Source organism: Charadrius vociferus, unplaced genomic scaffold (genome assembly GCF_000708025.1).
Source record: "Charadrius vociferus isolate BGI_N301 unplaced genomic scaffold, ASM70802v2 scaffold59, whole genome shotgun sequence".
NCBI lineage: Eukaryota > Metazoa > Chordata > Aves > Charadriiformes > Charadriidae > Charadrius > Charadrius vociferus.
Window position 1 is genome coordinate 2,636,888 of NW_009661371.1, and position 69,676 is coordinate 2,706,563.

The window sequence follows — 69,676 nt, forward strand, 5'->3', positions numbered from 1 at the left end:
CCCTTGCTGTGCTGCGGGGAAAGGCGGAGGCGGCGTGAGGGACGAGGGCGTGTCGAGGAGGGACCGCGGCTGCTGCCCTCAACGCGCAAGTCGGCGAGAGTAGCGCAGGGTATTTCCGAGGCTGTTGTTTTTTCTCTCTTTTTCTCTCCCTGTCCTACATGCCAGTCGTGCCGCCTCAGGTGGTGTTTTCGCCCCGGTCCCTTTCCTTCCTCCACTGGCCTCTTGTCCTAACTCCTCAGTGCCTCTTCACTTCTCTGGGAGTGCTGTGGGCGCCCTCATTGACTCCCACGATTTTAATCTGGTGGCCCCTTGCTGCTCTTACAGATAACGTTCTTGGCTGGATGTTTGAACGCATTGAGACAATCGGAAAATTAGTTTATCCCTCCCTTGCCCCGACTTTTTTGTTGTCTGTACCCATACCTTGTTAGGCCTGAAATTGCTCAGAGATTTGCCGATTATGGCATCTCCATGCAGCTTGTAGGCTGTGAAACAGTAAATGTAGTTCGCTTGCTGGAGGGACGTGGGACAGCATTTGTAGCAGACAGGAGTCTTGACGTTACTGCGGTTCTCTGTCAGGGATTTTTTTGTGTTCTAACCAGCTTTCTATCTGGGATCTCATTTTGATGAAGCCAGGAGTTGTTTGGGTATCGGCTTTTTTAATGACCAGTAATGGGTATCGTATAAACTTAACTTCTGCAGAGTGGTTGGTTGCATGGGTTCCTGCCCCAAAACGAATACCAGCTTGATAGAAAAGACAAGATATATTTATCTCCACCAAAAGTCGTGTTTTTCTAGGATGGAAAAAATTGTGGTTGTATTTATTCTATCACCACTCTATCACCACTCTAAGGGATGTGTAAAGTCTCTTATGTCATAAGAAGGTTGTTGTGAGAAGAATGCACTGAAAAATAGTTTCATTATTACTTTGATTCAAAGCACATTTGAAATGACTAAGCTGTTGCTGGGGGGATGACATCCACTTCTGGACAGTAATACCATTGCGTAACATGCGTAAATGAGGCAGTGGAAGGGGCTTAATCACTCCATGAATACAGTGTATAATCTTTTGAAAAACTTCAATTTATGCAAGATCATTTTAATTTGAGATACTGTTTTGGTTTCAGTGAAATGCGTAAGTGAGGAATGAAACAAGGAATAATAGCAACCATGGGGATGATTAATGTTTTGCCTATGGAGGCAAAAGCTTGCTGAGTGTGACCAGCAATCATCTGAAAACTTTTATATATAAAGATAAGTGGGATAACATTGGCTACATTAACCACTATGTATGGCTTTATTTTTGCTAATTCTTGTTTCTGCTAGTGGTAGGGAGTTACATAGCCATCTGTCAAGCAACATAGATAATCTGTAGATAATGGTGCTCATTTGGATAATCGAGCTAAAAATAATAGTTTAGTTAGTACAAAAGCACCAGAAGTGATAAGCTGAAGAGGAGAAGGCATCATCTTCAGACTGTGGAAAAAGGGTGTAATTCTAACTGTTTTTGAACTCTTCCCTCGCTTTTGGCGGTGTTCAGTTCAGCGTGAAAAGTTTGAGTTTACTGCAGTGTTTGAGATAATTTGCTTCTTGGGACCTTGAGTAGTGGAAGTCTAAGGAAGAGACGGACACGTGAATGCTTATGCACTCCTTATTTTCCTTGGTTTAGTTTACTTTATTCTCCACTTTCAAGATATTTTATTGATGGAGGCCTTAACTAGGAAGCCTCATTGTTCAGCAAATAATAGTGTGTTGACAAGAAATATCTGTGTGAAATTGAAGGTGGTTTTAACTTTTTCTTGAAAACAATAAACTGCTGAGATGTCACGATGTTATTTATTGGACCCTGATCATGAAGACAAAGCAAGCTGAAAATATAAGGGACATTAAAGAACAAACAGGAGTTGTAGCTTATTTTTTTTGGAGATGATTTTCTTGGCATCATTTCTTTTGGAGAACGCGTGGCATAGCACTTGGACATACCATTTGGGCAAAGGATTGAAGTGTTGAAGAAGGCTGGTTGTCTAGCTATTGTAGACCTTAAGGCAGAAAATCTTGGGAAAAGAAAATATAAATTAGGGAAGGAAAAAGAGGCAGTGGAAAAAAAAATCTGACTTGAAAGTTAATTTTGTTTAGGGGCTTGACTAGTAAAGTTGGTAATTACCAAATGGGTTCCTTGGTGGGAACCTTGTTTCCTATCTCCTAGATGACAGAAACCTAAAGCTGTTCTATGAGATCTTGGCATGCCATGGAAATAGTGGGTAGAGCAGCAAGAACTGTGTTGATCAAATTCTTTAGTTTTGGAAATTGTGAAAATTGATAAAGGCGTGAAAATTGATAAAGGCATGAAAATAAGGGCCCCAGAAATGGAATTATTTCAACCCCTTAGTTTTGCCAGACAGTTCTGCCTAGTTTTATTACATATTGGTTTTAATTAGATTACTTTTGTTCCTAAATTCTTTGAATTCTTTGGATTAATTAGGCATGGACTTGATGTATTTCTTAAGCATGTTTGTACTAAAATACAGTTTTAAAATCATTGGTATTTCTATAAAATGTAGTAATAAGAAAGTGAAACTTGTCACTTTGAGTGGCATATAGGTCTCTACACAACTGATAACATGATTTATGAAAGAATTCATTATTCTTCCTGAAGGGCAGCATACTTAGAAGTTGTGACACCACTTAGGAAAGTTTGCATATAGAATATGTAGTTGCTGGTTAAAGTTCAAGATTATCACTGCTACAGAACAATGTTTTGAAAGCAAATATATAGATGACAGTAGTTGGAGGTAGGATTGAAACCTTATGCTAAACAAAGTCACAGTAGCTAGGTTGGTATAGCATAAGTTATTTTTCTCTGCTTTGGTAGCTTCTGTATGCATATAACAACTTAGAACTATCTGAATTGAAATATCTGCAATGTTCTGTTGAAGGTATTGGAGATATGCATGAGGAAAATAAAGCAGCACAAAATGGATGTGGCAAAATCCGAAGTGGCACTCAGAATGAGGCTGCTTTACTAGCCCTGATGGAGAAGACTGGATACAGCATGGTTCAAGAAAATGGGCAAAGAAAATTTGGTGGTCCTCCACCAGGTAAGCATTTCTTTTGAGATTAAGAAGTTGGAGTTTATTTTCTGTAAGGAGAGCTATACTGAATCAGACTGAAAATTTGTGTAGCCTCATGTCCTGTATCTTGACAGTGACCAGCAGTAGATGCTTAGGGAAGGGCTGTAGGAAACACAACACATACAGGGTCTTGGTATGCTTTACAGTTTCCAGCAGTTTAAGATCTTTTGTGCTAGACTTTGTTGAACATTTGCTCTCGGTGGATTTAAGAAGTCACGGCTTCAAAAGCAACTAAAGTGGACAGGTAGCAAAACAAATGTAGAGTTGAAAATACTACATGTGTTCCATATGACTGAGAACATGCTTGAAAACGTTTAGTAGCACAGAAGGGACAAACAAGTTGGTGACAGCAGGCATAACCTACTTCATTTCTTGTCTTGTCACTTGCATTGGCCAAAGCATTTTTTTTACAAACTTCTGTTCTATGAGGTAGTACCAGTGAAGATAATCTAACTCATTTTGTTTTCAGAGTTGACTAATCTGTTCTCCATATCTAACATAACCTACCCCCCTGCCTTCATTCTGAGAAGAAAAATTAATAAATGCTGAGTTTCTGGAGCTTTTATTATTCATTGGATGTGTTTTTAACAGTGAAGTACAAAAGTTAGAGTTTATGAGTTTATTATTCATGTGTTACTGTTCTTTTACTTAATACACTAGAAAACAGAAATTGTTGAGTATGTGTAAACAGAAAATAACAGTTGATAAAAATCCCACAGAATATATTGATGCTGTAAAAACTACAGTCATTTTATTGTTTAATTTATGGCAGTTTGGGATCTATTGTTACGGGCAAACAGGATACCTACAAACTTGAACTGGACAGTTACTGCTGCAGTGAAAACAAAGTTTGTCACTAAATTATTTTTTTTTATATGCCCAATTATATTTCCACTAAAGTAAGTGACAAAAAAACCCCATATAAGTCCTGCAGTATATGGACTATGTAGATTGCAATTTAGAAAGAGGGGCTACTGGATTTAGTAAACAATTTTCAGGATGTTACTGCATTGGAAGACTTTTTTTTTCTGGTGTATTAAATGCTGTTTCAAAAACGTGTCCAATACTGCGATCAAGTAACTTAGCAATTATAAATATCTTGAAATAGCCCTGTCCCCTGCTAAAGTAGTTTTGCTGAAACTGCTACTGCAGACTTGGTTTACAGCAAACAAGTAATGCTCACAGATAGTGCAAGGAAAAGCTTTTGTTCAGCACTTTAAATTTGCTTTCCAAAATAAGTTTAAATGGCTCTTAGTTTTAAGTAGGACTGATAAAGGGCGTTTTTGTTTGAAGATGTTGTAAGATCATTCAACTTTAGTGCATGCTTACACGAATGCTGGAAACTAATGGGTTTATTTTGTGCTGCAAAAGCGGAAAGTTTGTGAAATAAATGGATGAAACCCAAATGATTGAATTTGTTACTGTTGTGAGTGAAGACATTTGAACAGAGGAGGAATAGTTCAGTAGGTATACATTTTTTCCTAATTAACTTTTTTATTACCCTATTCAAGAGTTAAAACTTATGTAGGGCTTTTTTACCCTACCAAAATGTCATTTTGTTCTTCTTAAGAATACGTCAAGAAAATGAGTAGCTTCTAGATCATTTAGTTTGAACTCCTGTGTATCTTACACATTTACTACCTGCTTAGTTATTATTGTGTAAAGCCCGATGACTTTTTTTTGCTAAAGAACATTTTCAGAAAAGTTTGATTTTGAGAACTCTGAAAGGTGGGATTATCCACTCCTATGCTTAGCTTGTTAAAATGGTTAGCATCTTTCCTGCTGGATTTGGGCTTTATTTCTAGTCTGAAATAGTTTTTTTTCAAATCTTGATGAAATACCTAGTCCCTGTAATTCTCTGTAATAATGCTGTATCAGTTACCTTTATCTTAACATTTCGTGGTGTTCTGATGAAATGAATCAAATGCTTTAAATATTTATGAAGCAGTTCTTTTACTTTGAATAATTTCTCCAGTGTTGTTGTTGACATCAGCAACGTACGAGAATTTTGCCATTAGTCCTGGTTGTACCACATGAAATACAGTAACACTTTTTGAGTCAGATTATGCACTTACACAAGCAGAAAGAAGGAAGACTCTTTGTGCTGCTGTTTCAGTTCATTCTTACTTGTGGTCCATGATCCCACATCTTTATAAGTCATGCTTGTAAGTTTGAACCATGTAGCTCATTGCTTTATGTAGTTTAAGATACAGCTGCATCAAAATTATTTCTCTTTGGAAGTTTTTCCTGTCTAAAATTACGTACATATTTTTACTAGCCTATATAAAATAGGCAAATGGAAATCTGTAAAATTATTTTGAAAATGACACTGGAAGAAGAACTGCAGGGCATCACTGACTACTTTCTTAGAGCTCAGCCTGTTCTTAAAATATTTAATACAATTTTTGCATCATAATTATGATTTTTAATTAGAACATTAGGTGGTATTAAGTGTATTTGTTTAGCAAAGTTACTTTTATTAATGAAATTTGTTAATCTTTTCTGAAACTAGATGTGTTTGACAAGGTGCATCTTCCGTAAAACTGTGCATTGACAGTACTTATATACCTCTCCTTTAAATCTTCATCTATTTTCATACTTGCTTAGGCTGGAAATTACCCTAAGTTACTAAAATGGTTTTCTAGGCCAGATAAGACTTGAATGTTTGAGATGGCTTGTAAGAAAGTACAATAACTGTTTATGAATGAGGAGTTTCACTGTGAATTTTGCTTGTTTAAGATGTGGTTTCCATAAGCTTGTGTTGCTGCCAAAGGGGATAGTCTCCCTGTCATTTCTGTTTTCCTGCTACCGTCTTGTTTATCCGACTGGCACGTTATCCAGAGCAAGCAGCTCATCTGGCTCTAAATTATCCTAAAAATTATATATTTTTTTCCACCTCGATTACCAGCAGCACAGTTCTTGTTCAGCTTATGCCACATGTGGAACGTGTATCTGTGGAGTGTGTGTGTGGAAAAAAAAAAAAGGTTAAAGCCAATTGTCATTACTTTATTTGGGTCCTCTGCTTTGGTTGCTGCAGATGTAATGATGTCATTATGTATGCTAGTCATTAGAATGACATGAAAGAAAATTTGAGATTATTAGGATTGCATGGAAGAAAACTTGAGATAGCATGGAACTCATTAACAGTGGGAGGATTATAATTATAATGTTGATTGAAGTTTGATGACTTGAACTGCTGCAAAAAAGAGAATCCCATAATCTGTCGTCCAGTGATAAATCAAGAACCTAGTCAAGGAAACTCTCTGGTCAGTTGGTAACTACTTGAAGAATGGTCCTTCTGATTAACAGTTTCCATGTTTGCTCTGATAAATACATGTCGCTCATTGGCAAGTGTGTCACAGACCAGGTTTCCTTTAAGTCAGGAGTCACAGCTTACTCCCAGTTGGCTGTAATGTGCTGTAATACTAAGTTAGTATGCAGCTTTAAAATTAGAAGGTCGCCTTTTTGAATGGTAGATGGCTTTTACTTACTGAGAATCACTGTTTAATCAGCTACCAGGCCAAGGATGATGGAAAAGTTTGTCTAGTTAATAAATTAATATTGTTATTTAATTTCAGTACTTTCCTACACAGTCAAGCATAGCCTCCTACCTTTTTTCCTGATCAAGGTGTGCAGTTGCTTTTGTCTTTGGAGCTCCTAAGTGGGTACTGTCTATTTATACGTTTTTATGTGGGTAACTGACTGCCATGATGTGAGTGATGGCAGTACGAGCTTGCAAACTGTGTTGCTTGCCATGTCCTGTCAGACCTCAGTTGAAGTGGTCATAAATGTGTATAAAGTTGAAAACGATAAAGATGTTAAATGTCGTGTGGAACAGAATCAAGCTTTTTCCTAGATAAGCCATGGCAGTATGGCTCCAAATACATGTCAGTTCTGATGCCTTGGTAGCTTCCATGTGTACCATGTAGTTCTTAGAGTACAGCTTATAGATGAAAATGTCTTCTCTGAGAAGACAAAGATTTCCCAATTCTGTTAAATTTTTTTTTTCATGAGTCAATTGCATGCTCTTTGATGATACATGAAGGAAAAAGTTTTAAGTTAATTACAAAATCACCTAAATATAATTTATTCTGAACTTTAAGCCAAAGTAAAATAATTAATTATATTCTTGTTTTAACTTGTCAACAGTAATTAAAAGAAATGAAAAGAATTAAAAGAAATACAAGTTGTAGTCTTATGCCATTTTTTATTTAAACATAGAAATAAGAAATAATAGATGGGAATATGCTACTTTTAAATCGAGACTAAAAATAAATGCATAACTCCCACCTGCAAATCAGGGGGACAGGGGAAAGTGTTCCTGTCTGGCATTTGTACTAAGATTGTTGTTGGACAATTTATTTTAAGGTTGGGAAGGTCCTCCACCACCTCGTGGATGTGAAGTTTTTGTGGGTAAGATTCCTCGTGATATGTATGAAGATGAATTAGTTCCTGTTTTCGAGAGAGCTGGGAAGATCTACGAGTTCAGGCTGATGATGGAATTCAGTGGTGAGAATCGAGGCTATGCTTTTGTGATGTACACTACTAAAGAGGAAGCCCAGCTAGCCATCAAGATTCTAAATAATTACGAAATTCGTCCAGGGAAATTTATTGGTGTCTGTGTAAGCTTGGACAACTGCAGACTATTTATTGGAGCAATTCCAAAAGAAAAGAAGAAAGAAGAAATACTGAATGAAATGAAAAAAGTTACAGAAGGAGTGGTGGATGTCATTGTTTATCCAAATGCCACTGACAAAACTAAAAATCGTGGCTTTGCTTTTGTAGAATATGAATCTCACAGAGCAGCTGCGATGGCTAGAAGGCGGCTAATCCCAGGTAAACCTGTTTGTAATTAAATTGAGGTTTTTGGGGAGTATCTGTCTTCATTTTTCAGGAGGTGGGGTGATGGATCATCCCTGTTTTCCTTTAAGGTATTTTGAGAGTTACAAAACTGCAGTAGTGCCTTTCAGCTCAAGAGGATTTTTTTTCCTTTGGTTCATGAATCAGGGTTTTTTTCTTTAGGTTGTTTTTTTGTTGTTTTGTTTTGTTTTTAAAGAAGCTGAAATTTAAGCAGTTCTGAGAATGAAAGAACAGACATCTGTTTCATAAACACAAGTTGCTGTAATTTACACCAAGATACGTATTTGCTTGGGCACACATCCAGTTTTCATTTGCATGCACTAGTCCCTGCACATGAGTTCTCATAAAGCTGAGCTTAAAAAATATAATGCTTGGAATGTGTCCCTTATTTTCTTTGAGTGTCATAACATTATTGATGTTTCATATTTTAAAAATGTTCGAAAGTAGGTCTTTGATTTTCTACTAGAAAATATTTTTAAGAGTTTAACAAGTAGAAGACGTTTTTTTTCTTTGCACCTTTTTATACCTTTTGAGGGAGGGAAAGTTGAAGGGATTACGTATATTGAAAGAGGTAAAGTAAAGGTACAGTTAAAAAAGAAAATTCTGAAAGAGAAAGGAAGAGAGATTAATTAGGGAGAAAATGAAACAATACAGTCGGAGAAGCAAGTAATTAAAACAGATAATACAGCATTGGCCTTGCTGAAATGAATGACAAAACTCCCTGTATTTATTAAGGCTAAGATTTAGGCAAGTCTTGTGTTAGTCACTGACCGTGTTAAGGAAGAGTGTTACCTAAAACTTATATAGGCCTTGCAAAGTAATGGGAGAAGTACAGCTGGATCACTGAATGCAGAATAAACTGGTTATGTGATACTCAGAATGGTGGCTTGAAATGAGTAACAAAGTGGGGTGTGTTTGTTTGTTTGTTTGCTTTTAGTTTAAGGTTTTGGTGTCTGCTGCAACGGGCTTGTGCTTTTTCCAGGTGTTAACCTTACTTTTTAAGGTGGTAATGTTATTGAAGAGGCTGTGTTTACTAGCAAGTAAAATAATATGTTGCTTATGGTGTATATGCATGTCACAAAATCAAAAAGTCTGTGTTTTGACAGCTTGTGGTGCTTAATTAACCCAAAGGGTACAGATAGAACATTTTGAATTTTTGCAGTCTTTCTTTAATAATTTCAAGTAGTAATATTGTACGTATTTTGCTTAAGTGGATGCAGGCAACGAAAAACACTGTTTGATGTGGCATACCTCATGTTTTCTTTTTTCTGGAGGTAGTTGATAAGAATGATTTTGTTTTCATTTGCATATTGCTTATTTATGTAGTGCTTCTTTTGCTGTAGGAACGTTCCAACTCTGGGGTCATACTATTCAAGTAGACTGGGCAGACCCAGAGAAAGAAGTTGATGAAGAAACAATGCAGAGAGTGAAAGTATTATATGTAAGAAATTTAATGATATCTACTACAGAGGACACAATTAAAGCTGAATTCAACAAGTTCAAGCCAGGTGTAGTTGAACGCGTAAAGAAGCTGAGAGACTATGCATTTGTTCATTTTTTCCACCGAGACGATGCAATTGCTGCTATGTCTGTAATGAATGGAAAGTGCATTGATGGAGCTAGTATTGAGGTAACACTGGCAAAGCCAGTTAACAAAGAAGGTACTTGGAAGCAACATTTCAATGGTCAGATAAGTCCCAGTTCTGAAAATCTTTTAGGGTTTCCTAACAAAGAAGATGGTCATCAAAAATCCTTAGGGAGGACAGCAAGTCTTTCAGTTCGTCTTAATGGTCAGCAGAGCCCAGGCCCTCCTGAAGTTGAAAGATGTACATATCCTTTTTTTCCAGGAATAAAGCTTACTCCAATTAGCATGTATTCTTTAAAATCCAGTCACTTCAGTTCTGCAGCAATGCATCTGGATTATTTTTGCAATAAAAATAACTGGGCACCACCAGAATACTACTTGTATTCGACCACAAGTCAGGATGGGAAAATACTGTTGGTGTACAAGGTGCTTATTCCTAGCATTGCGGATGGCTCCCAGAGTTATTTCATGCCAGACAAACTCTGTACAACAGTAGAAGGTGCAAAGGAGTTGGCAGCACAGTTCACACTTCTACATCTAGGTAAGCATAAACGCTTTCAATTAGTTCTTCAGAACTGAAGCTAGAAAAGTTACTTTAAAATTGTACTTTGTGTGCATATCTTTGCTTGAGTATGTATCTTTATTTAAAGTAAAAGTTAGTCTACAGAAGAATTCTTTGTTGTATAGTCAGCTGAATCTGGACCATCAGGTGAGAGCACTGAAGAAACACTGTGTAAACATCTATACAGTGCAGTGCTAGGGTCATTCTTGCTTAAGTTTGTCTACTGTAATGATTTATAAGGAAGAACTAGATGACATGTTAAGTGACTTGGGTATAAGGTCATCTATGTGATGATGATTGTGGTGCCGAAAATTTATTTGAAAGGCTGTCTGTGTTCTCAATTTATTATGAATAAGGAAAACAGAAGTCGTAAATCAATATTCAGGTAAACAAGTAGTTTTGGGAAGCTTTTTTGATTCCTCTTTATGGACATTCTTAAGGCTATAGCAGAATATCATTACATGGCTTTACATGTATTACCTTTGGGTAAAGAGTGTTGTCATTTAGTGGTGTGTTTTGTTTTTTTTTTTTAACCAGAAAATGGGAGAAAATAAGGATACGGTTATTCTTAATTACTTTCTAAGTCTAGCATCTTCATTTATATATATTCCATTTCTTAAAGTCAGAATGCAACTACTAGAAAAGGAAAGTTTTTATATTACAAAAAGCTATCATAAAATCTGTTCTTTTCATAACTGAGAAGACAGATCACTGCAGTTCTGACAGTGTTATCCCTGTTGCTCTGTAAAGTGAAATACATAAATAATATAAAACGTAACACTTTTGCTATTGAGTTCCTGCCCTGCATTTTTCAGAACATTCAGCAGACAGCATTCAGAACACAGAACTGCTTTCTAGTGCCAGGTTGTTTCATTAGTAATTGTAGTCGTCATCTGATCAAACTTCATCCTCAAAGAAATGAGAATTATGGCTCTTCGGTACTCAGATTTGAAGGCTATTACAGAGCCATACGGCAATGGTTTGAAAACTCCTCATAATTCCAGGCAAAGCTTTGTTTAATTTATTCCACTTGATTTTTTGTACAGTTTCTCTTCTGCTTAGTCAGCTCTTTTTCTCTTTCTGGCCTTTACCTCCTGGTATATTTGAAGATGAGATAGGACTGATCTTTATAATTTTGCAATTATTATGAACCATCATGTAATTTTTCTGATCTGCAGAGTAGCGTTCTTGTGTATTTGTTGCCTTATTTCTTTCAGCATGACTAGATCAGTAGGTTCTGTATCATGAAATGAACTCTTGCTAGTCTTTTTGTAGAACATAAATATTTTTATGTCATTACAAAAAAACTGTTTCTAATGAATCCTAGAGCCAGAGGTTTGGGGGCTTTTTTTTTTTTTTTTTTTTTTTTCTCCTGTGTAGACTTATTTCTGTGAAGAATTACGTTGGAGATAATAGGCTTGTTCAAATAATACAAACTAGTTTCTTGTCTAATTGTGTGTAGAAAGTTGAGGGTGTTTTGAGTTGTGGGTTTTTTTTTTGTTGGTTGTTTTGTTTAGTTTTGGTTTTTATTCAGAATTGGAGCAATGCTAGAGGAGTTTGGGAGGCAGTGTTTTGGTTTTTGGAGTAGTAGGCGAGTTCTTTCCAAGCTTCTTATAATATTTAGGAAGTTTGAAGAGGAGGTGCTTCAATTACTATTGTTTCAGTTTATTAATAAACGGCTGTGGTTTTTTACATTCTAGTTTAGAATATCGGCCTTCTTAAGCCATGGACTTCCAGGCTTGAAATCAGGAGTGGCACCCTCTGTGGATAGTGCCTACTGTAAGTGGGCCAGGCAGTTGTCTGAGGCATCAGACATGGTGATCCTGTATAGCGCAGCTCTGAATAGAAACACATTGAGATTGTAGAATACAGTAAATAATCCTTTTCTGATTAGTTGTGCATGCATACAGGGCCCAGGACTGCATTTAAAACAGATTTAAAACTTGATTTTGCTTTAGGAATGGAAGGAGGAGAAAAGAGAATAGATAAAGAAGTATTTATTAAAATGTTTTTATTTAATAATTTTGGCCCAGTGAGACTAAATTTTCAGGGAAATGGAAACAAATAGTAACTTAAAGGGTAAGTGGACTTCTGTGTTAGTCATGACTGCTTCTGTTCCTGAGGAATGCTTTAAGAAAGACTCTTCTGTTCTCCTCTATTCCCCTCTTCTTTATTTCCCCCCCTTCCCCCCCCCTTTTGAAAGATACACCTCTTTCGTGTTGATAAAAACCCTCTTTTTGATGTTGGCATTGTTGTGATACTGAAACATAGCCTTAAGGACTCTAGGAATAGAATTTATTTTGCCTATCTAATCTACAGAAGTTGTTTTTCTTCCAACTTACTACATATGCTATGTTGAAAGAAACATCTGAAGCTAAAAGAGAGTTGCTAGATGCAACAAAGAATCCCTCCTTCTCACTGAAGTGTCGTATGGTTTGGTATGTTGAATGATGCTGCATGGATGTATGTGTTGTGGGTTTATTGGGGGGGGATTTTTTTTTTTTTTTACAAGTTGCAGTGATTTTGAGAAAAGTCTTGAGTGAGTTTCTTCCTGGAAGCAACATACTATAAGCAGGAGTGTACAAAGATGGCACAGGGAATAATTCCTGCTTGTAAGTAACTTCTCTTACAGGAACCTCAGTTTTTTGCCCACTTAACTTTTGATGATGTGTATAGTTTTTTTTTCTTTTTAAAGCATGCAAGCAGACTAAGAAGTAGGTGAATGAGAAACAGCTGCTTTGATAGAATTTTAAAATTGGACTGTTATGATTAATAATCTTAAAGCACTCTTGGCTTTTTTTGATGATACATATTTATATATTTACTTTCATATAACAGAGTACTTGGTTGTTACTGGATACAGTAGTCCTGAACAGACAGCAGTACAACAATTTACCACTTGGTGTCACTTGAATATTTTGAAAACAATGCTTGGAGAAAATATAGAAAGCTATGATTTCACTGAAAGATGAATAAGCTATATTTTAATGTTACTAGATAAATCATTAACAGATCAAGGAAGTAAAAAAACCTCAGGCTTCTTTAAATATATGGAAATATATTTATATGGATGTCCATTTGTGAGAAGGAGAGCAGAGCTACACGTTAAAGTTCTAGAAGAAGGTGAATGTTTGGGCGGGGGGGCAAACAAAATATGAAAAAACCTGAATGCCCCATAGAAGCAATTATTAAATTTTCCATTAATTTGAATAGAATTTCAGCACAAATAAGTCTGTATCTTTAGGAGTTACGCAACACCTAAGTGTTTGTAAAATGGTACTTGGTTGTTAAATGTGCTATCCAGTTAGAAAGCCATGTAAGACTTCCTACTCTTGTTCTGGAGGCTGACTAGATAGAGGCAGCTCCAATTTGGAGACTGTATAGTTGTGCTAAGTAACACAGACTCCGTATTCCACCTGTGGTCCAGAAGCAGTGTTAGTGCAGAGTCAGTCCCAAAGTAGAAAGCCTATCGTGAGGTGTTATTTATCGTTCAGGCACTTTGCATCAGTAATGTAGCTTCGTAGCTTCTTGAATCAAGCTGGCTCATCCAGGTGATTTCGAGGTGTAGGCAGAAGAGGACCTGAAGTTGCATAGATGTGCTGTGAATTGTAGGGTATTTTCCACTTCCCTTTCTTTAGTGAAAGTAAATGTCTGAAGCCTGGAAAAGCAAAACATTCTTCTGAGAACAATTGTTTTGTTTGGGTTTTTTTGTGTTTGTTTGTTTGTTTCATTTTGTTGGGTTTTTTTTTATTTTGTTTTCTGTGTGGTTTTTGGGGGGGTTGGGTTTTTTTGTTTTCACTTACTGCTGGTGAAATTCCACTGGTTTAAGGAAATAGCAGAAGATGTCAGAACATCTTTCTAGTCCGTGAGATAACACCCTCTGTAGCAAAGGATGAGTTCTAGGGAGTTCTCTCCCTACTGAGTCTGGCTTGAGGGTGGTGGAGAAGACAGGAAGAAGTATCGGCAAAGTTTCCTCTGTTTCAGGGAACTGCCAGGCTTGAGGCTTGTGTTCCGCAACAGGGTGTACTTTGTTCACTCACACATGCCTATTCCATGTGCTATCTCACTGAGACACAATTTAAGAAATTAATTTTTAGGTAGAAGAGAGTATTTAAAAGTATTTAACAAAAAGTATTTAAAATAAAAATATACTGATAAATTTCTGAATCAAGGAAAAGCATTTAGTAACTAACTGTAGCACATAAATAACAGTTCAATTTCAGTTCGCCACATAGAATGTATGTAGGAAACTACTGAAACAGGTGGAACAAGCATTATAACTTACTACTCTGAATTCACTTGTTTAAGCTTCTTAAATACTGCATGCAGTAGCAATTTACAAGTCAAGGATAACAGTTGTATAAACTAGTTGAAGAGTCTGTACTCAGCATCTGGGTCTCAGAACAAATGTAGCAGTAGACTGCTGTCCTAGATTTTGGACATTAAACTTAAAGGTATCACAGTTCAAGTGAAATGTTTTTATTTTACTGTTTAGTTGTAGGGATTTTCTTTACTTCAACATTGCCTTGGTTTGCTTTATCTAAATTAACTGTATTGCTGTTGGAACAAGCAGCAGCCTGGTACAAAATGTGAGGTTTTTAAAAAACTACAGAAATTGCTGGCTTGCTTTAGCAAATACAGATGAGAAGTGGTGGTGGTTGGTTGGTGGGGTTTTTTTCAGTGATTTTTAGCAAAGCTCAGAATATAGTATAAGATATTCCTTAACAGTATGAATTTAAAAGTCTTAAATATTTATCAGATGACTTATACATAATGGTTTTTGTCACAGCCCCTGAGCAAGCATATATAACTTTGCTGTCCCTGAATGCAGCCTAGTGCGATAGTAGAGGTGAGTGAAGCTCCCAGGATTGTGTTTGGTGCAGGTTTTTTCCCCCCTAAAAGACATTGTCTTAGTTGCACTGGTTGGACTGTTCGCTAGAGAAGTTGGTCTCAAGGTTATTTGTCCACATACACACCTCTGAGAAGGCTTGTAGAAATGCTCTGTCCATTTTTTCTTCAAATGAGACTATAGCTCTACTGCTGTAGACCTGCTGATGGATCACCCAGTCTGATGTTTGCATGGATTGTGCAGCCCAAAGGAAGGTTATGATTTTTACTCCTAGAATGACTCTGAGTCATTTTTCAGTCACTTCTGAATTATTTGCATTTCCAGCTTAGGTTTAAATTTTTTTTCAGGAGCAGAGTTGTTACTACACTGGTGACTTGGACTATTTCTTTGGGTAGTCAGTTTCACGTAAAAGAGGAACACTAATGTCTCCTCCTCTTAATTACAAAAAATGTAATTTTTAACTTTCTGCATTTTATCCCACAAGGGTAAATGTTCTCTTTTTTTTCAAATATGCTGTTGAAGATGAATTTAGGCGTGGATGTCTGTCACTTCTGAGGCCTCTTTCATTTTTTTAAAATGAGGATTACCATCTCAGAATGTAGTGAGATTGGTTTTTAAAAGCTTATAAGGCAGTTTGAAAATAGCATTAAATCCATGCTTGGTGTTAACTTTACTGCTCAAAGCTTCTAATCTGAGTCACCCAGGATTTGTCCTGAAGATTCAGTTATTTTTCTGTTGCTGCTGCTTACGGACAGGGAACATAATTTTTTAAATCTGGGCTTGTGTAGGAGAACTTGGCAAAAAAAAAATTAGTAAGAAAGCTGTTACAATGGTGGAGTGTGTTTATCCATGAAATAACTTGACTGACTTCAGTAGAGTCAGTCACTTCAAAACAAGACTGAATTTAGTGCCCTTTCCTAGTCTATTGATGATCCCAATGAAGTTGGGTTTTTTTTATGCAGTATGTATCTGGCAGACCTTGGTACTTAGTTAATAATACACCCCAATCTAAAGTGTTAAATATGCAAAAGGAAAGACTGCTGCTATGATACATATGATATATGTGACAAATTAATACAACTCAGAACAGTGATCTAATATGTACATTGAAGTTGTCTTCATTAATACTTTTGTTCAGTGGAGGTGAAACAAAGGGTTGTTATTGTAAAATTTGGTTAAAAATACATATATAGGCTGAGAAAATTCTTACGTTCAGTACTGAAGAATGTTTTTTTTAAAAGTATAAGTTAGGAAAAAACCTAGATTAGTAAGTTCTCATTTTTTATTTCTCTTTTTTACTTGGTCCTTTCTGATCTTGCTTGAACTGTTGACTAAATAATTTCTTAATGATTTGAGTTAGTATTAGGGGTGCAGAAGAAAGGGGAGAATGCAGCATCGGCATAACACTGTGACTGCTTTCATTACACCATTATCTTAAGTTCCTTAGTCGTTAAGTCCATCTTGGAATAGGTAATGCAGTATGCTTGCTGAAATCAAAAGTAATTTTCTTTCCCCCTTCCCCCTCTTTTTCTGCAGCCCACTGTACACCCTACTTGGCTTGAATTGCTGTGAAGAAGAAAAGTTTGGGATTTGTTGCTTTGGATTTTGCCATGAAAGAAAAAAGAACACCACACTGATAGATAATTACCGGAAATTCACATTGCATGTTTATTGATGAATAATTCTTCAAAGCGTATGCATGTATTAAGCATTTAATGTTAAAGATTAGTGAAATTGAATGTTAAATGTTTTGGTTAGCTTGATTAAACTTGTTTTGAAAAGATAATTTTGTTAAAAGACTTTTAGTACCTGTAATAGTTTATACAACAATAGCTTATTTTTAGTGTTGAAATGATTTGCTACAATTCCTACTCCTGTATTTTGAGTTTCATGCAGAATTTTTACAGCTTCTGTTGTAAGTAATAAATCTTAAGCAAACATTTAAAAAAACCCAAGAAACAACACAAACCCAAACCAAAACTACACCACCTTGGCAACCCTGCCTTTTCATATATAAACATACATAATACGAAACTTAAATCCCAGACTCAGATTTGTTTCTGTAACTTGATGCAAATTTTTATAGGAAGAACACGTCCAATAAAATCTTTGCTTCTCGTATAGCATTACATCAATGAAGGAGTGGTATCTTGAAGGGCTTTATGTCTATCTACCATCAGGCTACATGAGATATATTGCTGTAGTCATAACGTTGGGGTTCAATACCTTAGATAATTCTTTGAGACAAAAATGGGCAAAAAAAAGAATCTTGACACATACAAATTACATGTACTTTTATGTACAGGTCGCTAAGTTGCATTTCCTGTTGTTAGCACCTCTTTGCTGGAACACGTGTGTGCTTCCATGTTCACAGAAGCCTTACTCTTACCCAGGCTATCCCTCGTAACCAGCACTTCTACTTGCTCGTGGTATCTATGTTGAACAGCAGCTTACTTTCTAATCAGGCCATGTTCTTCTTAAAAAAACATAGTAGCATTGAATTGAAAATAGTTTTCAAGTTTTACAATCGGGTATATGTAATTAATTTTGAGTGAGCCATCTTTATTTTTATTGTGACTATTCAGCATTTCTCAGTAAAGTGCTTTATTTATTGAATGACAAAAAATAAAGGCCTTTTTTTCTTTTTTTTTAAAATCTGAAACTAATACAGTAGATCATCCAGCTTTTTGAATTTGGTATATAGTTCCAGTTCCTGGTTAAGGAATGGGCCAAGTGGCACGTATTACGAGTCTAAGGGCCTGACCTATACAAGTATTGGTTGTAAGGTGTTTTATCTGAAAAGTGTTTGTCAAAGAAGGAATATTATGTAGACAGAAAACGATGCAGTGGAAAGATTTAAAGTTGAATAATTTTTCTTAAAGCAGTCAACTATTGTGGTCCATAACATACTTTAGTTAAATGTGTTTCATAAGCATATTAAATTAATTTAGGTGCAGTTATAGCAGTTTAATTTTATTTGCATTTGCTATTAGCTACATAGCCGTTGTTTTAAAGTGTTGTAATTTTTAATGTTGAAATCATGTGTTTGACTTCTGTACTTGAATTAACATTTATATTAAATTTATGCTGTTAGTATTTGCGGTGTGTGAAAAATACTTATTGTACACATGGTACCTTCACAAACTTACTTTGCAGGATTCTCTTTGCTTTCTCTAGTAGCAAGCTTTGGCCAGAGGCTCCAGTGCAGGTGCTTTGCTGAACAAGAGGAAGGGTAATTAAGTGGCTTAGTGAAACCTTGAAAAAAGAAATGTCATTTTTAAAAAGCAAGTTTGCTTAGTAGTGTCAATCACAGTTGAAAGTTGTTAAACTGTTATGATTTCCTAAGAAACTCTGTTGGGAGGAAAGGAGAGGGGGCTTACTTTATGTTTAAACTAAGTAGTCCCTGAGGCCAGACCAAAATAAGTTGTTTGAGATAGAACAATACAGTAGAATGCTGATAAGATGTGGGGGAACTAATTTAAAAGTATTTGTGCCTGGCAGCCTGAGAATTCCAGCCTACAGACTGCTGAAATGAGCTTTTTTTTTTTTTTTCAGGTGTCTTGATTAAGACTTAACTTTCTTATTGCAAGTTTTTTGTATAGGCATCTTTAGTGACACCTTGAAAATACAATAGACTTTTGCATGTGAAGAAAGATTTGCTAAAACAATATTCTGTAATACTTTGAATGGAACTACGGGCCAACCCAACCTAGGTAGAATTGGTATTGTTAGCTACTGAGGGGAACTGCGTGAGGAGCTGCACAAAGATTACATTGCATTAAAACGAATACCTGGAGGGGAGCTGACTTACCCAGTGAACAAAAGGAGGTACTGACCAGTACTGTCAAAAGCTGTGGGATTGTGTTTTTTGGGTGCGTGACATCCTTCCTGTTCAGATTTCTAACCATGCTCCCATCTTTGGAGCAGTCTTGTGCAAAAAGCAGTTTTGCTATGAAATAGCAACTCCCACCATTATTAACATGAGCGTGTACCTTGGTAATTATTTTCAATACTCCCAACAAGCGTGACTGTACAAAACCACGATCAAACGTTTGAGTGTAATGAGTACTGGGGGGATGTAAGCCAAGTACGGCCCTCTGACAGAATTTGGTCTTTGTTTTGCAGATAAGAACAAAGGTGTAAGGAATAAGCAGCTGAAGCAGCAGTAGCACTCGGTAGCGGTAATTCAGAGGTTTTGAAGTTTATTTAGAACACATCATTAAAAATCTCTAATCAGTGTGCAAAATTGCAAGCATATTTTTCATATTTATAAAAGTCTCACTGGAGCTTATTAACCTTTGAAAAAAACCCAAACCAAACCATGTATTTCTTCTGAAAATGTTGTGACGAAGGGAAAACATGGTGTTGCAAATTTTTTACAGTACTGTTGTATAACTGATAAAAGTGAATCCGTATACTGTCCTGTTCTATAATTGGTTTAGGAACTGGAAGTCCCTCCAAAAGTAGAGGTCACTGACTTTAGTGAAACAAAGTTTTGTTCCTTTGCGCTAAACCCACTGTGTTAAAAACTTGCCCTAAATAAGAAAAGGCAGTCCTTATTCTTATGATTACCTTTTCCATCAGCTTGCTTGCCTCTTTTTTTTTTTTTTTTTTTTTTTTTTGAAATATTATTACTACCTTTTAGTTGGTGACAGATGCTAAAGCCAATGTTATGGAGCAACCAGCTGTGGGCAGCAGCCTCTATCTTCCAACCCCTGTTAGTAGATGGGGTGGGGGAAACTAAGGCTGTTTGTCCCCAAGAGCTACCCTCCTAATTAATAACATGAACAAGAATTACTAAATTAATGGGGATTTCTTTTAAGTAGGAAACTGTAGTAAAGAGCCCAGTCAGCTGGAAGTTATTAGGTTAACACACTCTTGAGGTAAAAGCAACCCCCTAGAAGTCAGTTGTTACAAGTCTTCTTTCAGTGAATTTCACAGTTGCTGTTAGTAAGGAAGAATGACCAGTTTAGCATCTCTTCAGGCTATTTAGTGTGCAACTCAATGGATGACCAGAGGAAGAAAAACAAGTAATGATCCAGCAATCTTAGAACTTTTCTGCAGTGAGAAAGGGCCCCATTAGGCCCCAAAAGGGGCAGTTTAGAGCAGTCATTTAGAGCTCCTTCTCTACCCCTAATAGTTTTTACCAGGCTACCAAGGCTGTTAGAGCCACCAAGACTTGAAATCATTGTTCCAAGTTGTCTATGGCCAAACTACCACTTGGTGTGTACTTCAGGCCGCCCGATCAAGGGGAGCCCATTGACGAAGCTTTCTTATTCCAGCTACAGGAGGCATTGCACTCGCAGGCTCTCGTCCTGCTGGGGGACTTCAACCAACCCAACATCTGCTGGAAAAGCAGCACGGTGAGCTGTAGGCAATCCAGGACACTACTGGAGTGCATCAAAGACAACTTACTAAGCCAGGTAACAGACAGCCCCACCAGAGGAGAGGCAATACTGGATCACCAATGCAAGTGAGCTAACTGGTGACGTCAAGATCAGAGGCAGCCTGGGCTGCAGTGATCATGCACTGGTGGAGTTTGCAGTCCTGAGGGGTGTGGGTCAGGCAAAGATTAAAGTGAGGGCCCTGAATTTTAGGAAAGCAAAATTCCAGCTCTTCAAGGAGTTAGTCAGTAGGACCCCCTGGGAAACTGCCCTCAGGGACAAGGGAACAGAACAGAGCTGGCAGATCTTTAAGGATGCTTTGTGTAGAGCACAAGAGCTCTCAGTCCCCAGGTGTAAGAAATCAGGAAAGCAAGGCAAGATACTGGCATGGCTGAGTTGAGACCTGCTGGTCAAACTAAAGGGCAAGAAGGAAATGTGCAGGCAGTGGAAGCAGGGATGATACCCCATCCCTGGAAACATTCCAAGTCAGGTTGGACGAGTCTCTGAGCAACCTGATCTAGTTGAAGATGTCCCTGCTCATTGCAGGGGAGTTGGACTAGGTGACCTTTAAAGGTCCCTGCCAACCCAAACTATTCTTTCGTTCTAGAAACTATTCAGCTTAAGAGTCGGAAAGGGTAAAAATGCTCGCCCTCCTCAGTACATGATGGGTGCTGCATCATTAATAAAATAACTAACACCCTGAACCTCCTTAGGAGGCAGAGCCCATGTTGTGTTCCCTCGTGAAAGCAGCGCTCAGGCCACCACGATGGCACTGGCTATAGGGAATGGTGTCAGGCATATGGGACTGTGATGAGGGTAGGCCCTTTCCAATGGTACAGGTGCTGCAAAACTACCATGGAGAAGCATTAATTGACAAGAATTATCTAAGTATACCTCAATAATAGCTTAAATTTTATTTTAAAAATCCTCTTCCATCCAACTGATATGCTTTGGCCTTACTGCAGAAGGGCTTAATTTTTGTGAGGCCGGTCCTTTCTGTGGAAAGAGGCTTTTCTTTCACCAAAAAGGTAAACAACAGCCATAGAACAATTAAATGACGCAACCACTGTCAAACCAGGTGGGATTTTTAGGACGCTAGAATGCAAGTACCTGCTCATGGGAATTGAAAGAAAATCTTACGTACTGCTTGAAGGTGGGTACACTTCCATGAAGTATAAGGACACTTAAATATTTTCAAAAAGAAGCCTGCAAAACCAAGATTGTTCCAGCCTTATGTTTTTAGAATGCAGTGATGCTTTTAACTAAGCCAGCAGATAAAGTTTTAGACTTGAAAGAGGTAAAGAATCCAGAGTAGTAACCACTGAGTGCACTACTGGCTTGTAGATTAAACAGTAGTGATCATACTATGCATTTTAAAACATCTGGTGCTTCAGAAAGAAGGCACAATGCTGTGATTTTTAGATGGGGAGGGGAGAGCATTGGGGAACAGGAGTTTATGGCTGTCAGAAAGTAATGGGCACAATCAGAAATTGAAATTAAGCAGTGCAGGAACAAGAAGCATCCGCAAAGGCAGACTGTAGCTCACGGAGGCTGGTCTGTTCGTTGCAGTTCAGTTCAGGTAGGAAGTCAAGTTCCTTTAGAAAGCCATGGCAGAGTATGACTGACATCAAAGATGGCCTTCCCTCCTCTGACAGTCCAAGGGGGGTAATATTTGCAAGCACCAGTGTTAGAATATTCTGCATGGATAATGGCATCGGCCATTATGTGCTATCAAAATGCACTAGGAAAAAAGTAATTAAAAAAAAAATAAATGTATGTGAAAGTCAATGGAAATACCTTGATGCAAAACTTAATGTGAAACGTGACTGTATCACTAGGGCAGCTTGCCAAGAAACAAGTACCCATTTCAGTAAATTTAGCTATATGAGTTACCACTTCAGGCCTGGAACTTTTTTTCTACGTTGCCAGAGGTGATGGCTGATATTGACTTATGGTTTCCTGCAGAGGGAAGTATTCACTAGTGTATGAAAACCAAATATTGACAAAGATCATTTGACTCAAAGCTGGAAACGTGTATTATGTGTAAGCAAAGAGCAAAAGACTAGAATGTCAGGAATGTTATTCACTGAGTTACACAGTTTTTTTGGGAGAAGTCAAAACATTTCGAGTGATAAAATAGCTCTCCGAGCAAAGGAAGCTTATCAAATCAGTGGGAAATAAAAGCGACATCTTAAATCTTACCCCTTTATGATCTAGGAGCCTACCTCTGGGCTGCGATACTGATGTTCTTACTCTAATGAAGAAGAAAAAATTACTATTGTAAAAAGAACGGCCCTGGGGGCTCTTATTTTTCCCCAGATATATGCTTCCATCTCAGCTCTGTGTTCCTTTCTGCCAAAACTGATTTCTGTCTCTTGTGTTTGAGCAGAGGACGTAACTCCCGGATCCTGCGCTTGTCCTGAGGTGGGCAAGCACTCCTGAAGCATCATGTGGGACTTTCCCTGCCTGCGCTGAGCGCCTTGGCTGGTCCCCGCAGCAACAGGGCCCTTCTGGCCCACATCCTACTGTCTCCCTTGCTCTGCTCTACAGTTTCAACAGCAAGGGAGGGGAAGAACGGATCTTCCAATTTCCCAGTACCTTTTCACAGGCAGAACTTAGACAGAACACAGAATCACAGAATCTCCTAGATTGGAAAAGACCTGTAAGATCATCTAGTCCAATCATTAACCTAACACTGACAACCCACCACTAAACCATGTCCCTGAGTGCTATATCTACGCGACTCTTTAATACCTCCAGGGAAGAGAAGACAGAGTAGTAGGTTGGATTCAGACTCATGAGGGAAGAAATGTTTTACGCTCCTCTACTCCTTCCTCCCCCCCGCCTTTTTTTTTAAGTGACGAGGATCGTTGTGTTGTTCGTAGGCACATACTTGAACATACGCACCTTTAGCACAGTTAAACAGGCTCAGGAAGATGAGGCGGAATAGCGTCTATTGGGAACATCTGTCTGGGCTCAGGGCAGGAAGCTGTCATGATCTTTCAGGAATTAAGTGGTTCTGGCTGAGAAAGGAGTTGTTCAGGTCCTTCAGAGAGTTAAATGCATGCCAAAAAAAAAAAAAAAATCCACTCAAGATGCCTACAGGGTTACACAGATTTTGAGGACCACACAACAAGGTCTAAGTGCCCAATTTCAATTCTCTCTTGTTGTAGACAACTACAGCTAAAGCTTAAATTCTTAATGGAATCCAAGGAGATGTTAGGTTTTTAATATATTATTTTTATACAAGGAATACAGGTATGTCAGAAAATGGATGACAGCTCGTTTGTTGCACTGTCTTTCTCAGGAGGTGTGGTGACCAGCTTCATGAAGTCTTATGGTGAAAACTACAATCGTAGGAACAGTGATTAGAGGGGTTTTTTTTGTTTTTGTTTTTTTTTAAGCAGACAAAAATGTAAAAAAAAGGACACTCCCCCCAAAAAACCCCAAAACACCTCCACTATCTAAAGCAACATTCATGAGAGAAAGCTGCCTGAACTCTCTTTTGCACTAAGGCATATATTTTGATGAAACTTTCACTATATACTTTTCCTTAAAAAAAGCATACGGTTTTCAGCTACCATGAAATCATATTTATTTTATCCATTCATTCTAGTCAAGGATTTAAGCTATGAAGGTGGTGGATTAAGACCAGAGGAAACAGTCATGTCACCCAGTTTGTCCAGCAGTCCAAACACATCACTGCATTTCATTACCTGCCCCTGGAGCAAGCCCAGTAACAGCTGATGAAAGCATATCTTCCACAAAGGCATCAAAGTCCACAAGGTGCCGAATCTTACAACATAAATTGGATCAGGGTTGCCTAACTTTAAACAGACGCAAGTACTTTATTGCAAAAATACTTGATTTCTCCCACTTACAGAGGGTATTTCCTAGGCTCTTGATAGCTCCTCTTGCTTTGAGCTCAGGAAATTTTCAAAGCTACCTACCAGCCCTACATACTGGTAACAGCTGGTCGCTATTAGTAGCTGTCAGCTGTATTTTCCTGCTTCTCTTTGATAACCTCATGTGAAATTTGGCTAATATTTCTGTAACTACTGATCAACCGTGTGAAAAACGCCACAGGAGGACTCCAGCGAGCTCTAGCTCTGGTGAACCGGCGCAAGAGAGCTCACGAGCTGGTCCTGTTCCACAGCTGAACTGGTGAGAGCTGGGCGTTAAGCAGAGCTCACTCCCCTGATTTTGGCTTATCTGACCTGGAGGAGAGACATGGCCTCCAGTTCACGGGGCCTCCGGAGCTGAGCTGCCAGCGAACCGCAGGTCTTGAGTTTCTGAGAGGAGCTGGAGCTGGGTGCTCCCACTGGAGAGCGCGGGGGCAAATGCGGATGGAAGTGTTCACAGAAGGACAGTATGTCCATCCGTCAGAGAAAGTCTTTTCAGGGATCGTCTGGACAAATATGAGCATGTAAAAATCTAACAACGTGAAATATTGTCATCCTAAAGCTGAACAGGAGTTCTTTAAGAGCACCAGATCTTGCCATTTTTGTAAACAATTCTGCTCATGCTTATTGAGGCTCTTCTAACGCTCGGGGTAAGGGATGTATAGCGCGTGCTTTACCAGTTAGGGCAGGCATTTAGCAAACTCTCAAGTGCTGCTGTACAAATCTAGCTAATGGAGTAATGCTACAGTCTTTTGGAAGCTCAGTGTCCTGTTTTCCTCCCCCATATTTCGAACCCAGATAAAAGCAAGCAGGCAGAGCTGCTCTAAGGGCCGGGGAAAGGCTGGCAAAAGAATCCTGCTGTAGTAGAGCGGCTGCTGAAATTTGGCTGTCCTACCCTAGAATTATTTGCTGGGAAACCCAGTTTTTCCATTTCATCCTGGATTTGTGCCTGTTAAATCCGTTTCAATTACATGATATACCAGTGTTTCATAATGGAAATAAACTGCTCTCCTGTATAGGTATGACTTGACTTTTTCTAAGCTATTCTTCCTTAAATTTTCAGCAATCCACGGGGATAGGGAGGTTACTCTACTACAGGAAGAAAACTGAAAAAAATCATTTTGCATATTTTGATGGTTCTTACTTTGGTACTAGGCCTTCCACGTCCTTTCCTTGCTCTATACTACTTCTGCAGCTTTTTTGCTTCAGGAAGAAGTGAATACACGTTGAATTTCCAAGATGGTAGAAAATTCTGGATAGTGATAGCCTTCAGTGCAGAGGACAACCAGATCAGACACTCCCCCAGGTTAACAGGCTCATTATGACAAGCTAGCCAGCAGGAGCCTCTTTTTTTTTTTTTTTTTTTTCTTTTTTTTTTTTGCCAGAAGAGAGAGATTCCTATTTTATGTGCTCACATCCTAGTGCACTGTTTGTCAAACAGGAGCCAGCAGAGATAGGAGAGGGATCTAACCAAGGAAGAATGTACTAGCAGCCTGAAGAGGAGAACCAGCATAAATCAAGGAAGCTTCATGTCAGTATCTTGTTTGAAAGTTTATGGAAGAGTTTACGGAGGCTTTTGGGGAAACATTTTGAAAATGCCACTTTAAATTAATTTTACTCATACTTTTGGCAGTTTAACAGTTCATTAAAAAAATAAAACCACACCGATTTAGTTACTGTTGCATGGGAGGGAGGTGCAGAGGAGATGAGAAAAGTAGGGATAAAGATCTAAGTACCAGTAGACATTTTTAATTGCGTTATGTGGATAGCTATTTTGTAACTTTTTAAAAAACTTGTTGGATTATTAGGGTTCATGATGCTAGGATAAGCAGATGTTTGACTATAAATGAGAATATCCTACCCAAACAATCTTAGTCAGTGTAGATAAGACTCAGACGTGTTACAGCTCCTGAAAGTGAACTATGATCAACTTTTTTGCTATCTTGTATGTTTGCTCTTTTTGGCTTACCTTCCAAGACAGTTCAGCAAGCTGTGTTTCAAACTGTACTGCCTTTCTCATCAGCTCTCTTTAGATTCTCCTCTCTTCACTGCTACTTCATCATTTTGTGGACCTTGCTTGGCATTTCCCCCCCCCCCTCAAATATTGTTCTATGTCATCCATTATTCTTCCACAATAGGCTTCGGTCTACTACTGTGTTTAGTGAAAACTATTTGCTGCTTTTTCCTCATCAGCTTACATTGTTTTTTCTTTAAAAAGAAATCCAAAATCCAGCACACCCTTCAAACATATCTATTCTGATTCTTTTACTTAAAACAATGCTGACTGCTCTCAGTTACACTGTTGGGTATCAAAATATTCTCCTTGTGTGTTTCCAGACTATTTCCAAATGTACTATATCCATCTTTAGGGGTGTTTTTGAGATAAGGTACCAGAATATCGCTTTGAGCACAGATTCAGCATCACTAGCAGACAGACTCCTGCCAGCTCAGCTGCGTCTGTCACTGGTTATGTTTTCTCATATCCTTAACAGAGCCTGCAACAGAGTGCTGTTGGAAGCTTACATTACGGACTTCTGCTAAGTATCGAATATAATCTCAGTTCTTTTCATGATGAGTAATCTTTTACAGATGTTGTTTTGCAAAGGGAGATTTGATGCGTCTACCACATCTCTAATTCTTTGCCAAGAAGATACCTACTCAATGGAAAAATGGTCCCATGTGATCATTGCATATATTTTATATTAATGTATCTAATAAACAAGTACTGTGGTAGAATCATTTCAAGTGTGCAAACACAATTCACTAAGCACCTGACAAACTTTCGGTGTTTATTATCTGGTCAGTTCTGGAAGACAGAGGGAGTGGAGGATGCGTGAAACAAACTCAGGCCATGGCAGCCAAAATCTCTACTGAAAATTGACTCGGGCATTGCAAGAGGAAGTTAGAAGTGAAGTACACATGAAGTATATGAAAGTTCATAGTTAAGTTGGTCTCCAGATGGCAGAGGTATATGAGGTAAAAATCCCCAAAGTGAAGAACAGCTTTCTGAAATGAGATTTTGAGCTCGAGATGCAGAAAGACACAGACTGCCCAAGCCCAGGTCACTGCTAACACAGCCAGGATGCGCTCCTGAACCTGGGACGCACCCAGATTTCCACAGTGTGCTTGTTAGCTGCTCTTATCAAATGGCTCTTGCAGCACATTGGGAATCCCTTTTCCTGAGAACTATTTTTAGGAAGGATCATCCATACTAACAGTATTTGTCACAGAAAGAAATGGCTGTTTAGTTTCGGTATCACAAACTTCGTTCTTGTATCATCAGTGGCTAAGGAATATTCAGTCAAAGTTTTTCAAAAGTAGACACAGGGATATGACAGCAGGGCAAGATCTTTCTTGTTTATGGAAGAGGGAGAGCTTGATGGTGATTCCCCCTCCTTCCCTGCAGATCTCCCTTCCATCCTGCAGAGTTTCACCTGCCTGAGGTGACCTCACCGCATCATAAATGCCTCTGCTGGTCTCTTGCTTTGCACGGGCAAGAGCAGCAGCGCTCTCTATCTCCAGACTATTTAATGTACATTCCTGCATGATGTGCAGTTAGTCAGAGTTGGGATTTTCTTTTTAATGTACAAATTAACAAGTCAATACACATTAAGCCATGCATTTGTTTGCCTCTACGTTTTCATTCATTTTTAGCTTCTGATCTTTTTGGACTTGTCTGATGCTCCCCGGTGCCCAGAGGTGTTAGGTTAGGCTACCTGGACCTGGTTAGACGCAGTCCCTGATGCACAAAGTTCAAAGAAGGGAAGAGAGAGGTTCCAAACATTTGACTGCAGGAAAGGCAGGGTGCTGAGGAGCTGGGATAATCCCACATCCCCTGCTGAAGGAGATAACAGAGGGCCTGCAAAGCCCTTACCAGCCCTCAAGGTAGATCAGCCTCTGTAGTTGTTCTGCTAAGTTAGGAGTGGAGAACCAAAAGGGCTGTAAACAAGTAACATTTAAAGCAAACACCAACCCAAACCATAAAAAAAAAATATTTGGTGCATGTATTTACCAGCACATGAGTCTTAAGTCCTGACCTACATGAGAAAATAAATGCATTATTAGAGTTACAAAGCATCCTCAACCTGGAAACATTCCAGTCATTGATGAGAAAAATGTACAGTTCCAGGACAAAAAGTAACATGATTTTTTGGCTTGAAAATATGAAAACTATCACCTCTGGGGAAAAATAATCCAAAACAAAGACATTCACATGGAGCTCAGAGAAAAGCATCAAAGGGACCGGGGTTCTGGAGGGACAAATGTTTGAGGAAAGATTATGAAAGCTAAATATGAATATTTGGCTAAGCACCAATTTAATAAGGGATCAAGAGATAAATCTACAACTATTTAATTCAGAGAATGTTAATGTTATTGGTGAAGCACACTTCTTTTTTTTTTTATAGCACCGAGAAGATGATACACACCAAAATTTTGGAGAGTAACATGAAGACACTGATTTCTTAAAAAACCCATAGAAACATTACAGCCAGTTCTTAATCAAATCTGATCTGAATCAGACCTTGGAGTCTTGAGCAATTAAACTACAACACAGGGGAGAAAAAAAATGTGGAGTCTTGCTTGTGATTTCTGTGTTAGATTCTCCCAGAAATTTCTACTCCTGGTTGGGGTTTTTTTTGGTATTAGAAGTTTCACACCACATAATGACATGCACCAGAAAGGCACGTTAAACCTTGGCTGAGAAGAACGTGAGGGCAAACCTGACAAGGGAGAACCCCATTATCTACTTTTCAACCAACGATGCCTTCAAAACACTGTTATCATTAAACTGAATTTCTGATACTGCTGCACTGTCCCCATCGGACTAAATCCTGGTGGAGATCAGGGGAATAAAGTCAGTAGCTCAAGTTGGGCTTTGAAGGCAGCTGAGCTCAGTAATAGCACTAATAGCAGCAGTTATGTGAAAGATGAAATGTGGTATCATGATGAATCCTTGTCCGTGCAAGGAACCAGACTGAGCAATATGTAAGAGTCATTATTCATACCAGCCTGTGATGACAAGACAACTAATGGTAGTTTAAATTACTGAGACAAGGAAGGCTCTGATTATTAAATTAACGTACAGCTTTATGAAATGGAAGATAGTCTAATTTTTTTAATGTTGGTTACTTTTATCTCCAACTTTGCAATACCTGATAATAAGTGAAGAATTTTAGAGCCTTTCAAGAAACTGATTCTCATGTGAATATGAGCTTCTTATTTAATATTCCTTTTTTTTTTCCCAAAACCACTTATTCATGCTATCATAATCAAAGACACTTGCTGCAATAACAACTTTTCAGAATAAATTTTCACTGAACAAAGCCTCTGTACTGCAATTAATTCATATTTTTTTTACAAGTGAATGAGTATCACAGAAGGACGACAAGATCAGTCCTGAGCCTGCCTTGGCTTTGTTCAGCTGTGATGGACCAGAGCCTGCATTCAGTGTAACACCTCCACAACCAAAACTCAGCGCTAAGTTCTTCATCATCAAATGTTTAAAATAACAGCTGGTTTTTGAAAGGTTTGCACGCTGAACGAACCTCAGACATATGCTTATATTTTCATATATTTTCCAGGCAGGCTGGAGAAGAGGCAGAGAGGAAAGAAGCGAGGCTTGGCTTGAAGGATTTTTTTCTTTTTTTGGCTGCTGTTGAAGACAAGTTTAAGGGAGAAAGCCGAGGGACCAGGCAGTGCCAGCAATATCCTAACCTACGTGAGTGAAACCCGGGGCACGGAGCAGGGCACTGCCCTCCTGAGCAGGGACCTGGGGGTCCCCAAGGCCGCCAAGGGCAGCTCTGCGGGAACGCCTGCCTTAGCGGGAACCCCAGGGGCAACAAAGGGCTGTAAACCTGCAAAAGCTCCCCTTCCAGCCATACAGTAAATTTCAGCATGCTCAAAAGGTAGAGATATGGCTAAATTCCAGTTTTAAAAGAAATTAAGACTGCTTTCCAAGGCACTGAGGCAGCCAGATCCTATCAGTTCTCCCTACGTTTTGAATAACTCCCCTGGCTTCTCTCCGGCAGGAACAGCTTGGTGTGCTGCGTTGCACTGCTGTAGTTTTGAACCGGGGTCTCAACCCACAGGCACAGAAAATTAGTTTTTAAAAGATGAATAAAAAAAGTCATAATTCTAACACTATGGCTAAGAGATTAATCTGACAGAGGGGAAAAAAAAAAAAAAAAAGAAGCCATTTTAATTATTTGGCTTAATCGGCCCAGACAGGTGAACTATAACTCTGCATTAGCCTGTGATATGAAAACCAAGGCACACGTGGGTGCCGTGGGGCACCCTTGGGCGCAGAGTGCCGGCTTGTGCCGGGCAGGGAGAAGGAAGCATCTCCCAAGGGGCAGCCCTACAGCACTGCCACCATCTCCCGCTTCTCTTGCCCCGCCAAATTTCATCAGGAATACTTACACAATCCAAAAAGATTTGATCAATAGGTTTTAGCACAGGTACTGCACATTCAGTTTCTTTGTGCAAGTAATATCGGTGAGGCCTAGCTCTGCGCCCTTAATAACTTGCCTCTGCTCCTACATGTTTAGTCTGCCATAAATGGATAACTGGAGACACACATTCAAACTGTTGTACCCTGAGGGGTAAAGCCTGTCCCTCCTTCCTTTCTTTCCCCATTCTCAGTCCATCCTCCTCAGGCCCAAAGCACCTCCAGCTGTGGAAGAGGACAGCCGCCGCTGTAGCATGGAGGAGTTGACTGGCGAGATGCAAGCAGCAAGGAATGGGGGGAACATTGCTTTCCACGGCAGGGTCCATCCTCTGGTATTTCTCTACCTCCCACCCCCCACTAACTTGTTAAGGAAATTGGAAAAGGTCGTCCCAGCCTGGTGGCTGCATCCCAGTGGTGACAGCCATGTTTACTGGTTGAAGCATCTTATAGTCTAATATTGCCACTGTGGAGGCATTCCTCTGGTATCACACCTGCACAACTTCAATTTACTTATGCAATTAAAATAGGCTAAAAATAGGGTTCAAAACAGGAGGCAAGACAGACAGAGACTTGTTCTGGCTCAGGGAAGAATTTCACTGAATTATAACAAACTGAATTCCCCAAAGGCAACGCGCTCGCATTTCTGATAGATTCAACCTCAGCAGAAAAAGGGTGTAAAGGAAGCTCAGCAACAAAATTGCTGGCAAAAATCCCATTGTCTTCAGTGACTTGTTATTTCAATGTTGAAATTTTATTATGCAATATTTTTTAAAAGAGGCATTGGGTTAGAAATATGCTCTTTGGTGGGTTTTTTTCCCCCAAAAGGGAAAGGAACAACTGTTTTAAACTTTACTCTCTCCTTACTTCATTAAAAAAAAATAATGATCAAAGTAAAGCATTAGGAGAGACCTACCGGAGAGTATTTAAAAATACTTGGTGTTTGCACAGTATCATTTTTGTCATTAGTCACCATGAGTTCAGAACTAAATAGTAAAACAACCTATAAATAGTATTCAGTTTCAGCAATAATTTGTCAGATGTTTGCTACATTAGGAAAAGGTTTAAGTCACAGCTTTTTGATCTACTGAGGGAGCGTTATCAAACCACTGTATACAAGAATACTATGTCAAATGCATATTATTTACACATAGCACGCCAGCAAGAGGATGGAGGAGCTCAGTCATCCCAAATCACCCAGTATCACTCCGGAGTACTTTACTGTCAAGTGTTGTTCTTAGCAAGAGGTAGGCACTAATCTTATCTATGCGGTGATGCAGTACGGGACTGATGAAAACGTGGTTCATGCAAAATGGGATTCAGCATGTGGGGAAAAGGATTACATTGTAAACCGGAAGGCAAGCTCTGTCCTGTTGGGTACTGCAGCACGCTGGCTGTGGGTGCAGCACGGGATTTGCTGGAGATCAGCTCTGCAGAAGAGTGCAGGTCAGCAGTACATCCTCGTGGCGACATGGCTGGTTACATGTGAGGTTAGGTAAGAATGAGCCAGCAGATCAAGGGAAGTATTTTTTCCCTGCTACCCCTCATTCAAAAGCCACACCTGGAACAGTGTCTGGCTGTGTTTCCCCCCAACCAGGAGAGAGGGAGCTCAGTGCAGAGCTACTGCGATGGTCGAGAGCTGGAGTACACGGTGCACGAGGAGCAGCAGAAGGAGCTGAGCATTCTCAGGCTGCAAAAGTGCAGGCTTTTTGGTGATCAGCCTCTAAGAGGAAGGTGACCTGGATGATGGAGGGAACAGTTGGGTGCTCTGCTTCCTCCATGAACATCTTAAGAGGGTTCCTGGTCTTCCTAAAAGGAGAAACCTCTACTGTGGCGACTCCTCTGATGAGAATGTCGAATCTCTGTCCTTGCAGATGCTCAAAACTCCCCTGGACAAGATCAGTTCTGTCCAGTGCCTGATATGACTTAGATGTTGGTCTTGCTGCAGCAACGGTTGGACTAGAGACCTCCAGAGGTCCCATCCGACTTGAATGAGGCCATGAAACTAGAAATCACATAGGGTAATCCAAACAAAATTCCTTAGTTGCCTGGATCGGAGATGGTAAAAGCTGGCACCAGTGGCACCAGCATTTCCAGAGGGTAACTAAGCTGGGAAATACAACATTTGTGAGAGCAGGAAGGCCTGAGATTAAAGGACGCCCTTGCACCCCACCCTCCCATCGAGGCATGAACCAGAGGGATGGGAAACTATGAGGCCTCCCCTTGCCCTCCATCCGAGCACACCTCCTGTGGTTGCTGCCTGAGGACAGATGTTCAACACAGTGGCATCCCAGCAATGTGCGTCAGGTAAGTTTGCTTCTCACTGGGTTGTGGGAAGAGAAGCCTTTAGAGATTCCATAGTGTAACATCTTGGCTGTGTGCAGTTTCCTTTCCTTTCTGTCCTGTGTCTTCAAAAGCCTCTGTGAGCTCTGTTGGAATTCCATAAGTAAAATACTTTTTGTTTGCTTTAACCTTAGCCTGGCATGGATTAAAGTGAGCCTCACAATCTTTAAAATCAAGACAGCATGTAAAATCACATCTATGTGCTTCTCCTAATGTGTTCAAAAAGTTATGAACTGCATCCCTACCTAACTGCTCGGGGGGGTGAGGCACTGGTAATGTGGCGGTGTATATGTGGAAGAGACTGGTTTCCAGCAAAGGACATAATGCAGAAAGGTGCAAGGGTGTCCTTGCAGGAGGGCTGACACACCAGCAAGCGGTGCACCTCAACCTCGAAGGTCTGAGGACCTGCACCATTTTTCGTAACAATTTGTGATAGTTCAGCGAGAACTGGGAGTGGGGGAGAAATCAGCTCGTATTTTTCATTTTAGTACACCCAGCACACACATCAGCTTTTCACAGCAGTACGTTTGCGAGAGCAAGCTTGCTGTTGGAGATGGGGAAAGGTCACTTTTGAGTCACATCGAAATATTAGTTGCATTTTACTACGCTATAATTTGAAGGAAAGTATTGTACAAGTCTACATTCAAAGGGCATGGTTCAAATCCTGTTTCTTCTCTCACAAGTTGCATCAAAAAAAAATTTGTTTGAGATGCCCAGAAAAGGAAGAAAAAAAAAAAAAGACTGTGACGTATTTAATGTTTTAAACACAGAACAACAAAGCCACAAGCTAGAATTAAACAAGTTCAAATTAATTTTCATTGGTCCTTTTTACACCTCCTGAAATCACACCTGGCCAGCTTCCCAGCTTGATCTGGGAGACACTAACAAAAGACTAAATCTAACATATATAATTAGGTCTTTGTAGTTAAGTACTGTATAGCTCATTGTTTGTTTACATGAAAGAGAAAATTTCACAGTCTCTTACGGTGGAGTTAAAATGAGATAGTCAAAGTTAAAATGTTTTGGACTTGCTTTAGAAGCACTTTGCTGTTCTCAAATAAGCATCACAGAAGAGTCGCCACAGTAGAGGCTTCTCCTTTTAGACCAGGAACCCTGTTAAGATATTCATGGAGGAAGCACAGCACCTAACTCTGTTCCCTCCATCGTCCAAGTCACCTTCCTCTTAGAGGATGATCACCACTGCTCCCACTACTATTACAAAGTCTTGTCCCAGACCTTTGCTCTTCTGAGTTAGGACTTTCTCACATTTTGCAACCAAGGTTTACTTGCGGCCAATATTACTCCTGTGTTTTTCCTGACACCACTCTGGGAGTTACATAGCTGTTTATTCACTGAAGTTCGCAGGCAGTAATCTTGCCTCCCCTTACTTTACTAAAGGAAAGAACTAACCTTTGTATTTTCTAATGCATTCATTCCTGATTCAAACCCCAACACCACCAGCTTTCATCAGTTTGTTGAAACTTTTTGTCATGGGGTTTACTTTGAGCTCCAGCTGCTGGAGGAAAAAATAAAGTCTAACCAATTAAGCGATGTTTTCCTACTGATGCTAGTTACAAAGAAAAACTTGTAAGTATGGCTCAGGGGAACTCTGGCATCTCAAAAATCAGAAGACAAATAATAAATTTTTAACAAGACCTACAAAGCTTGCTGTATATTATTTTAGTGCTGTTCGAGGGGTCTGTCTCAGGAGTTTGGTAATATTGCAGTAAGTGCATGATTTTGAGGATTACTGTGGGTTTCAGTGTTTTCTTTCAGGTGGTTGTTAAAAGTTAACAATTGCATGGTTTGATGAACACAGGACTCGCTGGGTCTTTTTTGTCTATTTAGTTTTCCTTCCACCTTCCCAAGACCATCTCTATTTGTCTTTACGAGTTGTCTGAGCAGAACCATCTGTCAAATATAGCAGCAGGGGCACAGAGAAGATCCTTGTCCTGTCTCGCTCAACCTGCCTTGGTCAACAAGGGCACTGCTTCAGGCTTACCAAGCCTATGACTACTTCCAATTTGTTCCCAAGAAAGCAGTCAGCCACCACCACAACTTCTCATGCGATGCCATCCATCTCATCTCAAGCAATGGCTCTGACTTTCTTAGGGACAGCTGGGGATAACGGTATATCAGGTGAACTGTTCTTCAATGCAGACAGCTTCCAGCCATCCTCCTACTCCATGACTTCCTCAAACTTCCCCACTCTATGAATGGATGTGCCCCCGTCCTTGTACAGTCAGAAGCCCCCAGGGTCTGGAGTGTACTGCTGCGACCAAACAAGTCACATCTGGCTTATACCCTGCTCCTGGCAGGCCCCAGGAAAACTGACAAGCTGTCCTGAATAATTGCTGAGGCACCTTTGTTCCAGGAGACCTGCTATCAATCTCATTTATTGACATAGTGCTGCATTGTAGGACTGTAAAAGCAGAAGAATGAAAATCGCTTGGATGGAGTTACCTGAAATATGCTGTTCAGCTTATTTCTGTACTCCTGTTGACTGCATGAATGTATTGCAGAGGCAGCAGTATCAATTTTATGCCATCACCATCCTGTTTGCACTAGATGCCCCAAATATATTGTCTCCTTTCTTTGTTTCCCCACTCACAACCATTTCAAGTCTCTCTTACCTCATAGCAGCATTATTAGTAATGATTTGCAAAACCCTGACTATGCCAAAAGCAAAAGCAGAATTCTTATCATTTTCACCAACATTATGTATTGTCAAATAGTGGGGGGTGATGACACCTCAAGTGGACAAATTTTAGGTGTAGTTACATTGCATGTCTTACTCAATACTGGTGTAAAAATCCCACATTCTTCTCTTGTGCGTGCGAGTGTTCCCTCCTCCCCACCCGTGACTGCCGGCATAAACCACAGCAAGGCACAAACACCTGCAATTTTTATCTTACTTCATGTAATAGAATGTCTCCTGAGCCATGCAATTGCTCGCACGCATGTAAGGCCCAGTGGAATACACAACGTCGAAACTGAAGTACGGGCATGCCTCTGCAGGCTCGATGCCCTGTGAAATTTGCTGCAGCTACGACATGCTTTTCAAGCACGGACATCTGAAGAACTGCAGTATGCTGGTAGCCTGCTTGGAAGAAACACTGATTACATATAACCAAAGCCAGGACAAGAGAGGACACAACAGCTCTGGCTAAAGCAGGCTGCTGAGAAAGCAAGAGTGGCGCTGGAGCAGGAGGTCGATGGCGATCCACGTGGGCCCAGACACTCAGCATCTCTTGGGATCAGGCCCATGGCAAGCGTGACATAATTAGAATGAATATTTATAGTTTATCAATAAAACAGATGAAATGGAATGAGGATTAGAAGATCCCTTCTAATCCTTTTCTCAAATAAGTTTTTTTTAAGATGTAAAACTCTTATATGGTTTATAACATTCAGAATGAAAGACAGTCATTTCTGATTAAGTCCTATTACTACACTAAAAATTAACTTAGTCATGATGATTTTTTTGGTACTAAAAAGATACAAAAATGCAAATCCAGAGGGATTCTTCATCTGCTTAGTATTAATGTCCATCTGTGAAATCAAATAAGTTTAAATTGAGTTAAGGGTCATTCTTTCAAGAAAGCAAATCCCCATTTTGGGAAGAAGTGTTTATTTTTCAGTAGGGCAAAAAACTGTTATAACTCTCCTGGCTAGTGCAGCTGTCATTTCAGATGAAAAAACTATCACCTGAACAGCCACCTTCAAAGAAAGAAAGGCTGCACATGAAAACAACTACGTTAAAGATCTTAACATTAAAAACATGTATTTTTTGAAGTTTGTTAAATTTGATTAAACTAACCATGATTATAACATCTTTGGCAGCAAGACAAAGCTTAAATTGCAATGTTAACATGAACTTCCATTTTCACACTGGCCAGCATCTGCTATAAAACCAAAAAGTATTTTCTAGTGAGAGTCCAACTTGCAGCACGATCTTCTATATAGAGTTTAAATGTTCTTGTGCATTGCTCAGCAGCAGTGAGGCTAAGGCAAGAACAGGGAGAGAAAGAAAATACTACAGCTTGCTCATCCACAGTTCATCTTGTGACTTTATCAGGAATACCAGTAAGTGGTATTAGTTTTCAAGTTTGTTGTCGAGAAAACAAAGTCAACACCATCCCTTGGTGGCTGATTGGTCTCTTAGCCTTTTTTTTTTTTGTGTGTGTTTACTAAGCAACAAGTTACAAATTAAGCTTAGCTAATTTTAGCCGAGGTGAGTCATACAGATCCCCATGAACCAGCCAAATTCAACATTCAACTGTGTTCTTTGCTTCTTGTGGGCTCTGGATGGAAAGTGATGGTGATCCAAATGGCTATTAAAAAAAAAAAGTCTTCATTTTATGGCTGAGCTGAGGGCCCCATATTTGCTTCTTTTGTCTGCCTATTCCATGCCATTGGTTTGAACAGCCACATAAATAAATGCTTTACACACACACATTCACACAAGGTCTTTTATTGAGGCCCAGAAAAGCCTTACGTGAAACGCTCAGGTTTGAGGGAAGGGTGTGATGCTGCAGAAACTTCCACCATCAGACTAGTTTCGTGCCACAGCCCTCAAAGGTTTTAAGTATTAAAAGTTTCATACAAATCCTGAGTGCAAAGCATTCACCATCAGCTCTTTGGTAAGAACTTCATTAAACTCTTTAAAACCACTGACTTTCTTCCCACTACACCAATAAATTAACTTCCCATTTTAGAAGACTTGTACTTAGTTATAGCCAGATACATTTCACTTTTAACTGAAAGAAATGCCCAGACAGTGCCACCTTTAATCATGAAAACTGCCATGCAGCAGCTAATGAAGAAAGCCAGACATTTACCTGCCATAAATGGGTCTCCCGGCCCAAAACACCATTCCAAACATTACAAACTTTAGCTACATTTTGACGGACCATTTCCAAATAAAGCAGAAGAGATGCATGAACATACCTTTCCGTAAACATTTCCCTCCCTTCAGCATTTCCCCGGAACTGTAATTCAAATAGGGACCAGATCTAGCAGACCAGACTCAGGCAAAATACAATTTGCATTTAAATCAGTGGGAACTACTGGTGACTAGCATGCAGCATTAAACCACGTGTACTTATTAGCATCCTAACAGAAACATGTATTTTAAAACAGATGGTAGAAGTTGAAAGAAAATTGAATCACTAAATAAGTTCATTAACATAAATGCTTCCTCTTGTAATCAGCTACCACTGTGTTAGTATCAACTAGGGTGTTGGGGAATATAATTAATTTCCTCATCTCAGAATCTAAATATGTGGACTGTTTCACTCCCCATTCCCCCCCCCCCCCCCCCCCCCCCCCCCGCCGCAGAGGTGCTTTATTTTTCCATAGTGTTTCCCCCAGTTAGACAAAAAATTAGAGTAGACCATTTTTCCTTTTCTCCTTCCTAGCAGTAGATCTCTCTGCACCTCCTGAAAGAACCCCTAGATACTGACAGAGGGGGATATACTGAGACTACATTTCAGACATATTTCTCCATCTAGCTACCTCCCACACCAGAGCACAACCTTTCAGGTACAAGCATAATAGCTTGGGAAAACAGCTTAAAAAGTACAACCATGAAAGAAAAAAAGCAGAGCATAGTTATTTCATCTTTCTCAGCTACATTCATATTTCTCACTTTACACAGCAAGTAAACTACCGGTACCTTGTGCTCAAACCACTCAGCTACAAACAAGCTCTGTTGTTCTCCCCTTCCCCATCATCTTCATCAACAAGATTTCTGCAACCAGAATTTAACCACATCATGAACCAGAACATCACTGAAAATGCTCTTCGCTGGCAATAGTAGTGAGAACTGACTTGCTGGTCAACAATATGGGTAGGATTTAGAGCGCCAGTAAAACCCAGTCATCACAAGGAGCAAGGACACCTAAAGCCCATTAGCATATTACTAGGATTGAGTGTCAAATCTCCCTCAAAAAGAAGTCACATAAAAACAATCTTCTCTTACCTGACAGAGCTTTCAACGGCACACATCCATCATCTATATCCCCCAAGTACAGTAAGAAAATATTCTTCTGTAACTTCTTTTCCTCAAGGAACAAAGAAGCTCAGTGCAGGGTCCTGCTCACACCCTTGCCCAGCTGTAAGCTGTTGGACCTGACAAGCCCCTGCCCAGACCCTGAAAGGGCCCAAACCCCAGCTGACAGCAGCTGGTAATTTGTCCCGTAGGACCCTAAAACTTCCTTGGTGCTGAGGGCCTGGCGTGGTGCTCTTTTTCTCTCAGAAAAGGAGTACACCCTTGAGGTTACCACACAGTTCCCGGAAGGGCTCTGTGCAAGAGGGCTGCTGGGCTAGAGCTGCGGGAGGGTGAGGTGTGTAATTGTCATTGTAGGCACGCTTGGCCTGAGCCTCAAAAATGTGAAACCATTACAGATGTTACTTTAAACTTCTGGGGAAGGCAATAGCTGTTTTTGCTCATTTCCAGTGTAATTCACAGTGGTTACATAGGGTTTTGATCTGCAGTGATTTAAAAAGACTGAAACAGGCTGCAGAATCTAACCCCAAGCCTTTTTTTTTCTTTCTAATGTTACAATGCTGCAAATATTGCAGCAACCTAGAAGTGAGATTTCAACTGAAATGCCCACTGTAGTAACTTCTCTGCTCTTCTAGTCCATGTTCTCAGCAAGCAGAAAGGGTTCAGAGTTGAAGGTGTAAGGCTAAATACATAAACAAGGCCAAAAGATGAAGCATATGTAGGTACAGGGCAGAGTTGCAAAATCATTAGCTCCTTCCCTTACATCAAGTTATCAGGAATTATTTATACACAGAAAAGAAATTGCTACTGTTTTATGTAGAAATATCCCTGTATTTGTTCTCCCGTATGTAAAGGAACAAAACTTCCATCTATTATTTTCCCAGCTGGAAGCTAATCCACGCTAAATTTTGCTGCCGCACTGAAGATTTCTGAAAAGCTTCACAGATAATTGAGTTGCAGCTTCAATACGTAGGATCCCTCAGTAAGCGAAAGAGTATCATCCTCTGTTTGTCATAAGCCTTTTTAAAATGGGAAGAAGAAGAATGAGAAAAGAAGAACAGACGAACTTGTTCAAAGGTTCGGGTGGCATTACTCCTCCCAGCAGTCTTACTATATAGGCTACAATTTTTACGTGGTTATTTCAAGGCCTTAAGAGTTAGAGAGCTGATTGACTTCAAGGCAGTGGTGCCAAGCTGTAAATGCAAGTCAAAACTGAGTACTCCCATCCCCCATTAACATTGCAAGCCTGTTTCTGTGGAGCTGTCACCCCTTGGCCTCTCCATGCATCTATTTCCAATAGCAGCTGATTTTCAAGGTGGGCTAACAGGCTTTTGCTGTTGCAGAACCTCCAAGGCAGCTGCCAACTCAACGAGGTCCTTCACTAATTGCTCAGGCAAACTCTCATCAGGCTCAGTATGGGTATAAACTCAGCCTGGAACACATTTGGGGTTTCTTCTGAGGCTCTTTAGCACAGTTTTGAGGGACTTTTGTCCCACTGAAGCATTGGTTCAACAGAACATAATGATACGTTTGCTGCATAATTGCATGATCTGTTTTTTGCTCTTCTACTCTTTCATTTTTAAGTTTAGCTGAACTACTGAACTGGTATCTTTTCCATTCTTTTTTTCCAGTTAGCTTAAGTAACCGTTTCATGGCACGGTGATCTGGGAAATGCTCACGTATAAAGGCGAACATTTCACTTATCTTTCAGCTCCCAGAGACAGTTATAATCCTGAGTGTTAGAAACCTAAAACAACTCACATACAGATGACAAAAACTGTTGGTGTTGGAGGAAAGGAATGGTAAACGTTTAATCCTACCAGCTGTTCCGAATCCTATGTGCATACAGGGGCAAGAAAAAGACATTAAAACCTTCTCCTTGCACAAGGAGAACTAGCTGTGAGCTCTTGGTTGTAGGAAGTTCAGCAAATGTCCTTTAAACTGCCTTGCTGAGGGAGCTAAGGCTAAAACAGTCCAGTCTCTCCTGTGATATCTCTCAGTGCCTTCTGAGGAGGGAGCCCCTCTTTTGGGGCTGCAGTTCGAAGCTTCCTCTCAGGCTGGAAATCTGAGGAAAACAATGGTAGAGTGATCTTCTGCCCCTTCAGGAGAACAACCACCTCCCCAGGACAGACGTTGCAGTTCCGTGCCTGGGAGTTTCCCTGTGCTCACCTTTGCCAGCACACGTGGACCTCTAAGACGGATGTCTCTGGAAGGCAACCGCTCCAGAAACCAAACAGCCAACCAACAAAAATAACCTTAAAAATCTACCCCCTGCTTTTTAAAAAGTAATACAAAGGATGGAACAGGATAAAATGTTTTCTTACTGATCAAAACTGATTGGAGCCATGATCAACTGGTCTTAAAATCCCAAACGGCAGGTTCATTCCTAGCTAAACAGAGAAAGCAGAGCAGTTGGCTCTCTCCTCCCGAACATCTATGATGGTAAGTTTGACATGACATCCCATTTCCAAATATTTTGCTTTCCCCACCTCCTGAGCTGACAGAGTAGGAATAACTTACACTGCACAGGAAATATCGCTGGACCCAGAACCTGAATCCTGCACAGCTCATCAGAAGTCTTCACCTTCCCCGAGTGCCTCTCTCCAGCTGGGGTTACCTGAAGTACCACTGCAGTTCAAGTCCTTGGGGTAAGGCTGGAAGGAGGAGGGAGGCATTGAAACATGGAGAACAGGTTTGTTGCGTTGTGCAGTTTCCTAGTGAATTGCTTTATATCGATTATTACTTACTACTTTCACTTTTCTGAGCTTATGAAGTGTGACTGCAGCACCTTACTGTACAAAGACACACACTGAAATAGAACAATTTGTTGCAGTAAGACAGTAGTCTTTGTGAAAAGAGATACGGGTCCTTCTTCATCTTCGTAGGACATTTCCAGAGAGGGACCATTCAGGGGCATTTCTTAGTGTCACGTGAAGGTCGGTCTGAAAAACTTCCTGCATTGTAAAATGTCGCTGCACACATCATTGTCGTTATTATTATTACTACTGTTATTAGATTTATTCTTCCCATGAACTATACAGCTGTGAGCTGCGTATGTGTTCACAGAACAGCCACAGCCACCGCTCCTCTCCTTTCTGCTCCAGAGCAAGCTGTGTGTACCGAAAGCCGCCTCCTCCTTCGTGATGAAAATGTCATCAAGACAAAACAAATAAATAGACCCTTTTCTTCTGGTGAGGCAGAGCCAACAAGGCTGTCAGGAGCATGGTGGAAAATTGTAATAATAGGATAGCGGAAAAATTATAGTTAAGGGAGAATGAAGTTTATTGCTTCTGCATTTAACAGCCCTGCGGAGAATAGGAACAGCTTTTCTGCCGAGAGATTTGACGTCAGTGCCAAAAATTTGAATTGACACCTTAAAATAACCTGCCAAAGGAGGGTAAAAAAAAAATAACCTTTCTTCTTGAAATACTGTAGCAGACTTAGCTCAAATTAGTACATTTTAGTACTGCTGCCCAGAGCTATGAGTTGGGGAAATGGTGACTATTAACTGTGGATTTTGGTCCAAGTTCATGGAAAAGCTAGAGAGTTATTCACCAGGGATAGCTACTCTGGGTAATTTATTTGGAAATTCTAATACCGACTAAAAAAACCCCTTAAGCTGCTGTTCACATGGGGGCAATTTTACTTTCTTCAAATAGATAAAGGCAATCTGATTATTCTATACAATAGCTTTTCAAGGAATTCTGGTAGGACACTCATTATTTTGCATTTATTAAGACAGGATTTTAAAGTTGTATTTCTCAAAAAAAAAAAAAGAGAAGACAGTGTATCAGTGTCTGAATGCCTAAACCAGTCTTACACATTTTGGTGTTTAGCCCTGTGATACTTAAACACCATTAATATGTTTGCATCTGATTTCTTTCCAAAAGAGACAATCATATGTATGTTTTTAATATTGACAACAACACTGATAGTGTATATTTCTTCATAGAACAACTAAAAAGAGCAATCACATTAGTTACAGTAGTTGCCTTTGTGTTCAGTACATTTATTTTAGTTTGAAGTCTGTAAAACAATCAGCTGCAAATACAGAAAGAAAAACAAAGCTGATAAGATGTATCAACATCTATGTTTCCAAACAAATAGAAGTCTGTAAAGCAGTACCATCCAGGTCTAACGAAGACTCAGCAGGTAAGCCGACCTGTGGTCTTCAGATGAGGAAAAAATAAGGGTATTTTGCTGTGCAGGACATGCCTAGCACTACTCATACAGTGAGTGAATCTTCCCGACATCTGTTCCAGAAGAAAACATTTGCTTAAGACTACCTCTTAATCTACGAGGATAAATGAAAACGGAGAAATCTATCAGTGCAGAATTTGGAAAGAAATTAATTCTGCAAAACTTACGTGAGTGTAAGCTGTTTGCCAGCTCCATTGTGAACTCCCCAGTACTCCCCAACCCTGCTCGGGGAAGCAGATTGAGAAACACTTCCAAGATGTGCCCAGAAACAGCCACATCTCCACCGGCAGCTGGAGGGGTTGTGGTAGCTCTGTGCTGTGTCTGAGAGACCTTCCAGACAGAGGTGAAACACTCCTCCTGCCCCATGCAGCTGAACTGTGAACGTGTGTTAGCTGCTGTGGTCTGCCACAGCGCAAGTGCGAAAGCTTCCCTCCAGAAGAACAGGTCTAAGGACAGATTGTCCCACTGGTGAGGCCACACCTTGAATACTGTGTCCAGTTTTGGGCCCTTTTCTACAGGAGGGACATTGAGTTGCTGGAGTGTCCAGAGAAGGGCAACGAAGCTGGTGAGGGGCCTAGAGCACAAGTCTGATGAGGAGCAGCTGAGGGAACTGGGGTTGTTTAGCCTGGAGAAAAGGAGGCTGAGGGGAGACCTTATACTCTCTACAGCTACCTGAAAGGAGGTTGTAGCGAGGTGGGGATCGGTCTCTTCTCCCAGGTAACAAGCAACACGAGAAGAGGAAACAGCCTCAAGTTATACCAAGGGAGGTTTAGAATGGATATTAGGAAAAATTTCTTCACCAAAAGCATTATCAAGCATTGGAACAGGCTGCCCAGGGAAGTGGTTGAGTCACCATCCCTGGAGGGTTTTAAAAGACATGTAGATGTAATGCTGAAGGACAGTTTAGTGGTAACTGGGCAGTGTTAGGTTAACAGTTGGACTTGATTATCTTAAAGGGCTCTGCCGACCAAAAGGATTCTATGATTCTAAGAGCTAAGGTGGCACTTTGGTACCATCGCTAGCGGGCAATATCTGAAAACTATCTTTTTTTTTTTTTTTTTTAGGACAGGGCTCCAGTTTTCTTGCCATAAGTTAATCACACAGCTGCATCAGGTATCACAAATCAGTCAGGCTATTGCTGGAGAGTAGAGTGGCTCAAGAATGGATCCTGGATTTTCAAAAGGTGCTCCACCTCCTGAGACCCGACTTGAGACCCATCACAAAGCCTCCTCAGCACTTTAGAAAATACAATGTCCAGTATAAAATGTTGTGCAACAGCCGAATGTATGTATTGCTATCTTTTGGATACACTTAGAAAGTCTTTGCCAGTTGCTATCACTCAGTAAAACTTTTAATAACTGCATAGATATAAAATCTAATCTTTTGGCCAGAAACTATTATGACTAATTACATCCTGCTATCTGTATTTCCCCTGACGTTTCAATATTTCTTGCTTTCTTCCCAAACTGTAGCATAATATGATTTCTACTAGTTATATAATTTGTTATTAATGTAAATAATACACAAACTATATTTTGGTTTCTCTGGGGGAGCAAGTGTCATCATCTTCTTTGATATAGTGGAAAAAAATAAAATTTTAAAAATTTTAATTTTTAAATTTTGCATTTATAGAAAATCAGCATTAGTGCACAAGTTAGACTAGTTTTCACAAGCTTGGTGAAAATGTTTTAGATGTAAGGTTTATTTATCTGTATTGGGTTTGTGTGGCAAGGTTTTGGTAGCAGGGGGGCTACAGGGGTGGCCTCTGTGAGAAGCTGCTAGAAGCTTCCCCCATGTGCGATAGAGCCAATGCCAGCCGGCTCCAAGGCGGACCCACCAGTGGATCTTTTGGATACACTTAGAAAGTCTTTGCCAGTTGCTATCACTCAGTAAAACTTTTAATAACTGCATAGATATAAAATCTAATCTTTTGGCCAGAAACTATTATGACTAATTACATCCTGCTATCTGTATTTCCCCTGACGTTTCAATATTTCTTGCTTTCTTCCCAAACTGTAGCATAATATGATTTCTACTAGTTATATAATTTGTTATTAATGTAAATAATACACAAACTATATTTTGGTTTCTCTGGGGGAGCAAGTGTCATCATCTTCTTTGATATAGTGGAAAAAAATAAAATTTTAAAAATTTTAATTTTTAAATTTTGCATTTATAGAAAATCAGCATTAGTGCACAAGTTAGACTAGTTTTCACAAGCTTGGTGAAAATGTTTTAGATGTAAGGTTTATTTATCTGTATTGGGTTTGTGTGGCAAGGTTTTGGTAGCAGGGGGGCTACAGGGGTGGCCTCTGTGAGAAGCTGCTAGAAGCTTCCCCCATGTGCGATAGAGCCAATGCCAGCCGGCTCCAAGACGGACCGACCACTGGCCAAGGCTGAGCCCATCAGCAACGATGGTGGCACCTCTGTGAGAACATATTTAAGGTGGGGAAGGGGAGGAATGACAAAACCTGTGGGAGAGCACCCAGGAGAGAGGAGTGAGAGAAACAGCTCTGCAGACACCAAGGTCAGTGAAGGAGGGAGAGGAGGTGCTCCAGGTGGTGGAGTAGAGATTCCCCTGCAGCCTGTGGTGAAGACCATGGTGAGGCAGGCTGTCCACCTGAGGAGGAAGGAGCGACAGAGACGACATGATGAACTGACCACAACCCCCATTCCCTGTCCCCCTGGGCCGCTCAGGGGGAGGAGGTAGAGAAATCAGGAGTGAAGTTGATCTTGGGAAGAAGAGAGGGGTGGGGGGAAGGTGTTTTAACATTTGGGTTTATTTCTCATTACCCTACTTTGATTTCATTGGCAATAAATTGATCCTGCCTGCCAGAGCTCTGCTGAGAACTTGCAGCACTGTCCATCACACCTCGGTGCCCACTGCCACCCCTCTTCTTGGGCTGCGCTCTGGCACTGTGTGTGCACAGATAAAATTACATGGGAAGCTTTACTGGAATCCAGGGGGTCTGACATCTTCTCGGCAAAATTTGCCCATCAGTTTAAGACTACAAAATGCTTTGGCAGCAGAGCTGTTATTGAGTGCAAACGACTCTCTGGTGTGCAGGGAGGCACACCAGTGACCCAGCTGAGGCTAATTCACCTTGGCAACAGACCTGACCCTAAAATTTCAGTGAGCAGAGAAGTTGCTAATTGTTTTTGGCTTCTCATTGTTAGAACTGTCTAGCTGAGCTAATAAGCAAATTCCTGAAGTCAAATGAGAGGGGTTTTTTTAAATTTTTTTATTTTTATTTTTTAATCTGTAGTGTCTTTTCTTCTTATCTACTCAGCGTGCATCTTTCATTGGTGCAGTTCTCAACAACCACTTGCACAGTGGTTATGTTCGGTGAACATCTCCAGTCACAATTTACAAAATCTGAAAGACTGATATGGCATATAGTTTTGGCTGTCGTCTGTAGTCTTATCGTGTGATATATATTTGTTATGGTACTTTGTTGGGGGACACCTAAGGAGCCTCTAGTGTTTAGTCCCCTGCTGTAATGAAAGATTTGATTTCTTCTGAAGTTCCGCGCTCTTGGAACAAGCTACTGATAAATGTGGGAGACCATTAAGCCTTATAACACCACCAGTATTTATATTCAAATACCCGAAAGTGACTTTTAGGGAGAATATATTAATAAATTAATAAACTGGTTTCAAAGATTTACTGCTTTGGCTGTGGATATAGTTGTGTCTGTGATCACACAGTGTTTATAGCCATGATCACATGTCATGTGTTCTCTGCCACACCACACCATACGATTACCATATCATTACCATGGTAAGTGCAGCGAACACTAGTGTTTGTAGCATTGGGAAGATTGTTTACAATTGTCCTGATTTGAGGTAAAACAGGGCCAATTTTGTTCAGTAATTTTGCTTCCTAGCTGGACCTCTTCTAACTACTGAAATTAACAGCATATTGTGCAGACACTGTTCTCTCCAAGATTGATAAGACCTGTGTTTATAGCTGATGCCCGGGCATGGTATGCAGAGAGGCTCCTGCTTACACATACTGCTATCCCAGCCAAGGGCAGATAACTTTGTTATCTGCCCCATTGGAAGGTCGGAAGCAGAAAAGCATAGTGGGGTCCCACCTGCGGGGAGGAGCGGACAGGACAGGTGACCCAAAACTGACCAACAGGGTATTCCATCCCATCTGCCTCATGCTCAGTGTAAAAGCTGAGGGATCAAAGGGTCAGCTCTCTCTTCCTTCAATGGCTGATGTCTGAGGAGGACTCTGTTCGTTTGCCTTTGATCCCAATCCTGAATGCAAGTCCGGAATCCAGTTCCCATCTGTCATTGAGTCCAGCCTGGGACCACCCCAGTGCCAGCCGGTGTCATGATTGTCATCCTGGGAGCTTGATACGGTTTTGTATATATCTCATTATTTCTTTTTTATTTTATTACTTATATTTCATTAAAGTAGTTTAGTTCCTTCTAAACTCAGAGAGAATGGGGAGAAGGAAATACAGAGAAAACATATATTTGTTCCCTGTAGCATTCCAGAATTTAATGGAATTAGAAGCAATGAGTATCTCACAGCCTGGGGGAAGTCTGGCTCCTCTCAGCTGAGTCCCCCTTGAAAAGTTTTGTACATCACTGGGCTGTGTTTCCACGGGTACTGTAAGTTCCTAGGATTCTGTTACGGAAAATCTTAAAGTGCTATTATTTTTAAAAGGTAATATATAAATAATATAACTACTATATAAATAAGAAAATAAATGTAGTGCCATCATTCATCAATCTGCAACCATTTAGTTCATACTGCCAAGTCAAATGACTTTTGCATGTATTACCTTCCTGCTAAGCTCCATCAGAGGTCCTATGAAAATGCATTTCACTCTGCCAAACCAAATAATCTGTTGCCAAGAAACACATAGAGCTTTTTTTAATAATTATTTTTCTATCTTTATGCAGTTTAGACAAGAATGGCTTAAATATTTGATTGAAACAAGTCATTAATCAACACTTCCGTTGACAAGTGGTCTCCATCTTTGGAGAGAGGATTTTATTTCAAGCATTTTTGGGGTCCACGGGAGTTAACTCTTGTGAATGTCTTGTTTTATGGAAAGCCTTTTGGTACCATGTTCTGTAAGAAAGCAAAGGGCTTTGGAGTCTTAGTCCAAGGTATAGGCAAAGCCCAGGCCCCTTCCTTTGCCTCCCACTAGCTGTGAATAATTGTCATTGATTTAACGCCAGGTCTATTTATCTTAGGGCTTGCTTACGTGAGCAGTAACCATAAAGCAAGCTAAAACGTGGGTCTACAGTACTCTAATGGTTCCCCGGTAACTGCTCGGGTATGCTCCCATGCCCAGCAGTGCGTGCCAGGCATGTGACCTGCTCCTTACTCTCTTTTTCTCTCCTTCTTCCTCTTCTGAATCTCAAATTTACTTTGGGGTAAAAATGGAATAATTCATATAGTCACCATTGCCAGTCATTACTCGAACAGTTTTGTGGGGAGTTCATCTTTTTGCCCTTGAGATTTTGTCGCTATTTGTCATTTATCACATCTGAGCCTTTTGAGATAATAGATTCATAACGTGACAGCAGTGAGAGGGTTAACTCACTCCTGCAGGAACCTACGGATGTATGGATGGATTCTTTGGCGTTGGGTTGCAGGAAGGGACTGCATGGTCACTCACATGTTTTACTTTAGTTGTGATGGAAAATACATAAATAAGTGGAATAGTTTTCATTGCAGCTCAGAAGTACTAAGGTTTGTGCCTTATACTAAATGAATAAATATACTTTATAATAAGGATTAAATAAATACACAGTTTTAAAATACTAAGGATTAAATAAATATAAATATAAAATTTAAGTACACATAACACTTTAGTAAATATACTAAATACTACGGTTTTGTGCCAATTGCAGTTGGAATCCTGTATCTGACGACAGCTTGTCTCCTGTTTTCACGTTCTTTCTGCTGGAATTTGTAATCTGTTTTTCTCCTCTAAAGTGCATCTATTTCAGTGTTTCCGCAGAGGAAGAGGTGGTAGGTAGCTATGATAAATCAGTTCTTATGTAGCTGTTTTAATAGATCTTACTTTGAAAGTTCTTATAAGCTGAACTGATCATTCAAAACGCCATGTAGAAAACTTGCAGAGCTGCTGGAGAAAACTCAGATTCAGACACCAGTCACAGGAGGAGTTCGTAGCATCCTGTAAGAGGCAGTTGACACGGTATTTATAATTACAGTATCTGCAAATTATTGTCTTCAGACAGTTTCTTCCATGATTCTTCCAATGTTGCCGTGAAAAAGGATTATCAACACAAAAATAAGCATGTCTTTGGTACCTGTAGTGTGAAGAAGGCCATTATCATCACCCTCTTTGCAAGAACGTAGTCATTTCTTGAAACATGGCCTTAAAACATTTTGAATTCCCATACAAAGTTTAAAACTTTCTTTGCACTGCACATGGCATTCAATTATTTTAATTCTCCAAAATTGACACTGCCTCTTAAACAAGTATTCCAACAAAGCGAGTGGAGTAACTGTGGAGTTATGCCAATGAACTCCAGAATAAACTTATCTTAAGACAACGCAGATTTGATGTGCAAGGTTGTTGTGCAAGACGACACAGATTTGATGTAATATTCTCTTTGTTAAATGTCTTGCCTTCTAGGGTCTCCCTAGGCTTTTGTTACTTTTAGTAAGTGGTGGGGACTCTGGCACTAGATGGCGAAGTTAGGTAAACTGTGATCATATTACCAGCTCAAAATAAAGGAGTTAAAAAAAAATCCACAATTAGTTTGGGAAAAAAACCAAACCAAACCAAAAAAAACCCCAACAACAGAAAATGTCCTCAGTATCCCTGGGATGCAGAAAAGCACTGGGATGTCCTACCGGCAGCCCTTCCTTCTCCACAGCCTCTCTGAAAGGTTAAAAGGGTGGGAGCTGTGCAGCCCCTTTACTCCAAAGGCACAGTAGTCCAACAGAACTTCTGTGCAGCTGTGGTTTCAGCCTGTCCCCTGTGGAGTTTAGAGTCCTTCTCAGCAGAGGTCAGGGAAGGCACTATTATAATGGAGCAAAAGTGAAATAACCTTAATGCACTAATTGTATTTCCCATCAAATTACTGCTGGACTTCATTTTTCCTGCTGCCTCGGAGGCTTTGAGGCTCTGCAGCCAGAAAGGGAAGGTGGGATCTAGGACTCTTCATTGCATCAGTTCTGGTCACGCCGTTGCCCTCCCCAGCCTTTCCTCTCCTCTTGTCAGTATCCCACTGCCTCTAGCACTGCCCTTTACTAAATAACAGGACGCACAGTCCCAGCGTGGACTTACAGGGCATGGAAAACTTGGAGAAAAATTGCACTTTGATCAGTAACTCTTTCTCATCCTGTTGCTTCTGGACTACATCCAGCCTTCACGCCAGGAGGTTTTGAGGAAAGGCAAGTCCGTGGGTGTATGTGTGAATTGCACAGTTGGAGAGGAAGGAGAAAAAATGATTCTGCCAACCTGGGTTTTTGGAAGGGATGGAAGCTGCTAGAGTTTGCTGAGTGGTTTGAAATACTTAGCGGTGTCCCTGGCAGATGGGTGAGGGACCTGAGTGCAGGTACAGGGTGAAGAGTTGAGTGACAAGTTACACCTATCTAATAGTATCACAAGGCTTTGCTATCTATACCAAAGCTACAAGCACCAGAAATTTGGATGATGTATCTGTATTCGTGAATATGTTTATATCTGCATGAAAAACCCCTCACAATATCTCTAATTGTTATAGAAAGCACTGCTGAAATATTTTGACAGCGGCTTTGTGCAAAACCCACTGAAAACTTCCTAATTAAGAGTTGTCATGGTCCCATGGTAAGAAACTCTCAGAAAAACACATCAAATGTTGCTCTGAGCACTGGTCTTTGGCCAGAAAGTAGGCAGGGAATCAATAGCAAGCACAAGGCTGGAATGTCCCAGAAACCATTTTGTAAATCACACAATCCCGATATTCTACCAGTTGCACTTCTATTTCATCTGGATGTGGCTAGCCACTGTCAGAAGCCTCATGCACCTTGAGCATTCAATGGATTTCTTGGAAACATCTTTAGGATTTTTTTTTTCACCATTTTAGCACCATGCTTTTTTTCCTCCTATATTTGGACCTCCTGGAGATAAGTATGGCCAGGCCTGGTATCACGTTTCCACTGGAGTTACGGGGGCAGGTGAGATTACTGAGGGTCAGATATTCAATAGCATGTGAGTGTCACAAAAGTTGCCATGTCCTTCTTGCTGCCACATGTGGAGTTCAGTGCGGTAGGGCTCTTCCACGAAGGGTCAATTATCTGCCTTGGCAGTGCAGTGGGAAGAAAGTAATCCCCTAACAGAATACTCGAGAGGCATTTTATTCCTCAAAATTTCTCCTGTGGGACTTTCCACAGCTGGAAAGTATTCTCTGGTGCATGACAGTAATTGCTCTGCTTACAGAGCAAAGCAGGAAAAAATTCTTGCTCCTTTTCCCACACTGACCATAAAATGTACTGTCTGGCCTTGGACCAAGGGCCAAGGAGTAATGCGTTACCATGTAGTATGTTCAGCTGGGGAAAGTGCTTTGACATTTAAAGGGATGTTTTAAAATAATCCCATACACAATTCTGTTGGGGAGCAGCAAGAGCTGGGCTGGTCCCCAGGGGAAGGCGAGCTGGGAGGTGAGGGCAGCCCCACGGTGGGGCAGGCAGGGGCAGGCAGTGCTGCCATGGCAGAGCACGGTCCCACAGCACCAGAGACATCCAAGGGCCCTGACAAATCCTTTCAAAAAGCCTGTTCTAGGTTTTTAAGCACCCGGATAGATCCACAGGCTACTTATTGAGGACTCTGCTATTAGATCTTTTGTTGGTCTTCACACAGGGGCTTCCAGCCATCAATAAACTTACTGTCGGTAAAAGTCCATGGCCAGAAATTGCCTGCCACTGGAGTCTGTAAAGAGTTTCTCCATCAGGGAAAACACAAGGGTATAGTAAGCATTTTGTTTTTCTCTTCTCACACTTGACTTCACATTTGTTTAAACTGGAAAGGTTGATTTCAGCAACAGGCTCAGGCTGAAGTTCGTGTTAGAGAGCTTGTTCTTTATATAAAAGACAAAAGACACTTAGCAACGATTGATTCTTTCTCTGTTGCTATTTATGATATTAATGAAAAGTTGCTGTAATTAAGCTGCTTCTAGAAAGACCAGTGTTCAGCCAGTTGTTGCTGTTCGCTTGTTTTTTTCTTGGGGGAGTGGGGTGTCGATATTTATGAAATGTTTCAAAGGAGTAGATTTTGTTCTAGGGCAAAAAGTCTCGAAAACCTCTCTCCTGCCCTCCGTGGTTCTCGTTTTCCTGTTTGCATGCTTTCCTCCTGCAAACTGTTGTTCAGAAAGTGCCTGCCAAGCCCTTGTTCGCGTGGGGATGCTGCTGATGGCTCTGCATGGACCACAGAGATCCATGTCCAGTGACGCATCGTTAACATACCCCTCCCACTGTCAGGAACGCAGTATCTTTTGTTCTGGCTTGTCTAACTTCTCCCAAGACCGTATTAAGGATAGATTATGTCACTGGTTCATCTGGATTGATCGTTCTGAAGGGCTTAATTTGGTCTGTGGTTGATCTGTCCTTTGATCGCCGGAAGTTTTTTCAAGTGACTGCTTTTATGATGTGTAACTGATGTTTGTTTCTTTCATGTGGCCACCATTCCAGACTGTCTATTAACTACAGCAATGGTAATCACTTAACTGTTATGGGTGGAAATGCACACATACATACATGTACACCTATGCGGTTTAGTAATTTTTCAAAAAATATAACTGCAAAGGATGTAAAGGGCCAAGATTCTAGATACAAACAGTAAGAAAGTCAAAGAATTAGTTTGATCAATGCAGTATTGTAATTAGCAGTTGAGTAGTCTAATTATTTACTAATACATGGTGTTGATTCTTACTCAGACAAACTCTTTGTCAATAAAAAATCATTATACAAGAATTAGTGGTATTCCGATAAAAGTCTTTGAAGCAGTAAGAGAGGTACTGCAATTACTGTGTAATACTGAAGGAAATTATCAATACCTATGAAGTATTTATGGCATCCACAGGCTCTCAGAAGTAGCTGAACCTAGTGACGCTCGGAAAGAATCAGGACTATTAAAAAAAACTGTTTAGTGGATTGTAACATTTTACTTTTTTTCTTATTTCTGCCGAGCTTCGATAAAGTAAAATATCTGCTCTGTTCTCTGAAATATTCTTTGTAAGGAATAGAACTTCATGGACGTTTGTATTAGAACGTTATGTTGCAGACTTAGGAGTTTATTTCCACTCTCCACCGTGGTCTTGCAAATGGAAATGACAGATAACACATGCACATTACACAAATGCCAGGGGCTAGTTCAAAGCCAAGCCTGGTCCTTGCAAAATTTCTATATGCAATAATGCAGAAGAGGACATATGCGTGGTAGGGTGGCAATTAACAATTTCCGGTGAAGGTTCACTAACAGAAGACCTTTGTCTGACTAAAATTATCAAATGTGGATACTGTATATGAGCAGCAGCCTCTGTTGCTCCAGACATCTTCAAACTTCTACTGTAACAAAAACTATTACTTCATAGTGACATCTATTGTATTTCTTTTGAAGTTCAGTGTTCTCTCTTTACTAAGACACAGTGTGATGACTTAATGACGGTGTCAATCACAGTAAAACAGAGGATTTTAGGGGTTGGGTAGGATGTCCTCAGAACACTTTCCTTTTGGATCACAGGTGCCTTGACATGTCACATTTTTAGGAAAAAAATGTTTATGACATGAATCACCTACTTCTGAGTCAGTATTTCAGATTGTTTGATGAAAAGCAGCCTCTTGGTTAAAAAAGAAGAATTTTAAGTGTGTTGCCTAGGCAGTCTTTCCACTTTGCTTATAAATGACTTACCTATTGCTTGTGTTTTGACCACAGATTTTTTTCCTATAAAAGTACAAAGGGAAGAGATGGGCAAAACCCAAATATTTACTTTTGAACAAAGAATGAAGAGCAACAAGAAAGCATGAAACTTAAAAGAGATAGCAGTATTATATGATAGAAAATTAATATATAAACCTCATTGATAAGGGAATGAAAGTATACCTCGTTGATAAGGGAATGAAAATATCCCAATGACACAAAATAAGGAAGTTTCGCAATGTAAATACAGTGTTTTCTAAGTCATTCTAATTTCTTTTTTTTTTTTTTTAATAAGAAAAGGGATAAGCCACAAGACATAACAGTAACTTTGGCCCGCCATTTTACTTCTCATACTTTTCAGCACTCAGAGGTCTAGATGTGCAGACTGGTACAAAGCTTTGTTAGTTACAGCCTTACCACCCTTTTTTTTTTTTTTAATGGGTGTGTCATTTGCTCCTCTGTGTTGTGTTTTCTCTTGTTTCTCCCTTGAAAATCCTACACACATGTTCTTGATATTATTAGCGATATTATGATGTCAGCTAGGCCACGACAATAGGTTTATACAGAAGCCATTTTACTGCCCTTGCTGCACTCCTCTCCCGTGTCAGACCAAGAAGGCAGGAGCTGCACCTGTAAAGAGAAATCAGAGTCTCCACAGCCTCTTGTGCCATAGGCCTTCGAGGTGGCATACATGAACACCTACAGCTGCGTGAGCACCATCGGGAGCCTTGAACTGGGGAGCCCAGAACTGGACGCAGTACTCCAGATGTGGCCTCACCAGGGCAGAGTAGAGGGGGAGGATGACCTCCCTCGACCTGCTGGCCACACTCTTCTTGATGCACCCCAGGATACCATTGGCCTTCTTGGCCACAAGGGCACATTTCTGGCTCAACTTGTCCACCAGGACTGCCGGGTCCCTCCCTACAGAGCTGGTTTCCAGCAGCTTTTCCTCACAGAGTTGGTGCTGCAGCGATATGGCTACAAGATTTTCAGAGTGGAGCGGTATTGAGTCAGAGCAGGCCATTTTGGTTTAGATTATGCCTTAATTACCATCTGAGATGGAAGCCTGACGCAGGAAAAGCAAGCAGGTAAAATTCTTCAGTTTGAAGGTGTTTGGTATGTCAGAGGGCACATTTGCCGTAGGTGCAATTTACTTCCATTTTGCATGTTGCAGTCTGGGAAAGTGGTCATTCAGCCAGTCGAGGGAGACTTCCCTCGTATACTGCTGCCAGTCCGACTCATTAGCACATACACTCTAACAGGTGGCCAGTAATTAACCTTGTGAAAGCAGGACAAAGCAACAAGAAAAATTTTGGCCCTTTTAGAACCTTCAGAACGTTTAATGAATATCACTGCATGAATCTAAACCACATCTACTGAAAGACGAGTCCCTGTAGGTGCTTTGCACAATGATCACTAGCTTACAAAAGTATCTCCAGCTACATCGAGGATTTCTCTGTGCTCAAATCACTGCTGAGATGCCCAAGGCATTGAATCTGTTGTATTAAGAAGGTCACTCCAGGCTTCTGCTGGAGGCACAAGCGTGCAAAGAGGGTCTGCTTCCACCACTGACCTAGGATGGGGCTTGGTCCAGCTCCCAGTGAAGTTAAGGAAAGACCGAATTAAACCTCTGGGATTCTCCTTTTGCACAGGGTTATTTTACAAATGAATCTGACTCTCTGAGCCCTCCACAGAAAAGATAGATTCAGGATGGTGAACTATAGTGATTTGTGCAGTAGAAAAAAGTTTCCAGTTCATCTTTAAAGTGAGATCATTCTTCCCCTAGATATAATGTCATGTGTAATAGAAGTATCCTGAATTCTCACTTATGAAGCTAAAAACCAGAGCAAAATCCCAGAGTCCACTGACCATATAAGGAAAAATAAACTTCTGGACATGTCATTTCATCTATTCCCTTTGAAAAGACATTCTCGAGATAATGGATTATCTCCAAATCATATGGAATTATTTAATGGTGTAAGCATCACACCACTTTGATTTGTTTAAATTACAGCACTACTTTAGTCCAATTATCTCACATTTTGTTGTAAAAATAATTTGCTAACAAGGCCATCCCCTGTGCAGCAATTGAAATGAGGTTGTTATTGCTGCTCATTCATACCATAAGATGTGGACCACAGCAAGAGACAGAAAGGGTCTGAAGAAGCAGGTCCTTTGAAACACCCCGACAACTTCCCTGAGGAATATGGGTATTTCGGGTTTGCAGGGGCTAGGCTTCAGCATGCCCTAATATTTACTTGCATAAGCCGGAGATGCCAGTCCGCAGGTCTGAAACGGCCTGTGGCTCTCGGAGCATGTAAATGAAGGTGTTGATGTGTGTGAGGTGGCAAGCCAGCAGACTGGGGGAGGATACAGCTCAGTTGTTCCAGCGCATCTCAAACTGGTGGTGGAGCAGGGAACGGTTGTTGTCTTCTGCCAGGAGCTGCTGGAGCCAGAGCCCTTCTCCTCAGCTCTTGGCAGAGACAGAGGTGCAAAAATGACCAGGCTTCTCTCTGTAGCTCTCCAGCCAATTATGAATAATTCACATCAGATCAGGAGGGGAACAGAATTTTGGTCGCAAATATTGAAGTTGCAGAAAATTCAGACTGGGAAAAAAAAGAAAAAAAAAAAAGAGGACAAATCTCAGGCATGGACCAAGCTCTTCATAAAGCATGTTTCACTCCTAAGTCACAAAGCTGAAGAATTTATTTCTCTGCCCCAAACACCACTCACTACTGGCGTAAAGAAATCAATGACTTCTGTAACAGACTCTAGGGAAGGCGGTGGACATAGTTCATTGCTTCCCTCACAGCTCCTGCTAGAGTACGTAATCACTCACCCAGGGGCTGTGCACTTTCTTCACATCCACTCAGACCCCATGAAGCACAAAAGAATAGAGGGCACAGAGTTCACAGAAGGGAAAAATTCCAGTGAAACCATCTTAGCTAACAATACAGTAAAAATAAATTAGCAAAAGTTGTTCCTTTGTAAGCCTTCAGAGTAAAGATGGACTTCACATTTTTGAGACTTTTATTTTTTTTAATGTATTTACTGGCTGAAAGAACTAGTCTGAAGTTAAAGAACTTAAAGAACTAGTCTGAAGTTAAAGAACTGGCTGAAAAGAAATGGTAATATTTGAAGGTAAATGACAAGTTTGAAGTAGCAGATAAGGGGGATAACCAACTGATCCTGGAAGGCATTGCTTCTGCTGAGGCAAATGTTATCATCTTTATAACAGCACCATTCAGCCCTGAACTTCCTTAGAATTAGTTGTTCTTTCTCTGGTGAAACCGGCTTACTGACATTTTTCATTTTTTCACATTAAACGGGTTCTGTGATAATAAGGGTGGTGGTTTTCACACTACGCTGAGCATACACTGCTTTGCCTAGTGAGGACTTGACCTTAAATCATTCTGCTCTCGGAGCAGTTGGAGAAGCGGAAGAGGGAAATGTCAGGAAATGTTTTACTTCTGTAACTGTGATTCTGGATTTCACATCTCTCCTTTTGTGAGTTATCTCTTCAGACACTAAGTATTATGATTCACTGCGCCAGACTGGCTTTGCTGCTTCATAGCTGTAAGATTGATTGGGAATTTTAGCATATGATTCATTGACAGAAATATTTTAAAATTGAGATTTGTAGAAAATCTGTTGGGACCAAAGAGGAAAACCTGTGCACACACAGAAACAACATAATCTTAAACATTATCTGCCTCCCTGGCCTTTATGGAATTTGCCAATCTGGGTACTTGTCAAAAATGGGAAGTAAATGTCATTTGGATTAGCTATTTTCACAGTTTGTATTGCATGTGTGTTTGCATGGTACTTGCCAACAGAAGTAACTGTTTATCTCTGACAGTTTTGAAGAATCCCTAAAAGACACTCTGAATAGCAAATAAAAACTATTTGTTAGATAAGGTTGGTGGTATTTAGGGTTTTAACCTTTCCTGTGCTAGATATGCAAATATATGTACTATTTAAAAAACAAACCAAACCAAAACAAAAAACCTTGCCAATACTGCTATTTGCATTGGTAAATTCTTTTGCATTACATTCTCCCTCTGTCACAGAGGATGCCTTTTAATGCTATTACGTCTTATTCTCATTTGTAAGTATGGTATTTTGAAAAACTCATTTTAGAAGGTTAATGCAGGGACCAGAATAACACAGACAGATATTTTTTCCTCATGTTTTACAGGACATGAAAATACTTTCAAGAACAGACCTGATTCAGCTGCAAGGAGTTTTATTCAAGAAATCAAAAATGACTCCCTTATCCAAGCCATCTACCACTATTTATTTGGCACCCACCCCTGGCATAGCTGCACCATGTACCTGCACATCTTCTTACATGTTTTTTTTTTGGTTGGTGTCCCCCGGGTCTTAAAAGCTGTCCAGAATCTAAACTACATTCCAATTTTGTTATTACATAAGTTTGGCTTAACCTGGCACAGATTCAATGTCATGGGTAATGCAACAGCGCGCTCACAATGGATATCTTCTGGAGACCATGCTATGAAAGGAGGTAGGCAACAAGGTCTCCACCAAGGGAGAAACTTCTGGGAATCGCTGCAACAGCTTCCCAAGGGATATTGCATATGAGATGCAGCTTCAGAGGGAAACATGAAAACCCTTCAAAGGACAAAGGTCCCCTGGAACGCTGGGCAGGTGCAATGCACTGCGTGCTGCTACACCTCTCTGCAGTGCCCTAACAAGGAGAGACAGCAGAATCTCAGCCAGTGCGAGCAAAGAGCTTGTGGCTGCGGAAGGTGTTCATCACTAAAAGTGTTACTAGTTTTGCACCGAGTATGAAGAGAACAAAAATAACACAGAGAGTTGTGATGTTTTGATGTAGATTTTAACTATTCGTAAATAGAAAATGCTATGTAACAAGGAATGCTCATACTATTTAGAAAAACAATTCTTTGGTAATTGAAGTGACAACAGTGACTCACCCCACAACAAGACTAGTTTCGTCTGTGAAATCTTACAGAGCCCAACAAATAAAATATGCAAGAAACACATCCACTGTAAGCTGAATCCCAAGTATTTAGGAGAAAAAACGTGTTATTTCTGATGACATAGGAAATGTACTCCCTATGAACAATCTGCAAACGCTTCCCAGTGGGGGGTTAGGTTATTCAGTCACATGCAAGAATAAATCACCTAGCAGCCTAAATTTTCTGAAATTAACTGTGCAGCTGTCAGAAGGCAAAGTGAAATTGCTTTGGATAGCAAAATAGACTGACACACGTTTATCTGCTAAAATAAGTGGATAAACTGATACAGCCCTTTGCCTTCAGGAGCAAGTAGCAACCTCAGGGCAAGACGTGACGCTGAGAACATTAGCCCTCCTGCAACTGGCCTTGCCTGGCGGACTAGCTCACGGCATAAATGGACTTGTTGCTCAGCCTCAACTCTTTGGATCAAACTCTGGAAAGACCTTAGTTAATGCTTCATTTTGTCTACTAAATTGCACATTAAAATTAAATGTTAACACGTTTAAAGATGTTTTTACCTTGATTTTCCTGTCTTCAGAATGATTGGCTTAAGAATATTTTAAAATTTGTTTTCCTGCACACAAAAGTCCTAATTAAATGCTAGAACAGCAGACAATTCCACGCATGCATGTGATGAATTAAGCTCATTCTGAAGTGCCAGTTTTCACTCTATTTCCTCCTTACAGCTTGTTCAGTTCATGCTTCCTTACTTATCCAGTTTTAGGGAAGATACTTACTTTTTCACTTTAATTCCAATTTTATTTTACGGTATCGTAATTGATATATATATATCAAACTAAGGACAGAAAAATGTAAAGTACCCATAGACCGTGCAGGAATAAGGACTTTTGTGTGAGTCCACTTTTAGACTTCTACAGTTCACCAAACTGGATTCTTGCAGTGCAGGAGGTGTGCTCAATGCCGGGGAAGAAAACAGCAGTTGGAGCTACCAGCTGCATTATGTGTTTCCTTCTGGTGTTGGCTACAACAGCCAAGACACCATTGGAACAGACTTAAAGCCTGTACTTTGATATCCGGAATTGCTTTTGGGATCTTGGATCAGAGTGCGTGTTTCAACCACAGACCAGGACATGGCCCAGGTGTGTCCCATCCTTACCACAGGCAGGTGTCTGGAGAGGGAAGCTGGACACCTGGGCCAGGTGGATACAGTGGTCAGGTTTTCAGTCTTGAGGACCTGCATTAGGAATCTGTGTAGTGGCCACCTGCTGTCTTGTGATTTCTGCTCCCTTTCACAGCTGTGATGGAGCACATCATGCAGCAGGGACTTTCTCTCTTTGGGAAAACCTCTGTTTTTCTCCTGAGGGGCTGCAGCTCAGGCATTCGCCATCCTTCCTGAACGCAGTCCACAATGGGAGAATGCACCAGATCAGGAAACCTGAGCAGTGGTAAATGAAGGTATCACATGAGAAAGCAGAGGTCAGTAGCTTCTGTAACATATCATTAACAAAAGATTCACTTAAAAAAAAAGTTCATAAAATATTTTTCACAAATAAAAAGTGAGTACCTTCTGTCCACCTCCATCTTTGTCTGGATGTGTTGCAGGACTGAAAATTTGACATAAAACCTGCTATATGAAAGTATAACCACAGACAGAAGTTGGATGAAAAGCAACAGCCAGAACATTCATTAACAATTAAGCTCCAAAGATGCAAAAAGCATGCAAGATTTCAAGCTGCACAAACCCTTTGGGCTGGATCCCATGTTTGCAGTGCTGTTTCTTTGTTGATTAGGATGATGGCCTTATACATAAAAAGAATGACTTGCACTAAACCTGGAGGTTTGTAATAATTATAGTAAAACAGATGTTCTTATTTTTAATGTTGTACAGAATTATATTTATGAGTTTCTTGCCATTCAGTTGCTGGACTTAGTCCTTTGAATAAATTGCTTTTTGTTCCTTGCCTTGTGCTTAATTTCCAGCAGTGGGATTTAGCTTTGTGTTTAAACCATTCCTTTTCCCATCTGTTACTTTATATAATGTTACTCAGTTTTATTTTCAGTTTTTGGCATTCTTAGGCTAGGCCAAGGCTGCTATGGGCTATAAATGAGTCAACAAGAGCAAACATGAAGTAGGTCTTCAGAACCTGAATTAAATATCTGAACAATGTTCATATCCTTAATTAAGTGTTGCTTCTGTATCTGCCATACCTGATTTTTTTCCACTCAGTTATTACTCAGAAATGTTGGTTTCTACTAACCTTGGACTCTATGAATGGAATGAATTCTTTAAACTGAAAGCACTGAAAATATGTCCCGTCTGTCCTGAAAGAGGTACTGTGTTGATCCTAATTTCCGCTTATAGCAGAGACTTGACTGGATTCCATATTAGTATCATCCCATGCTGATGAATTAAAAAAAAAAAAAAAAAAAAGTAATTTATTCTTTCTGGCTGATTCATTTTTTTTACATAACAATTTTCATTTCACTCATCTATTTGCATACTTCCCCATTGGAAGGGGAAGATTCAAAGCTTCACAGAAATTTTGTTGGCAGCATTATACCTCTTGCTCCTCTGAAAAGAAAGTGCATTCTTGAGGAATGTGACAATACAGTTATCTTGAAGTACAGTGGAATCTTGGAATTAGCTTTAATTAATGCTGGCAATCCAGTTTTAGTTTTAATTATTTGCAGACAAATGAAAGTAGTGGATTATCTCTCTGAAAAACCAATGTTTTACTGGAAATAAAGTATCCCTTTAGCTTCTGCTGTTAATTTTTTTTTTACTGGATGTGGGAAGGACTTGCTAACTTCTGCTTGGATTGTGTGGCTTACCCAAGATATGAATAATGAAGTACAAAATAATGAGATTCTGCTGTATGTAAAGGCACTGCAGTGTCTTGTGAAGTAGAAAATAAGTGTACTTGTGTGCTCTTGGCAGGAATCTGAGCAGTTCCTTCTTGTCATTGTTCTTTCCAGCTGCTTTTTTTTAGGTTCCTCTCAGTTAAGACACTGGAACAAGGATTCACAAAAACTTCTAAAATGCGGCCTCAAAACAGTTAAACACTAAAATGGAGGATTGTCTAAGAGAAGGTGAATTTTGGTGAGTAGCTGTTAGCACAAGGATTGATTTCTAGCCTACATTACAACTTTGTGGTGGCATAAGTAGCTTTCTACCTTGCAACCGCCACCACCGTGTCTGATCCGTATGGATGGCGCTGGGTAACCACCTCTACAAAGTTCCGGCGTTCAGACACTCGCCTCTCTCTCCCGAGTGTAAATCGGGCAGTCTTAAGACCTATCGTGTGAAATAAAGTGAAAATGTGGAGAAAGATGACGAGTGACTACCTACAATTTCGTTCTAAAGCTAAACAGGGCATACTACATTTTGAGGGAGATAACAAAACAATAAAGGCCAGAAATGAAAAGTTAATAATAGTATTGTTTTGGCCTTCATCAGACAAAAAAAGACCAGCAGGTGGGTTAGACTGGATATCAACTATTTGAATATCTTGGCTTATGTAAATTCAGGTGGCAATCTTAATTAAGTATACATTTTCACACCGAAATGCCTAATAATTTTAATGTCTCAGTGAATAGAGGACCATCCCTTTCTCTTGGTAACAAAACTTTATGCATCATTTATGCAAGGAAATAGAATAATTAATTGCATGATTATATAGCTTTTATCACCACATAACTTGTATCAGATATGCTGAAAACTCCTTAATAGCGTGGAACAAATTCTTCCTTTGAATTATTTTTAGTCAGCCTGATAAGTGTATAATTGCTGGAGATAAACAAAGATGGTACAGATGAAATCTGAAGCACCTTGAAATGATCAGACTCTCAAAGACATTCCTGCAACTGCCAGACACGTGGCAAAAGAAAGAAGGTGAAGGCGACAAAAGTCACTTTTCTCTTCTGTTTCCTTGCAAGCTCGGTGCCAAGTGTAGCTCAGCTGAATTTGGGAAATTGATCCAGCAAGTTTGTTTAATTTTTAAATCCTTTAAATATCATATGATATTTAAGAATAAAGTGGTTTTTATTTGTACAGAGGTATGCAGAAATCCACAAGCATTTAGAAATGAAAATAAGATTGTATCAGGCTGAAATAAATGATAAATTCCTTGGTGATACTATCACAAACTTGAGGGTAAGCAGCACTGACATTCTGCACTAGTTTATGTCTCTATGGTGTAGTCCTTCTTTCCTGTGGTGCTCTAACGCTGAATGAGAATAAGTGAGATGTTTGATAAAAGCAACAGTTTCAGTTTACTGTTTTGCTTGTGAAGTTGTAAATACTCAAGATCAGCGTGAGATTCAAATGTTAATCTACGGCATCTGCGAAACTGTTATGGTTATGTTTGATTTGAAGATTTAGTACTATTCTTAAGATTTTCACATCATGTGTTTTCCTTTTCTGAGGCACAGTGAGCTAAAGTCATTATTCATTTATCAACCAGAGAGACTTGAGGTTACTTTCCTTGTAAATATGCTGGAAAAAAAGCAAGCTGTACTTTCTACAATTAGAGTTACCAGTTGTATTTGCTTATGAAAATTGGAGTTTGATGTTCTTCATCAGAAAATACCTTGAGTGGTTGGAAAAAAAAGTGTGAAGCAGTTACATTTTAATTTTATATAGAAAGTGAAGACATTCCCAAGTCAGTCTTAATCTGTTCTTTTTCTTGCACATGAATAAAACAACCATACAAAACTGTTTATCATTTGCTCCCAACCTGTGGCAATTCCTTTGAACCCGGAGCACTTTTCTTTTTCACTTAGTCCAACTCTATGGAAAAATGAGGTTTATAATTAAAAATGTTACTATAGGGTGAAATGGACAGCGGTAGGGTTGACATTGTAAGAAGAAAGGGAAATTTCGCTCTGTTTTCTGGAAGTTTAAAAAGCACAGACCTTATCTTAGACTTTGCTATTACAGTTCAGAGAACTCTGCTGAGCCAAAATTCGTGGCTGTAATTTAGTTTCAGGCTTATGATCTATATAAATGAAGTCAAATAATTTCCTCTGAAATATGGTTGTTCATAACATGCCAAATATTGAGTTATGTTTATCAGTTTGGTGGCTCTGTATCTAGGTTACAGTTTCCATGAAACAGGCAAGACATAATTAAATTCCCACAACACAGAAATATTTGGTACTGTGACAAGTCTCCCTTATAGTGTTGTTGTGTGGGTTAAATATTGATGGGTTTACCTTCTTTTGTACCTTACCAGCATCTCTTGGGAGGCTCCTGAGAAGTAATATAACTAATCTAAAAGGAGAAGGAGATCTGCTAATTTCTTTGCTGCTGTGAAGGAGTGCTTTATTTCAATATTAGGCGCATCTTTAAGGATTCTCCAAGTATAATAATTTGTATTTGGGTAGCAAAGGAGATCAGGTTAAGACTAGAGACCTGACTGTGCTAGGCACAGAATAAAATACAAAGAAAACAGGGGTTCCTCTGCCCAGCCACTTACATCTGAAATATGCAGCAGCAGACAATGCATGATGTGCCCAGGCAGATGGAGGAGGAAAAAAAAAGGGAGAAATGATATGAGAAAAAAAAGTTATCAGATCAGCCATCCTGATAGCCACCAGCATGCTAGTAGCATAACTGTTGCTAATTGTTTTGTTGGCATCTAGAGAAAGAAATGCTTTAAATAAGGAGATAAAGGGGAAGAATGGCATAACTGTGTTGGTGTTTCTGGGGAACGCCTTCCAAAAGTGAGAAGCAGCATAGGGAAAAGCGTGAAAATACTTTTATCAAAATGTAACAGGAGATGTAGGAGATGGTGATCATGTCAGAGGCTGGTCAGAGGGAGCAGCAGCCAACACCCCAGCCCTAAATGAGGAATGTGAGGTTGGATGGGAACAAGATCTGAAAAGTTTTGTGAGGGTAAAGGAGATTATATCTGAAGTGGTCCATGGAGAAATCTGGATGCAGGGTTAAAGGGCTGGAGTAGGACACCAGGAAAGTGAGAAAAGATCTTGTTCTTACCTCACCCGGTGAGCTGTACTGTCTTGGACTGAGAGGGTGACAGAGAAAGTCACAGGACTTTTGGGAACCAAGAAAATCAGCGTGCTTGAAAGTTCCCTTTTGCTGGATGCATCTACGTAGCAAAGTATGCCATGCCTGGAAAATCCATTTTAGAAACCCCCTAAATGTAACAGCGAGGCAAGACGTTTCCAGTGTGCAAGGAGCCATGCATGAGCTTCACTATGGGCTGAGCTCCCATTCAGGAGCCATCTGAGCTTCATTAACAGGGGCCTGTGCTTCCTGCTGGAAGACAAGATACTCTCCGTGCGTGCAGCTGTACGCCTATACACCCCAATGATGGTACTTCGCAAGCTCTGTCCATTGACGGAAGATGCATTTTGGTTTTTTTGCCTATGTAGGACAAGCCGGCAGAAACTAGTTTAGGTGTCTGCCGTCAGAGGAAGGCTGAGCGCAGGTGCCAAGGGCTGGGACACAGCTCACTCTCTGCCAAGGCACAGGCTAGGCACACTGCCACCCTCCCCACACACAGCTTTGCCTTAAGCCCTCAACATTTGTCTTTTTTTTAGCTGCACAGGCGTATTATGTTGCGAGCAAGATGGTGACTATCCTGTTAACTCCTGGTTACGCCTAGCACCATATGTTCTCTTAGCCCTTAGCTGCATGGCAGCACTTTATAAATTCCTCTTGTCCCAAAAGCGCGTGCTTTCTGCCCGTTCCCAGCCCCGTACTTTGTAAATGGCTGCTGGAAGAAAACTCTTTCTGGGATTGAACAAATGGCTGCAGGTCAGCTGTTTGTCCTCTTTTTACACCGCCACTGTCCCCAGCAGCTGTGCACGCTCCATCAGGTCAGAGAGTCTCAGTGGTGATGTAGAGTTTGGCAAAGTAGGAAACGAGCCTTTGAAGAACCGCCACTTGGTAATTACTTTCTTCCTTCTCGTTAGAATAGTCAGCTTTCTTTTCAAGGTGTACACTGGCGGTAGTTGTTTTTTCTTCTTTTACTACTGTATTTTTAGGGTATGGGATGCATTTGCTGACTGACTAAGTCAACCATTTTTTCAGAGGAACTAATTTTCCTCCCCTTTGGCAAGATAGCGATGATCAAATGAGAGATAATTGAACTTCTCTGATGAAGGCACAGCTCAAATTTTAAAACAGTTTACTAAAAATTTTTAAGAATATATAAAAGTATCATACAAATATGAAAGATCCAATAAAACACGACCCAATTATTGTGTGAATATTCATTCTGATTTTATTAGTCACAGAAATCTAGATATCTTAAAAAGAAAATCTGGATATAAACACAGCATGTTTACTTGATTTTCTCATGATACCAGTTCATACATGGCTTATTACACTACTAATCCCTGTGTGTGCTTACTCTCCGTACTTAATAAATATAACATTAACTGTTCGTCTTCAGAGGCAATTATCTTTCATAAGCAGGTCAATTATCTTTGCTATTATTAATTTTATCAGAAAGACAAATTTTACATGCTAATATGATTTTTTTGATCTTAAATTATTTGTAATTTTGCATAACAGTGAAATCCTCAAGGCAACAGATAAGAGTTCAGTACAAAGTATTGATAATAATTTTCCTTGGAGCTCGAGTGGGTGTAATAACACCAGGAAATGTTTTATAAACTTTCCCTTGATGTCAGCTGTTCGTGTCTTGATCCCAAATGGATAGGCTGCTCATCCTCTTTCTAATCATAATATAAGAATTATTTTTACAGATCCGGAAGAAAGACGAGGTGAGGATGAGAAGAAAAATCTATATCTAAACAACAATACAGCACACAACGTGGCCTCATATGCCCAGAGCTGCTACAACCTGACAATACGGAGAACCTCATGACACAGATCTTTAATGATTTAATGTTTCTGTCTTGTCTAGAAAGTACTCTGGAGGAGTTTTTCTTCTTTCTTTACTGGGTTGAGGAGACATATTATTGCTTTATCCGCTATCCTCAATTTTCAGAGCACGCTGCTAGTATTCACATTGTTCTTCGAATGCACGCTCCATGATTACCTAGAGCAGAAGCCTTGGCAATTAAAGACCATGCTAAAACTCACTGATGTAATTGGGGTGAAGGCAGACTCATTAAGCTGCTAAGTTATCTTCTACTTACTGTCAGCTCTTGGCAATTGTGGCATTATGGCTTCACGTTATGGCCTATTGCTCTGAATTCGGTGAGACCCATGGAAGCTCACTTACCCTTGACTGTCTGGCCACTGCCTTTATTTTGACCAGAGAGGCGGATTAAACACACGCTACTGTGTTTTTGCGCGCATGGCTGCCTGCCTTTGGGTGCCTGGGGGTGTCTGTAGGCTGTAGTGTGCAACACCCCCCCACTGGCACAAGCAGACAGAGGGACCAGAGCTGGTAGAGGGCAGTGCCAGGCCAGGTGGATGCCTGATGGCCGGGGCGAGCGGGGGGCAGACTGCCAGCTTGCTCCTGCAGTCTCACTGCCCCAGTGAGTCCAGAAAGCCTGCCCTCAGCTCGATCTCTTCTGGAAATTTAAATTTTAGTGTCTTGTATACCCTAAAGCTGCCGGGGAATTATCTGCCTCTGGCTCAGCAGAACTTGGCCCTGAAAATGTGGCAATTAAACACATTTTACAACTTTAAGCTTCAGCGTGCCAACTTTCGGCAATGCCTGACCTGAATTAGAGGGCTCTAGGCCACTTGGTAAGTCCCACAAGAGGGGGTGTTGTTAAGGATGGGGGAAATATTTAGTACAAGGGACCATTCATGAGGAATTTTTACAGAGAAAAAATTTAGTATTTTTATAGTGGTGGTATATTTACAGAGCACTACGACAACAGTTCTGCAGTCAGGGGTCGTCTTAGAATTATTCACATAATTCCCAGTGCTGCTGTCACTGCTCAAATAAACAGCTCTGTTGTCTTCAGACTTTAATCCCTGGATTACTTATTTATAATTTCTACAAGCAAAAGAAAAAAAAAATCACACTTTTTTTCTGAAACACAGTCAATTATTTTGATGCTCAGAAATTGTTTCTATCAGCTACTGAAGTTCTCCTTCTGTAAATGTAGCCATAAATGCAGGGAAGAATCATCTCATATTTTTTCATAATTGTATCTTAGCTTTAACTGGTGGTGACTTAGAACAGGAGAAAAAGCATACACCCATGTGACACACTGTGGAGAAATTTCCTCATTTGTGATGGGGTAATGTATTTGTTGCTTACCATTCTAATGTCCAAACATTTGTAGAACTACAACTTCATGAATCTTCTTGCTATAAAATTCTCTAACAAGAAGCCACATACTAAGTTTCGTATTCAACTTCTATGCAGTTTGTTTTCAGTATTTTGTTCCTACAGAAGCACTAGGAGTGAATGGAAAAATAGGTGTGGATTCTAGGATCTGACCCGGACACTTTTTGCCTGGGATTACACTAAAGTAATACCACCACAGAACTGAACATCAACAGAAGAATTTGCAAGTTGGTTCTAATAGCCACCAGACAGTCCACGGGGAATTTATGTGGGCCCAAATATGTCACCGGCACATAGTTTGTAAGCAAAGCGTGTTTGCAATTGAGAGCAGAGCCCCTGATCAGCCCTCTTGCCAAACCCGTGGGGCTGTCAGAATGCTCGTACTTGAGCTGCTGGAAGTGAATTGCGCATCTCTGCAATATCTACAAAGCACCTGCTGGCAGTGGGAAGAGCAGACCTCTCCAAAGCAAAAGAGAAAACTGCTGACTGAAGAGTGATGAACTGAAGAGTTGCACGTGATCCTTTTCTGAGCCTTCAGCATGTTTAATTTTGGTTTCGTTTTACTAAGAACTTTGTTTAAACTGAACCCATTTATCCCTTTCCAATTGCCTGCCTTTTTCTCTCTGCCTTTGTGCCATTCCGCACGTATCAGCTTTGTTCTTTATGCATCAGCTTTGAAATGTCTGCTTTCACAGGCCCAGGTTTGTGGCTTGGCACTTGCAAGATTTTCAGTGTTGAATTTCGGGTTTTCAAAAAGGCCTTAACACAGGTTCTAGGGCTGTAGAAGCAAAATGTCAAGCACAAGTGTTTGTTCAGAAATACTGCCATTCAAAAATCAATAGAAGCATGTAGTGCTATGCATGCAAAATTCCAGGTGCAAATTTTTAGGTCCAAGCAGAGGTCATTTTAGGTTTATCATTTCTTGACGTTTTGCTGTGAAAGGGCATTTCATTCAGTAGTTTAACTAAATGGCATCATTCTAGAGAAAAGATCTGAAGGCTCTTCTGGCTGCCAGGTGAACTAGGGGTCACCAATGTTGTGTTGCAGTGAGCAAGGCAAACGCCACAAGGTGATGTATAGCTGGGGTGGTAATCTACGCAGCATGTGAAAGAATCCTACTCTATTCAGCAGATGTTGGGCTTTTAGTGAAAAACAGTACCTGTTGCTGAGTGTCCAAATTTCAAGAAAAACGTGGGCTAGTTGTACGTAGTCTAGGCAAGGTCTTTGTGGGAAGTTGATCAGAGGCTTAGAGAGCATATTTTTTCAGAAGTGATTAAATGCAAGTGAAAAAAAGAGGAAAGAGT

General features: G+C 40.1%; 1 protein-coding gene across 1 annotated transcript; it reads left to right on the forward strand.

Moving 5' to 3' along the window:
• The first annotated feature begins 2,944 nt into the window (after positions 1-2,944).
• RBM46 (RNA binding motif protein 46) lies at positions 2,945-32,640 on the forward strand. Its single transcript, XM_009893768.1, is given in 11 exon segments — positions 2,945-3,095; positions 7,497-7,964; positions 9,332-10,114; positions 14,925-14,984; positions 16,521-16,540; positions 17,290-17,435; positions 17,437-17,515; positions 30,913-31,050; positions 31,957-32,073; positions 32,313-32,449; positions 32,532-32,640. Coding segments are annotated over 11 exon segments (2,208 nt in total).
• The last annotated feature ends 37,036 nt before the right edge of the window (positions 32,641-69,676 follow it).